A 64047-nucleotide genomic window follows, 5' to 3' on the forward strand; every position below is an offset into this window, starting at 1 on the left:
TCGGATTGGGCTGAAACTTTACAGACAACTATAAAACATTATTTTCTACAACTTTCATATTTTAACCTAAGGCTAATTCGGCTTTTTTCCTATCCAAACAGTACCGGGCAGAATAGGGTTAATTGAAACCCTAATCTGGAATTTTCCGCATAAAGTGGAAATTTTCCGCAATTAACTACAATTTACGCACTATAGCTTCATTCTAAACTATCCCAATCCATCATCCATGGCCACACAATATCAAACATATAAAAATAGAAAAATCAAGAATAAATATAAAAATTCACCAATCTCCACCAAAAGGCACAAAATCTTACACAAAATCACCTCTATGACTCCACAAGCCACTAATTAACCATTATTGAGAACAAAAGAGAGGTTCCTTAGCTACTCACCTTACCAACTCAAGAAAGGAGCCAACTTAGAACCACTTTCTTCCAAACCACTTCACAACCAATCTCACTACTACTAAACGAAGGGTTTTTATGAAGGAATTCCAAGTTTAATCGGTTGATTTGCTAGGTTGAGCAAGATTGAAAGCAAGCAAGGTGAGAGTTTTCTTTTCTTTTCCTCTTGAGATGGCCGGCCACAAGAAGCTTGAAATGAAGATGATTTTGGGTCAATTTTGATTAATTGGTAAAGTTAATGAATAGTAGTTAAAGTCAAGATTAAATCACAAGGTGACACTTGTCACCCTTATTTAATGCAAAGCTATCCTTTTGTCTCTCTCACACTAATCCATTTGATAATCTCTAATCATCTCTTAACACTTAGTAAATCAAATCCTGTATACAAAACTTAACCTAACTGGCCAAATTTTACCGAACTTTTCGCACTAGCAGGTCCCACGTCCGGTATTCACTCCTAAAATCTCATGAACCAACTTATACTAGAAAAATGATTGAAAAATCATATTTACTCATAAAATTATATAGAAAATTTTCCTAATATAGAAAATATGAAAAGCATGCAATTCAATAAAATAAAATCTAGAAAATAAGAAAATTTACGGGTTCTCACACCACCAAACCTGCTTCTTGTCTGCAAAATAAGAGTTTATCCTTAGGCAATGCCTTGGTAAACATGTCCGTACCATTATCATTTGTATGTACCTTCTTAAGTGTCAATAACTTGGAATCTAATACTTCCCGAATCTAATGATATCTCACATCAATGTGTTTGGACCGAAAGTGAAATGTGGAGTTCTTACACAAATGAATAGCACTCTAACTGTCATAATAAAGGTTGTATTTCTCTTGCTTCATACCCAACTCCTGAAGGAATTTCTGCAACCAAAGAGTCTCCTTGCATGCTTCAGTGGTTGCGATATACTCTGTTTCCGTACTAGAAAGGGCGATGCACTTTTGTAATTTACTTTACCAGGACACTGCTCCCCCTACAAAAGTCATCAAATATCCAGATGTGGACTTCCTATTGTCAAGATCACCTATCATATCTGCATCGGTGTACCCATCTAACATAGTTTTTCCATTGCCAAAACATAAGCACAATTTGGAAGTTACCTTGAGATACCTGAGAATCCAATTGACGGCATTCCAATGCTCCTTACCAGGATTAGAGAAATATCGACTGACTACTCCAACAGCATGAGCAATATCTGGTCTGGTGCAAACTATAACATACATCAAACTACCGATAGCCGAGGCATAAGGAACCTTTTTCATATCTTCTTTATCTTTCTCACTTGTAGGACACTGCTTGATGTTCAATTTAAAGTGACCCGCAAGTGGAGTTGAAACTTCCTTAGCCTTGCTCATGTTAAACCTGTTGAGTACTTTCTCAATGTATTTTTCTTGAGACAACCAAAGCTTCCCATTTTGCCTGTCCCGTGAGATTTTCAATCCCAATATTTGTCTAGCCGAATCCAAATCCTTCATTACAAAGGATTTACTTAACTCCCCTTTTAGCCTGTCAATCTTCACAGTATCACGACCAACAATCAACATGTCATCAATATATAGCAGAAAAATAATAAAATCACCATCTGAAAAATTTTTCACATAAACACAGTGATCAGATGTGGTCCTGTGGTACTCATGGTCTATCATGAAGAAGTCAAACTTCTTATACCACTATCTCGGTTCCTGTTTCAACCCATACAAACTCTTCTTGAGACGACATACAAGATTTTCCTAGCCACTTTCTTTGAACCCCTCTGGTTGTTCTATGTAGATCTCCTCTTCCAAGTCGCCATGCAGGAAGGCTGTTTTCACATCAAGTTTTTCGATTTCCAGATTCAAACTGGCTGCAATGCAAAGAACAACTCAAATTGATGACATTTTTATCACAGGAGAAAAGATTTCTTCAAAATCTATACCCTTCTTTTGACTAAACCCCTTCACAACCAATTTTGCTTTGTACTTTGGTTGTGAACTGTGCTCCTGAATTTTCAACCTGTAAACCCATTTATTCTTTAGAGCTCTCTTACTCTTGGGTAGTTTCACTAAGTCATAAGTATGATTCTCATGCAGGGATATCATTTTTTCTTACATGGCGCGCAACCAATCTTCTTTGTTCTCATGCTCTAAAGCTTCACAGTAGGACTCAGGTTCTCCTCCATCTGTTAACCACAGATATTCATGAGAATTATATCTGCTAGAAGGTCTCCTCTCTTTGGTAGATCTCCTAAACTCATCTGGTGGTGACGGTGGTGGAGTAGGTGGTGCCTCATGTTCAGGTTCATCAGCAGTAGGATTATCACCATCATTAACATCCTCTCTCTATTCTGTCTCAGCTCCCCCTTGATTAAAATCAACAGGTACTGGAATTGGATCTGGATCTGAATTTGAGCTAATAAGAATGTCATCTGAAGATTTTGAGTTATCACTTTTATCAATATTTTCAATGGTTTGATCTTCAAAGAAAATAACATCTCTGCTCTTGATCACCTTCTTCTTAATAGGATCATACAACCTATAACCAAAATATTCTTGTCCATAACCCAAGAAAATACATTACTTTGATTTTATATCAAGTTTTGATCTTTTATCTTTGGAAATATGAACAAATGTCCGGCAACCAAAAACTCTCAAGTGCTTAAAAGATATATCTTTTCCCGTCCATACTTTCCCTGGGATGTCACCATCTACAGGAACTGATGGAGAAAGATTAATCAAATCGACCGCAGTTCTCATTGCCTCACCCCAAAAGAACTTTGGCAACTTAGTATTAGAGAGCATACATCTGACCCATTCAGTGATGGATCAATTCATCCTCTCTGCTACTCCATTTTCTTGAGGAGTTTTTGGCACAGTTTTCTCCAATCTAACTCCACGGGACTTGCAATAGATTTCAAATGGTCCTCTGTACTCACCACCATTATCAACACGTACACACTTTAATTGTTTACCAGTTTCTCTTTCAACTTTGCTATGAAAATCTTTAAATACATTCAAGACCTGATCTTTGAATTTCAAAACAAAACACCAAACCTTTCTAGCAAAGTCATCAACAAAAGTTATAAAATAAATAGCACTACCAAGAGACTTATCTTTCATATAACAAATATCAATGTGCATCAATTCTAAAGGATTCAATTTTCTAGATGGAAGAAAATTTTAAAATGCAACTCTGTGTTGTTTCCCGTAAATGCAATCAACACAAGATTTAAGTGCATTATCTCTAACTTCATGTAGGAGTTGTTTGTGAACAAGTGTCTGAATCCCTTTTTCACCCATGTACCCAAGTCGCCTATGCCAAAGGTCAATTGATGAATCATGAACTGCATTAACTTCTCCCTTCCCCAACTTGACTTGCATTAAGTAGAGGGTATTCTGTTTCTTTCCTCTAGCAACAACGAGATTTTCTTTGCTGAGTTTTCATTTGCCTCCACCTTGCAAGTTATGATAACCCTCATCGGCAAGTTTTTCTATAGAAATAAGATTAAAACGAATATCAGGGACATGTCGAGTATTTTTTAATATCAGTTGGCACCCGATATCTGTATCCAAATATATGTCTCCAATGCCAACAATTTTGCATGAGACATCATTTCCCATCTTAATATATCCAGAATGCCCTTCGGTGTAGGTTGAGAAGAAATGTCTGTGAGGAATACCATGGTAGGATGCACCCGAATCAACTACCCAATCACTGTCACAATGAATAATATTCACCTGACCATCATCACAGAATACAAACATATCATCATGAGCTGCCACAACTGCTGTAGTCTCTTCATCACATTTTTCCTTCACCTTACCATTTTTCTCAGCTTGTTCCTATTTTAGGATTCTGCACTCCTTCATATAATGCGCATTCTTCTTACAATAATAGCATGCAATATTTTTCCTTGACTCAAACCTGTCTCTGAATTTGTTTTTGCTGTTGTGGGGTCCTCTACTTTTGCTTCTCCCTCTTCTTTCTTTCTTTTCTGTCACCAGGGCCTGAGACTTATGGATAATTCCTTGTTCCTTCCTCCTGAACTCTTCATTCATCACGGCCTCTTTTGCAATGGCCATGGTCAACATACCGTTCGGAGTTGAATTACTGGTGAAACCCACCTTGGTTTCCCAACTATTCGATAGTGAACTAAATAATAATAAAGCCTGCACTTCATCATCCAAATTCAAATTTAACATAGTTGCCTGATTTTTCAATTCCTGAAAATTACTCAGGTGTTCAGTCATATCTTTCCCATCTTTATATCTCATCCGAGTAATCTGCTTCAGACAACTAGTCTTGTTCAAACCGGTCTTCCGTTCATACATACTTTCAAGTTTTTTTCATAATACATCAGCTTTGCTGTCATTCGCAAAATATTGAAAAATACTCTGACCAATGCATTTTCTAATATTACCAACAGTTTTTCTGTGCATAACAGCTCATTTTTCATCACTCATATCATTTGGTCTACCCTTATCCCCTAGAACAGGTTCAAACAAATCTCTACAATACAAGTAGTCTTCTATTCTAGACATCCAAATAGAATAATTAGTAGCATTCAATTTTATCATGCAACCACTATCCGAATCATTCATTTTTAACCAGTGTAAATGAGCAACCTAACCTGATTGCTCTGATATCACTTGTTGGGAAAGGAGTACCGGTATAGGCACACAATATCAGAGTTAGCCCAGAACAAATTTCTCTTTCCCCAAGTACCAGTTAAAATAGGAATAAATCAAATCACCAAATAATAATACCAACAGTAATAATAAAATGTAAGGAAAAATAAAGGCACAGAACACTAAGATTTTTACGTGAAAAATCCAAATTGGGAAAAATCACGGGATCTAGTCCAGTTAAAAATCTCCACTATCACAACAATGAGAATACACAGGTCTACTCGAAATATTCGAATGACAATAACTACAATTAACTATAATATCATCAATACCAATCAAGCGAAATTGCTACAAAATCACTCCCAAAAACTACAATTGTCAAAGAAATAGATTTGGAAAAGTGTTACCAAACGAAAAGAAAATCTGAAATCTGAACCGGTAGATGAGTAGAGCTTGACAAGAGGATCGCGTGTATAAAATTTTGTCTCAATCGGACTTCAAATCACCTTCCAACTGAGGCTTCAAAGTTGCAAAGAATTTTCTCTCTCTAGCTCTCACTCTTTCTCTCTCTTTCTCTCTCTTCGTCTCTCTCAAAGTGGCGGCTGTAGCCTTTGTTCTCACACCAGGACCGAAGAATGAAATCCCTCATGCGGCTGCTCACTTTTCTTTTTAAGTCAAATCTTAATTTAAACCTAAAAGTGTTTGGTTTTGTGATTTGGCCCACAAATGGGCTGGTCCACAAACCCAGCAACCAAGTAGAATATGAGGAACTTCAATTGGACAAAATATTGGACCATTAATAAATTTCATTTCTTATCCTTAGGAAAGCATATAATATGGTAGCTAGCTAGTCCAATAACAAGTCAATTCAGTGTATTTCGATCTTTACAAATGAGAAAAAGGTAGTTGGATTCTTCAATCGAGATGTTTGGACAATTATTTAGCAACTTGTGTTCATGTACTGCTAAAAAATTAATTTTTTTTTCTTTTCTGGGTGTTTATAAGAAGGGGATGCTCACCTTAATAACAAGGCATGTCATTGGCGCGCCTGACATTATACGTAGGTTTAGTAGTTTTCATCTACCTGTGAGATTCGGATCGAGTGCTTCCAGTACAATGGCTAAGTCTTTTCCAGTTGAACTACAAGAAGTTGACAAAAATGTTAACTTTGCTCACCATCGTTTACTACAAATAGTGCTTAAGGTACACTCTAACGTGTATGCAGTTAACAAAAAAAAATACTTATCAAAATTGTCCATTTAAGGCAGTTTTTTATGGGTTTATGGGTCAAATTCCATTATAATATAAATACATATAGAAAGATGATGGAAGTGTACGTAGCAAAACACTTGGGACTTAGGAGTTGTGTGAGGAAGTCATAGTTAATGGATAACTAAACAAATAACTCTATTCTAATTAGTTAGGTTGGATGGTTCGGGAGAGGGAGGGAGTGTGAGTAAGAGGTCTTGTTTCGAACCTTTCCATTTATACTAAAAAAAAAATACCTACCTTCTGATTCAAATAACTATCTGCTGATTATGGAAAACTTTTTTTTTGGATAAATTGGGACAAAGTTGCCCTTATAATTAGAGGTATATTAGAAATTTTAAAAAGCGATATTGTGTATTTATACCACACAGTAATACTCTCTCTTTATATTGTATTAGAGGTCGTCTTATTAGATGTGGAGAATACAATTATTTGGTGTTGTATTTGATATTTAATAGTTTTTATCATCAAGCTACGAATGCAATTAAAAAATGGTTTGGGTTGAAAATAGCTAAGTCTTTTCTAGTTGAGCTATAATAAGTTGGCAAAAATGTTGACTTTACTCACCATTTGTAACAATGTTAACCTATTGGATATGGAGAGTAGAATTATTTGGCATTGTATTTGATATTAATAGTTTCATTATCAAGCTACGAATGCAATCTAAAAATGGTTTCAGTTGAATTCAGTATTTACTCAACCAAAAAAAAAAAAAAGAATTCAAGTATTTAACATTTTTAAAACACTTTAGACATCAATTCGGAATCGGAAGTGTTCGTTATCGGTTCATTTATTAGTCCCACCGGCTAATGAATTGAGTCATTGATGTAGATCTACCATTAAAAAATGCAGTTCCAAACTGCGAACTATACCACTCAACCTCATCAAATTAGTGTGGATCTTCATCTTGTTCATCGTTCTCAATTTCTCATCATCAACCAATCAACGCTGATAATAGCCAGTTGCGAATTCCGCTTTAGCAGGTACAGGTCCTATGTAAACCATGGTCAGCAATTCTAGCCAAGATCCAGGTTACATTAGACCCCTCAACTTTACTTCCCTAATTCTTGGCCAACTTTCTTAATCCATAGTAGTTGTCTTTTTCAGCATGCCTTAATTATAAACTCACCATAATGGTAGGTGCCTCTGGTTTGCTGACGCCATTTCTGCTGGTCCGCTGCTGTCAAACTAGAGGCGTCAATCATAGTAATTTACTTGTATTGATTCGACCAGGCATGCTCATTAATAAGTGGATTTGGATACGCAATATATTTTGAATGGGTTTAAATAATGATACAATTAGATCCATTTGATTCACGTGCAGCAATTTGACTCATCTCACTCATTTATATTCATTTAAAAATAATTATACATTCAAATTCAATTTTTAGCGGGTATTAAGGGGATAAATCTGAATTTCTCACTAATTTAATCACAATAAAAATGTTGTTATTTCTTTCAAATAACTTGCAAAAAAAAATAGAATTTTAATCAGGTTATAAATGATTAATTGAATATATTCATACCCATTTATTAAATGAATATAAATAAATTGACCCATTTTGACCCCTTTATTAAATTATTATAAATGGATTAATTCAGTTATATCCATTACCCTATTTATATCTATTATTCAATTATGATCCGCCTAAATCTACCAACCACCTATTTCGATGCCTCTACATCAAAATGAAATTTGTCATCGTTATTGTCCATCCTCGTAGCTTGCTTGCCGCTTCATTATGCATGTGTACCTGCATGCTTATAACAATGCTGGATTAAATTGTTATAAATGGATTAATTCAATTATATCCATTACCCTATTTATATCTATTATTCAATTATGATCCGCCTAATCTACAAACCCCATCCCAACCACCTATTTCGATGCTATTTCGATGCCTCTACATCAAACTGAAATTTGTCATCGTCATCGTCCATCCTCGTAGCTTGCTTGCTGCTTCATTGTGCATGTACCTGCATGCTTATAACAATTGCATTCGGGACCAATGCTGCTATATGATGTATGGCCAAGACTTTGTATCTTCGCATATTCTGTCTAAGAAAGAAAACTAACAGAATTTGATAAATTGGTTACGTGTCAAAATCTAAACTTGTCTTTCTTAAAACTCAAGTGTAAAATTTTTTTTACACGGTTCATTTGAACGCATGCTACATGTATAAAAAATGAATTTTAACCTTAAACATAGGTTATATACTTATATATCGTACTTTCAAACATGTATATTCATGTTAAAAAAAAAAAAAGAAGAAAACTTACACTAACCATGTGCGAAAAATTACTCCTTTTTAGTCTTATATATCTACGATCCTCCAATTACTTCTCCAACAACACTGTAGATTTGCATTTTACTTGCTTTAAAAATTTTATACTCAAATTATCCTTGTGATAATATTAGATTTGAATAACAAAATTTTTCACAAACTCAATATTCTGAAAAAATTTATTAAATCACGTAATTTACTTCTTTTTCATCAAGTCGATCGGTTCTTTTAAAAGGTCATTCTAAACCGAAGTCATTGTTGACAAATGCAACCAACTAGAATTCTTGCCTTTTGATTCTTGACATTTATTGCATCATCCATTAATTTGATAGTATATTTTGCAGTTGTGCATGTGGCACGGTCACGTGCATGTTCCGCATTCACTATTAGACTAGTGTTCCTTATTCTCCCACATAAGACTGCAAATTCTGAAAATAGCAGCACGCACAAAGTAGAGAGTGCTATAATAACTCACTCTCAATCAAACAGAAACTCGCCATCACCGCCTAATAAATACAGAAAGTCGATAGCACCGCCTAATAAATACAGAAAGTCGATTGCACCGCCTAATAAATAATGAATTCCTACTAACCAACCTCATTCAACATACGTGCCCCGTGTCGCCAACTTATTTGGTAAAGCCCTGCATTGAGAAACAAAAATGCTACATTACGAAAAGGTCAGCAATTACATGTGCCTTTTTGTTTCAAATGGCCAAAATCTGTACCTACATCTTTTATATCATGTGAAGGTGACAGGTTCGACAAAATCATAGGGAGCCGGCAAATGAATGGGGATTAAACCGTCACCGGAACAAATGGTACAACTGCACCATTCTGTGGGGAAGGAAATTGATTCAATGGGACCATAGGAGAGCCTTTACAGATTAAATTTCCACCAACCCAAACAGGTACAACTGCACCGTTGATAGAAAGTGTTGGAATTTTTTGGATTTAGAGATGCAGGGAGGGAAGGGGTTTTTGTAACCACCACCTATACACTTGAGGAGGGACTGTCCCGTACTGGTGGCCATGGGACTTTGCTTAGAGATAGAGGTCAATGGATATGCAAACATGCTTGAGTGGCTAAAAGATAAAAGGTCGAATAAACTTGAATTCTGTATATTCTTCTAGTTTGCAATATTTATATGTACTTTGATTTATGTCCAAAATCAAAATTCAGACTGCAAATTCAATTTTCTATTTTAGAATACTAACTAGATGTATCTCTTATCACAGAAGTGTTTGTTGCAAAACAATACCATTTTGTAAAATGTTAGGGACCAAAAAATTCATTTTGTGAAATATGAGGGACTATGAATCAAATTATGTAAAAATTTGATTTGACAATTTTGCCTTTAAAAAATGATCACATGCAAGTCACATGGTGGATTTCGGCAAAAAAACTAGTCAGAAACCTAGGTAGGGACCAAATTTGGTCAATTTGAATTTGTAAGGGACATAAAATTATACTTTTAAAAGTGAGGGACGAAAAAAATCATCTTGTAAAATGTGAGGGACGTTTTGAACGATTTTCCCTTACGAAAAAATTAAGCAATTATACGTGCCTTTTTGTTTCAGATGGCAAAAATCTGTACCTACATCTTTTATATCATGTAAAGGTGACAGGTTCGACAAAATCATAGGGAGCCAGCCAATCAATGGGGATTAAACCGTCACCGGACCAAATGGTACAACTGCACCATTCTGTGGGGAAGGAAATTGATTCAATGGGACCATAGGAGAGCCTTTGCAGATTAAATTTCCACCAACCCAAACAAGTACAACTGCACCGTTGATAGAAAGTGTTGGGATTTTTTGGATTTAGAGATGCAGGGAGGGAAGGGGTTTTTGTAACCACCACCTGTACACTTGAGGAGAAACTGTCCCGTCCTGGTGTCCATGGGACTTTGCTTAGAGATGGAGGTCAATGGATATGCAAACATGCTTGAGTGACTAAAAGATAAGAGGTCGAATAAACTTGAATTCTGTATATTCTTCTGGTTTGCAATATTTATATGTACTTTGATTTATGTCCAAAATCAAAATTCAGACTGCAAATTCAATTTTCTATTTTAGAATACTAACTAGATGTATCTCTTATCACAGAAGTGTTTGTTGCAAAACAATACCATTTTGTAAAATGTTAGGGACCAAAAAATTCATTTTGTGAAATATGAGGGACTATAAATCAAATTATGTAAAAATTTGATTTGATAATTTTGCCTTTAAAAAATGATCACATGCAAGTCACATGGTGGATTCCGGCAAAAAACTATTCAGAAACCTAGGTAGGGACCAAATTTGGTCAATTTGAATTTGTAAGGGACATAAAATTACACTTTTAAAAGTGAGGGACGAAAAAAATCATCTTGTAAAATGTGAGGGACGTTTTGAACGATTTTTCCTTACGAAAAAATTAAGCAATTATACGTGCCTTTTTGTTTCAGATGGCAAAAATCTGTACCTACATCTTTTATGTCATGTAAAGGTGACAGGTTCGACAAAATCATAGGGAGCCAGCCAATCAATGGGGATTAAACCGTCACCGGACCAAATGGTACAACTGCACCATTCTGTGGGGAAGGAAATTGATTCAATGGGACCATAGGAGAGCCTTTGCAGATTAAATTTCTACCAACCCAAACAAGTACAACTGCACCGTTGATAGAAAGTGTTGGGATTTTTTGGATTTAGAGATGTAGGGAGGGAAGGGTTTTTGTAACCACCACCTGTACACTTGAGGAGGGACTGTCCCGTCCTAGTGGCCATGGGACTTTGCTTAGAGATGGAGGTCAATGGATATGCAAACATGCTTGAGTGACTAAAAGATAAGAGGTCGAATACACTTGAATTCTATATATTCTTCTGGTTTGCAATATTTATATGTACTTTGATTTATGTCCAAATCAAAATTCAACTGCAAATTCAATTTTCTATTTTAGAATACTAACTAGATGTATCTCTTATCACAGAAGTGTTTGTTGCAAAACAATACCATTTTGTAAAATGTTAGGGACCAAAAAATTCATTTTGTGAAATATGAGGGACTATGAATCAAATTATGTAAAAATTTGATTTGACAATTTTGCCTTTAAAAAATGATCACATGCAAGTCACATGGTGGATTCCGGCAAAAAACTATTCAGAAACCTAGGTAGGGACCAAATTTGGTCAATTTGAATTTGTAAGGGACATAAAATTATACTTTTAAAAGTGAGGGACGAAAAAAATCATCTTGTAAAATGTGAGGGACGTTTTGAACGATTTTCCCTTACGAAAAAATTAAGCAATTATACGTGCCTTTTTGTTTCAGATGGCAAAAATCTGTACCTACATCTTTTATGTCATGTAAAGGTGACAGGTTCGACAAAATCATAGGGAGCTAGCCAATCAATGGGGATTAAACCGTCATCGGACCGAATGGTACAACTGCACCATTATGTGGGGAAGGAAATTGATTCAATGGGACCATAGGAGAGCCTTTGCAGATTAAATTTCCACCAACCCAAACAGGTACAACTGCACCGTTGATAGAAAGTGTTGGGATTTTTTGGATTTAGAGATGCAGGGAGGGAAGAGGTTTTTGTAACCACCACCTATACACTTGAGGAGGGACTGTCCCGTCCTGGTGGCCATGGACTTTGCATAGAGATGGAGGTCAATGGATATGCAAACATGCTTGAGTGACTAAAAGATAAGAGGTCGAATACACTTGAATTCTGTATATTCTTCTAGTTTGCAATATTTATATGTACTTTGATTTATGTCCAAAATCAAAATTCAGACTGCAAATTCAATTTTCTATTTTAGAATACTATCTAGATGTATCTCTTATCACAGAAGTTTTTGTTGCAAAACACTACCATTTTATTAATGGGTCTAATAGGTGTCCATTGGACACTCGTTAAGATATATTTCAGCTATCGTATTTTTTGAAGTATAAGATTAATTAGCGAAAATAAATAAATATAAGGGATGGCAGATAAAATTAAATAGAAAAAATATATAAATGTAAGAGAAAATAATAATTATTAATACCTATATATATACACATAATAGATTAGGTGAATTTTAGATATCTTAACAAGTATCCAATGGGCACCAATGTTTTTAAACTCGGACCGGTCAGTGAACCGGGGAGGTGGCAGTTCGCGGTCTAACCGGTCCGACCGGCCGGTTCACAGGTTCACAGTTTTTTTTTTTTTTTTTACTAAGCAGGTTTCATTCTACACTTGAACTTGACAACTAATGTACAATTTAATATGGTTATCGATGACTTAAGTTTCTAAAATGCATTTACCGAAGTAACTAAATTTAAATTGAGATAATAATAAATTTCCTAAAAGTTATACATAAAACATGGAAGGATAAACATAATTAAAATATCATAATTCAGTACAAGTTTTCATAAATTCATTACAAACATAAATAGATACAATCCAAATGTTCACCAATTATCACAAATAAAAACACAAAATATAAATAAATTAAATATTGAAATTCTTTTACAATCCTTAAAAAAATCCATAAAAGAGTTCAACTCAAGACAAACCATTTGAATAACAAACTTCCATTAGTGGCATGATAAGCAACAAAACCACCTTCACAATTTCATCAACTTAACCTGAAAAAGTTAAAATTTTATTATAAAAATATAAATCTAATTGCTCAAACTAAAAAAAACTAAAAATTTTTGAAAAACAAATATACAATTAAACACATAAAAAATTAATTGCTACTAAGCATCACTAATTAACATGTTATATTAAATTCAATGATCCTATACCATTAATTATTTTAAATTCAATGATCAATAGCTTCGATTATGTGCCAACTTCTATATTTTTGACCAGCCCAATGTTATTATTTGTAATTCCTACCCAATTCCTACACGGAGGTGCGCTACTTTTGCAAAAATTTCATCCTTAATTAATCAAATAAAAATAAAACAAAAATTAGAGAAACAGATGAAAATTGGGGGGAAAAAGAAGAAAATGCAAAAAAAATCAACTAAAGATAATAATATAGTAAAAAATCCTTGAAAAGAGAAAAATTAAACTTACCAAGATGATGGAAACCAAGAAACGTTGAAATTTCCAACTTGTTTACAATCTGCTAAAGATGATAACCTGATAATAATAGTGAAGACTTGAGAAAATCTTGTTGTGGATATTTGGGTTTAAAATGGTTAAGAAGAAAAAATTGAAAAAAAAATCAAGAGAAGAACTAGAGAGCGCCACCTGATGAAGCCGAGAAAGAAAGTGATGGAAAGAAAATTTAGAAAAGTTCGTCTGCACTGATGCACTTTGCTTTTTATGTACTTGATGTTTTAATATATTTATTAGTCAAGTAGAATTCTCAACAAACCCAACTATGGTCTAGTGGTAGGATTGTCATATGCAAACTTGGAGACCTAGGTTCGAGTCGGAGCTATATCATTCTTGGTACTTTGTTGAAGAATTTTAAAAAACCGTCGGTTTACAGTTCGTCCGATTTTCAACGGTTTTCCATGAACTTCCGGCTTTAGCATTGGATCGGACCGGTGACACATTCGCAGTCCAACCAACCGGTCCGGTCCGGTCCAATTCTGAAAACATTGATGGGCACCAATTAGAAAAATCCCTCATTAATTAGTTATACTATTGCCTTCCCCCTTCTATATCACCTTATTCATCCTAAGGAAAAAATTTTCTTGCTAATTAAAACATTTCTATACATTTTACCTGTATAATATTAGATCATGATGCAAGGATAACGAAGTGGGCTAAAATTTCCCTAAGTTTGAATTCGTTCTTTTCTAGATATATTTCTTAAGGTTTGCTTTAGTAGTTCAAGGAACTGCATACCAATTATATATATATATATATATATATTCTCTGTGCATGCCTCAAATTTTGAGAGAGAAATTCCATCAGGATGGTGTTTTGTCCATTTAAAAACTAAAGCGTCATCCTTTCCTTTTGGCAATGTGTTAACCTTCTCCATAAATGGTTGTTCGGCTTTCAGGTGAACAGAATTCTCTTGATTTCCACCTTTAGTTCTCTTTGATGTGGTGATGTTGCCGGAATGATGTAAACAACAAAATGAGCTGGATTTCTTTTTCTTTCTTTTTTCTTTTTTCAGTGTTAATTTTGCTGCAGGCTAAAAGTGTTGTCAACTAGTGCTGCACAAGTGAAGTACTTCTCCACCACACACCCCCCAAGGGAACAACTATTGCGTTACACAAGGGGAAGCATTGTTTAGGCACAGGAATTGATTTTATTGAAACTTTTACGCAAAAATAGCAATCTTGCATGGAATTTATGTAACCTCATTTTCCACAAATAATTCACAGCTGATGTTATTCAGGGAAAAGAAGAGCTTCAGATACAGATTTACGAGTTTGTTGAGAAACGTAGGCCCTGTTTGGAAGCTTGGTTTTTTACCAAGTTTGTATAAAACTAGTTTTTTAATAACTTTTGCTACAGGAACCCCAAAAAACTTATCAAAAATTTTAACCTATACACTTAAAATATCCAAAACACAACAAAAAAAAATTCCCTTCCCCTTTTCTTCTTCTTCCTCTCCCACCACCACTACCACCTCCATTGCCGGCTCTGTCACCAATTTCCGGTGCCGGTGTCGGTGTCGGTGCCGGTCTTTTTTTTTTTCCCCCTTTTTTTCCCTCTCCCCATCTTCCTCCCCTGCTGTTGATCTTGGTTGATCAGTCCTTGGTTTTGATGATTAACAAATCAAAATGTAGATTTGGACTAATATTTTTATGTGAGAAATTTGTTAGAACAGGTCATTGATCCAAAAGAGAATCGAAAAGATTTGAATCAAAGAGAAGTTAAGAAATATGAAGGTTCGGACGTAGAGGATCGGACGCTCGATAGAGGATCGATCGTCCGACTGATGACGATACTCTTCGGAAGCTTGGATCGGACGTTCATTCATTGCTTCGGCCGTCCGACACAAAAAGAATGAACGTTGAACATTCTGACTTCTATCGGACGCAGGGTTTGGACGCAGAACAAATGGTTCGGACGTCCGATAGGTGGTTCGGACGCATGGTTTGGACGCAGAGCAAATGGTTCGGACGTCCGACAGGCCAACGGCTAGTTTCGACAGCATTTAATATTTGACCGTTGGAGAGCCTTTTGGAGCCATTTCTCACCTTCTATAAATACCCCAAAGCACAAGAAGACACGGACTTTTGCCAACACTAAATACAAGCTTACAAGTGAGATCTTTAAGTAGAAATATTCTTTGTTGGTTGTATAAGGGGTTGGAAAAGTTGGATTGTGAGGTTGCTCAAGTGAAGGTTACTCTCTAGGAGGAGTAAAACCTTGGTGAAGGTGAACCTATCATTTGGAGTGGTAAAACCTTGATAAATGTTGTCTCACTTGTATAAAGTAGTTCTTAATTGAGTGGGTAAGTTTTCAATTATAGCTAGTTGAGGGTTTACTTGGAGAGTAGTAAAATTCCTTTGCTCAACCAAAGTATGTTTGGGATGAGGAAGGAGTGAGCCTTCACTTGTACAAGTTGGTTAGCACTACCATCAATTGAAGAAACTATTTGGTGGATTCAACTCCAAGTTTGGAAGAAGCTTGGGAGTTTGATTGGTTTGAATTTCTTTTACTTTATTGTTACTCTATTTTTGTGCTTTAAAATTGCTTATATTCTTTGTCATTGTATTTACTTGACTACTTGTCTGGTTGAGTATTTTGGTTATATTTGGTTGCATCGGGGCTTACAATTGGTATCAGAGCTTGGTCTCTTAGAGATTAAGTTTAACCGCTTAGAGTAAAGATCATGGCAACCATAAATGTTTCTTTTTTAGAAGGGCAATCTATTGATAGACCACCTATGTTTAATGATTCTCATTTTAGCATGTGGAAACAAAGAATGATGATTTTCTTACAATCCGTTTATATTGAATTATGGTATGTGGTAGAAGATGGTCCTTATGAAGCTAGAATAGTTGACTCTACCACTAATTTGAGTAGATTAAAGACTAGACAAGAATTGAATGAAAAAGACAAGAGATACCTTTCTTTGAATACCAAGGCCATGTATATATTGTGCAATGCATTAGATGTAAATGAATCTAGTAGAATTAAATGTTGTAAATCAGCTAAAGATATTTGGGATAAATTGTGTGAATTTCATGAAGGTATCCAAGATATTAAAGAACAAAAGAAATCTTTGCTTGTTTCTCAATATGAATTTTTCAAAATGCATCCTCTTGAAAATGTTGATAAGATGTGTAGTAGATTTTGTAACATTATTCAAGATCTTAAATTGCTTGGAAAAGAATATTCTTTGGGTGAGAAAAATAGAAAGATTTTGAATGCCTTGCCAAAAGAATGGGAAAATAAAATAAATGCTATAGAAGAGGCAAAGGATTTAAATTCTATGTCCATTGAATCTCTTGTGAATTCCCTAACCTCTTATGAATTAAAGCTGAAATTCAAAGTGCAAGAGTAAGAAAATGCAAGAATGTATAAGAGAGTCATAGCTTTTAAAGCATCTCAAGTGGGGGATAACCCATCCTTCACGGGTAATGAAAACATGGAAGTGGACAATGATATAACTCCTCACATCAAAAGTTTCAAGAAGATCTTCAACAAGAGAAGTTCAAGAGGAGATTGCAAAATTACATGGGATGAATGCAATTCAAAAAGAGAAAAAGAAGAGTTGGCCCAAATGGCACTAATGGCCTTTGGAGAAGATGAGGTAAATTCTTATCACTCTTCTAGTGATGAAGATAATGAAGATGATGATGTGCAAATTCTTATGATTAAAATGCATAAAAGTTTGAGAGTATCTTATGCTAAAAATAAAGATTTGAAAACAAAAATAAATGATTTGTTGGAAGAAAACTCCAAACTTTTTCAAGAAAACAAATGTTTGAGAATGGAAAATGATGATTTAAAAAATCAAAAAGGTGTTTTTGATTGCAAAAATAATTTGAAAAGGAAGTTGGAAGAGAAAATAAAGTTTTATGAAAAAATGTTGGAGAAACAAAATTTGTTAAAGAAAAGAATTAATGACTTGAACGAGTTTCTCCAAAATGAAAAACAAAAGTTTTCTCAAACAAAAGAAAGCAAATCTTTTCAAGGCACAAATAAGTTGCTATGATAAGAAGTAAGAAAATTAGTTGCATTAAATCCACTTATGTGCAAAATACTTCTATCATGTGTCACTTTTGTTGCCAATTTGGACATATGCAAAATGATTGCTATGTAAAGAAAAATATGAGAAAAGGTATGAAATCCATGTGGATTGCTAGATCATGTTGTACTAACTCCCAAGGACCCTATAAAGAAAAAATACCAAATGAAATTTCTCATACTTAGGTACATCATGAAGATTTGATCCAAAAAGTGCTAAATGGTTGAAAGTACATTTGAAAGTTTTGACATTCTATATGGTCTTGATTTGAAAAATAAAGGGGGAGTTTGCTTTTTGATTGATGCCAAAAGGGGGAGTAGGATTTATTGAAATTTCTTTGTATGTTGGCATTTTCTAAGGGGGAGTTTTATTTGAACTTATTTGATCAAAGAAATCTTCATTTTGTTTGTCATCATCTAAAAGGGGGAGATTGTTGACCTTGGTTGATCAGCCCTTGGTTTTGATGATTAACAAACCAAAATGCAGATTTGGACTAATGTTTTTATGTGAGAAATTTGTTAGAACAGGTCATTGATCCAAAAGAGAATCGAAAAGATTTGAATCAAAGAGAAGTTAAGAAATATGAAGGTTCGGACGCTCGATAGAGGATCGGTCGTCCAACTGACGACGATACTCTTCGGACGCTTGGATCGGACGCTCATTCATTGCTTCGGCCGTCCGACACAAAAAGAATGAACGTTGAACATTCTGACTTCTATCGGACGCAGGGTTCGGACGCAGAACAAATGGTTCGGACGTCCGATAGGTGGTTCGGACGCAGAGCAAATGGTTCGGACGTCCGACAAGCCAACGGCTAGTTTCGACAGCATTTAATATTTGACCGTTTGAGCCATTTCTCACCTTCTATAAATACTCCAAAGCACAAGAAGACACGGACTTTTGCCAACACTAAATACAAGCTTACAAGTGAGATTTTTGAGTAGAAATATTCTTTGTTGGTTGTATAAGGGGTTGGGAAAGTTGGGTTGTGAGGTTGCTCAAGTGAAGGTTACTCTCTAGGAGGAGTAAAACCTTGGTGAAGGTGAACCTATCACTTGGAGTGGTAAAATCTTGATAAAGGTTGCCTCACTTGTATAAAGTAGTTCTTAATTGAGTGGGTAAATTTTCAATTGTAGCTAGTTGAGGGTTTACTTGGAGAGTAGTAAAATTCCTTTGTTCAACCAAAGTATTTTTGGGGTGAGGAAGGAGTGAGCCTTCACTTGTACAAGTTGGTTAGCACTACCATCAATTGAAGAAACTATTTGGTGGATTCAACTCCAAGTTTGGAAGAAGCTTGAGAGTTTGATTGGTTTGAATTTCTTTTACTTTGTTGTTACTCTATTTTTGTGCTTTAAAATTGCTTATATTCTTTGTCATTGTATTTACTTGACTACTTGTCTGGTTGAGTATTTTGGTTGTATTTGGTTGCATCGGGGCTTACACCTGCCATCATCCTCTCTTGTCTTTTTTTTTCTCTCTCTACGTCCGGCGCAAAGGGGAGTGGCGCAGAGGGGGGCGGCGAGGGGGGCAGAGGGGGGCGACGCAGAGGGGGACGGCGGGGGAGAGAGGGAAGGCGGAGGGAGGGGGAAGGGGCAGAGGGGGCGGGTAGAGAGGGGCAGCGGGAGAGAGGGGGAAGGCGGGGCGGAGGGGGAAGGGGCAGATGGGGACGGCGGGAGAGAGAGGGAAGGCGGGGGGAGGGGGAAGGGGCAGAGGGGGGTGGCGCAGAGGGGGGCAGCGGGGAAGAGGGGGAAGGCGGGGCAGAGAGAGGTGGCGAGGGGGGCAGGGGGGACGGCGAGGGAGAGAGGGAAGGCGGGGGGAGGGGGAAGGGGCAGAGGGGGGTGGCGCAGAGGGGGGCGGTGGGGGAGAGAGGGAAGGCGGGGCAGAGGGGGGCGGCACAGATGGGGGCGGCGGGGGAGATGGGGAAGAAGGGGCAGAGGGGGGTGGCGGGGGGAGGGGGAAGGCGGGGCAGAGGGGGGCGACGGGAGGTGGAGTTGCTGCTGGGTGTGGCGGAGGTAACGGGGAAGAAGAAGAAGAAGGAGAAGAAGTAGAAGAAGAAAAAGAGAGGAAAGAAAAGAAAAAGGAAAGAAAGAAAAAGAAAAAGAAAAAGAAAGGGAAAGAGAAAAAAAAAAATTTTCACCTTACAAAAACTTCTACAAAATTTTTTCAAAAACTTCTACAGTACACTACAGTAAAATTTTAGACAAACTCCCAAAAAACTCAGGTTCCAAACAGGCCCGTACTTTACTACCATCTACGATATGGATTTTCCTAGTGTTGAATACCTATTAGCACATTTAAATCACATCTCATTTACCATACTGATATACACAGTCATAATTAATGTACTCCTTGCGTTTAGATTTTTTTTTGAATTAGTTACACTTTCCAAAAAAATTAAATACTTGTACCTTCTCTTAATAATGAGTAACCATTAGGCGCCTATTAGTCAAATCGAATTTCAACCTCAAAGTTAGCCCAAAATTTCTTTGGATAAATTTTATATACATTAACAGTGTATATACTATCACCGTTAGATTTATGACACATATGCAAAAGTTGGATTTCAAATTCAAATTTTGTATAGTTATCATTCATCTAAAACTTACACTGTCAGCCAACGTAGGAAATATTAATCTAATTTTTTTTCTCATAATCAATTTCGAAGGCTTATCATGGATAAACGAAGCTTTAACAGCTATATATCTAATCATAATTATGCCACCTTTCGTGCTGCGCTGCTAGAATATGTTTTGTGCTGCAAGAATATGCGAATGTCAACGCTGTACTTTCAAGAGTTTTTTTGCCAAAATAACACTCTTCCTAAAAAATATTCCCAATGTGATTTATTTTCAAAATTTATTCCCATAACGATGTTATTGTTGCCATCTAGTTATCCTAATTGCCATGCAGGATAATAAGAAAGGAAAGTTCTAATCTAATTTATTGTTTCCATCATGAACTAAAAATTTAAAATTTTTTATTATAGAGGCACAAGAAGATTGCATAACTTTTATAATTTCCTTATAATTATTTAAATAAATTCTGCCATTATTGACCTTGCTATTATTGGTTTCTGAATTTTTTAAAATGTATCAAACCTATTGCATATATTTTTTTAAAAAGTAAATTTTAAAAATATAAAAATTGTAGCAAAAATTTCAATGAAAATTGTAGGCAATTACAAAAATTCAAGGCTATCATATTTGTTTATGTTATCCTTCCTACTCCTTAAAAAGACAAGAGAATAATTTTTATTTGCCTTGAGATTATCGATTCGAGAAGCATATTTTTAGGTGTTGTTAATATAAATATTGGCTCCTTAGAATTACATTTGACAAAGGAAAGATAATTAAACAAAAAAAATACGGGAAGGTTTAGAAAGAAAATTGGAGAAGATATTATATGGGAAAGAGAAATGAAATGTGCCTTTATCTCCATCCTAGCACATATGCAGCCTGAGTGGCAAAAAAAGGATCATAAAGATAATAAATTCTAAAATTAGGTTACTTTGGGTATATGTTTTGGAAGAAGAGTTATTTTGGCAATAAACTCGTACTTCCAATTGATTAACATGCATTTTCTCAGACAAATGTGCCGTTGGATGTGACTTAATTATCCGAACACTGGTGCTAAACTCCAACAGACCTCCCTTTCTTGCCCAAATGAATAAATAGTTTAGTTGTTAAATTTACTCTCATAGAGTTTCAGAAAGAAAATGTTCTACCATTATTCTAATTCAATATACGTGCCTGTACAATATAGTACTATTAATATATTACTGCCTCTTCTTTTTTTTTTTTAACCTTCCCACCCTCCCCTAAGCCCTCCCTACCCCCAAATCTAGTAGCGAGGTTCGAACCCTAATTTGTCAAGCAGGACATCAAGTCCCTTGCCAATTAGGCCAACGGATGTTGGTTATATTACTACCTTTTATTATCATAATGAGAAATTCCACAAATATAAATAAAATAAGTGCGAAGAAAACTAGCTTGACTCACTAGACTATGCGGTGCCTACAATCATTGAGCTACTTTTATTTCTCCAACAGTGTTTCACATGCTATTGAATGGGATTTATGAGTTATAGAATTGGTATTATGAGTTGGTGTAACATGACTTGAAAGATGGAAGAAGTGTGTTAATGCATAAAAAGTTTGTCATTTAAAGTTTAGTGTCATCAATAAATATCTCTGCATCTAATACCCTAAACCTAAGTGATTAAAATACAAATGTTTGGAACCTCAAGTTTTTAGCAAGTTTGTATAATACTAGTTTTTTAACAACTTTTACTACAGGAACCCAAAAAACTTATCAAAGTTTTTCACCTACACACTTCAAAATAATACACAAAAAACTTTCCCTTCAACTTTTCTTCTTTTCCCTCCCCTACCCTACCCACCACGTCCTTCATCGCTGGCCACTACCTCCACCACCGCTTTCGGCGCCGATCACTATTCCGGCCGCTAGTGCTGGCCTTCATCTTTTTTTTTTTTCTCTCCCTCCCCTCCCCCGTTGACCGATCTGTTGGTTTCCAAAACCTCTTTTTTCTTTTTTTTTTCTTTCTCCCTTCCCCCTCCCGAGATTTGGTCGCGCGACCAGATCGCAAAGGGGGAGGGGGAAGGGGGCTGCGATCTGGTCGCGCGACCAGATTGTAGCTAGGGGAGGGGGAGGGGAGGAGTTGGGGAGAGACAAAGCTAAAAAAAAAATTTGAAAAATCCATGGCTGCTGCAACTCTGGCGTCGGAGGGAGAGGGAGCGGAGAGGAGAGGGAGAGGGAGAAGAGGGGAAGAGAAAGAAACACCCTGCAACTCTGGCGTCGGATGGCTGCTGCAATGCCCTGCAAGTTCTTGGGTGTCGGAGGCCACCAGGGTGGGGGAGGAGAGGGAGAAAGGGAGAGGGAGAAGAGGGGCAGAGAAAAAGAGGGGTAGAGGGCAGAGGGGTGGCGGGGGAAGGAGAGGGAGGGGTGATGGGCAGAGGGGTGGCGGAGGGAGGAAAGGGAAGGGGAGAGGGAGGGTGACAGGCAGAGGGGTGGCGAGGGAGGGAGAGGGAGGGGTGGCTAGCAGAGGGGTGGTGGGGGAAGGAACGCAGAGGGGTGGCGGGGGAGGGAGTTTCGGGAAAGGGAACAGGGGAGGGGGAAGGGGAATGGAGGAAGGAAAAGAAAAAAGAAAGAAAGAAGAAAAAGAAAAAAGAAAAAGAAAGAAAGAAAAGGAAAAGGATAAAAAGTTTTTTCATCTCAAAAAAAAAGTTTTTCTACAACTTCTACAGTGATCTACAGTAAAGTTTTATACTAACACTCAAAAAATTCACCTTCCAAACGGGGCCTTTGTCACCAACAGAATTGGCATCAATTTTTAATGCCTTCACAACCAGCACTTGTTCTCTTGGATGAAATTTAGTGTGACATATCAATGAGATACATTGATTTATTCTAGGCCCAAAATTTGGTACGATCACATGAACAAATAGATATTTAGAAATGTTGAACAATAATTTCTCACAGTGTCCTGTAAACAATCATTATTAAGCAAGAGTAGATGAACATGGCAATTCGGTCCTACAATAAATTGCATTTTTTTTAGGCATAGATGACTTATTTGCCTTTAACTTTGTAGGCTACAATAAATTGTAGGCTTAGATGTAGGTAGATGATATTCATGATCTTTTCTCAGATACTTTAGACTATGAGTAACAGATGCCTAATACCTAATTTTTTTCTTTTTTGTTTTTAAAAAAAAACCTCCCCCACTCCCCTATTCCTTCACTGTTCCAAACTTGCCGGTTAGGATTTGAACTTCAATCTATCAGGTGAATGGTCAACAGTGATGCTTAGCACCTACTTTAATAATGTTCACCATCCTCTAGGAACGGATTTTGGATTCTTACATACTCCCAACTAGACGAGGAAAATACAACATAGAAAGTGTACATTCATCAATACACAAATGGACATACATAGCTCCTTTAAGTTTACATGTGATTTTTTCTAATTAGTTTAAAAAAAAAAATAGATGGGCTAGGAGATGGCATAGAATGGATATCAAATTCCTAACTCACGGAGCGTAATTCAAATTCTGAGTTTTAAATGGTTGAAATCCACTTCAAAATATATTGGATTTGAAATCTTAGCTATAAGAGATTATTAAACAGTGGGATGGATTTGGGATGCCTGTGGAAATCCAAATCCACCCATCCAAACACACCCTAGTATTATTCACCAATCTAATATGCCCTTAATTCTTTGGAAAATTCATGTGATTTTAGGAGTTACAATAGGCTGAACTGAAGGAAGCCCCAAAATTTGATCTCTATTTGACTCAATAATATCTTTCCTGATCTCCCAACAAATGTCTTTTTTTTTTTCCCTTTTTAAGTTGGAGAACCATTCCTTCAAGCTCTTTGACTTTTGGACTCTAATGAGCCCTTTAGCAAATCAGAGCCCCAACCACTTGTATGATGGTATACGGACAGCGGAGGATTAGCTTGTATGATAGTATACGGACAGCGGAGGATTAGCCTGTCCTCTGGGCCCAATTCTCTACCCTGCATCTCTACCGTCCATTGTGATCCAACGGTTGACGTTCTCTCCCTCCATATAGCAACCAAAAAATTGCTAAAGCACCGTCCATCTCCGGCTTTTGGCGGGAAAAGTGAGTGAAACTGAAAACCTGAGGAAGGAGTAGCACACTCTCTCCCGCTTCCGCTACCACTGCACTACTACTACTACTACTCCGCCGGAGAAGAGAGATTGGGAACAATGGCTCCTCGGAAGAAAGCTACAACAGCTTCTAAGAAATCGGCAACTAATCAGAACAATCATCTTCACCAGCAGAAGCAATCTCAGCCCTCTAAATTTGGAATCCAACACTTCTTTGAGCGCCACTCCCAAAACCAATCTCAAAACCCTAAAAAGCCCATCAATCCCTCGATTGCTAATTCCAATAGTTCTACGATCTCTACAGTCCCCAAATTTATGGATGGTGATCCTCCAGTTCCTCCGAACGCTAGTAATGATTCGGCTTCTGTGCCTGAGAAGTCTGGAAATGAGTCCGATTCTAAAAATGAGGGATTGAGCTGTGAAAACTTGAGAATTGGTGTGAATAAGGAAGTTGGCGGAGTTGAGAAATTGGAAAAAGAGACAAATAAGGAAGGGAATGAGCTGAATAATCCGTCTCAGATTACGCCTACAGAGAATAAAATGCCGGTTGTAATAGAAATCGAGGAGAATCCAGATGAGGTTCGGGAGGTTTCACCTGAGGTTTACAAGGGAAAGCCTCCCAAGCGGTTCAAGTTTTCGCCAGGAATGGTAATTGTTTTCTCAAGCTTTGTTTTTTTTTTTTTTGGAGGTGTCTGATTTTGGACTTAAGCTATAGTGCTTAATCAAATATTGTACCATAGTTAATCGCCCCCTTCCCTCTCCCAGCTTCTTAAATCCCACCCCCCTCCCCTCCTAGAATTTTTTTAAAAAAAAAGTAATGAGCAACTTTTTGCGATTTCGATGCTCCGTGCTAGCAAATATCATGTATTATTGTTTGTAAAAGGGAAAATTTAAACAATGTACAAAAAAATTAAGAAGAGAAAATACATACAAAAGAAGCGTTTTTATGGAAGAAAACTTCCCAACCCTAATAATGAGTTCTAGGATGAAGAGCTGAAATTAATTGTCAGCTTTAATATTGCAGTCATAGAGCTGAAGTTCTTTTGCTTTCCTTTCATTTTTGGGTTAAAATATTTAAGCTGCATTTAAGTTCAACTATTACTGCAGATATACCTTATAGTAAAAAAAAAAACTTTTGGTTCTCGAATTAAGATAATTGAAAGAGCTGCCTCTCAAGTTGGAGGGTGGGATTATTTGCTTGAAGTGTTGCTGATGCCATGAGAACCTAAACTGAATCCTTCTTCAGAGGAAGAAAAGTACTTTTGTGAGGTTTTTAAATATATTGTCTAACATGTGAATGTCATTGTGGTAGCTGATAAAGCAAAGTCAGGATGATGGAGGTGATGAGGTCACATGGAAAATTTCTCCAATAAATGAGCGACTTCATTCCATGTCAAAGAATTTTCCTGAAGTGGTCAAGGTTTTGAAGGATTCTACACGGTTTAACTGTTTAAATTTTCAGCAAAGTTCCATGACAAAGGTTTCACAAATATTTTCCTTTTCTCTTAATGTTCTTTTTTCCCAAGGCACTGAAGGCTGAACCTCAATGTTGGTATTGTTATATACAGACTTCTCCCAGTGCAGCAGGAAAGCTTGAAAAGTGGCTTTCGTCTCCACCTGTCAAGGCTGCTGAAAATTCTTTGACGTGCTCAGATAGGGTTAGTTTGAGAAAGCATACAGGAAGACACATTGTGTGTAAGGTTGAAAATCTTGCAATCAGAAATAGTGAGAATAATTCTGAAGAAGTTTGTAGTCAAAGTCCCTTTAAGACTCCGCCATCCCTGTCCTATTGCCATGATAAGGTGATGATTCTTCATTTTCCAAGATTAAGTTGACTAACTCTAGAAAATTTATTTATCTAATGATTTATGCCATAAATTAAATGCAGCCTCATGATGGAGTCATTATTCATGGAGAACCTGATCAGCACAATTCAAGGCCACATAAAAAGGTTGTAAGACTACCTTGCATTTGATTCAACAAAGCTATCATCTTGTTCCTAAATGTTCATCCATAAGTTTCAAATACTGCTATGGAGAATTACATGAGTTGAGTTGCTCATCGTGCCAGTCTCTTTTATTTATGGTTTCAGGCACTGATTGAACTATTGGATGAAGTAGAGGACGTAATTTCTGTTGAAGAATCAGTATGTGATAAAACACAAGCGTGGTTTGATATAGGTAGATCCATCAATGAGCCGGATTTCATTGTAGAGCAACAGTTAATAAACTCAAAAGAACTAGTCGAGAAGGAACCTTCAAACAATTATTTTCTCGTATTGGAGGTACAGAACAATATTCTTCTATTCAGCTAGACACGTGATGGTTTATTGACATTTCCCCCATCGCTGCAGGTTTCTGAGAAGCATGGAAATATTGATTCTTCTGGTTCACGGAATTCTTTTAAGGTTCACAATTTACTTAAATATAGAAAATTAGAAGGTTTGATAAAAATGGTCATTTTAAAAGCTTAAACTCTGGCTTCTAGATTATGCGGGTACTGAATGAGCAAAATGGAGAAGAGAAGGCAGTGCATTTATGGGATGAATGGTAAGCAAATCTAGAACCTTCTCTTTGCATTCACTTAATCTACTGTCTTATACATAGTCTTTTCTGTAAAATGTCTTAATTTTCAGCACATTATGACTTATCCTGCACCATCTCAAAAGATGGAGTTGGAAACTCTTGAGCTTACATATGTCTTGATCAGGCAAAGTGCCTTTGCTATTAGAGTCTTAGCCTTTATGAGATAGTAACAAGTTCTGGTAGACTATTGGCTAGTCTTAATAAGTTTAGGCTTTCATACTTATAATCATTTATCCCATTCATGACTGGTACAGGTGTCCATGAAATTTTTTGACTGGCCAATAGGAAGTAAAATGAACAAACTGCTACATGAGGAGTATTCTCCTGAGTAGCACCATATTTTTCGTATCTCTAGCAACATACATTCTTAATCTTCAATAGTTGCAAGGTGAACTTTACTGTTAATATAAGAAGTTCAACTCCATTTTTTTCAATCTGGATGAAAATCGGATGCGCTTTTTGATTTTCAATTAGAATTGCTGATCACATTAATGTAGTTTCCATATAAAATCAATTCTGTTACTTGTATTTCTCATCCAGTGGTCTTGTTCATCAAATATTCTGAACCAACCCCTATTTGTTCCTTTGGTATTGGATTCCAAATGGTGAATAACTGTGAGTGAAATCTTTGTGTTATTTAGTTGTTATATCTATTCTTTTTTTTTCAGGTTTTATAGTGTTGTTGCACCTGGAGATACCGTTCACATCATTGGTGAATTTGATTACGAGGGAAAGTGTGATGTCAATCATGAGAAGAATTTTTTAATTGTTCATCCTGATATTTTGGTGTCTGGAACTCGGGTATTATGAAGAATCCGTTTAGACTTGTCTAAATTGTGCTTTTCAAATTATATCGCTTCTATCTTAGATGACATACGCTTGTCTCCCATATCTGAAAACTTCCCATATCAAATTCAGCGCATCTTTTTCCCTAACTGTTGTTATTCAATCTATACTACTAGGTAGCTGCCAGTTTTTCTTGTTCAAGGCGCACAGTCCTGGATGAAAGGCTAAAATCTAATGGATATGCAACTGCAGCACTGGTTGGTACGTTGCTGCATCAGATATTTCAGGTGGAAATTTGTTTCATCTTCTGTTTAATCAGGAAAATACGATGTTCCTTTTTATAGGAAAACACTTTCAGTTGTTTCTGTATAGCAAATTTTATATGTTTCCTTTCCTCAGGCTGGGCTGATCAGTGAGTCCCTCTCAAGAGAGTTCTTAGAGCAATATACAACTATTGTACTTCAGAAGAATCTTGACACCCTTTATGCATGTGGAGGTAGAAATTTTTATTGTTATATCGATATGTAATTTTCATCAGCTCATAAGTTCACTATGTCTTTTATTTCTACAGATACATGATGATGTATGGTGTTGCATTAGTTAATTACTTCAGTTACTATAATTTCTTAGCATATATTTCTATACGGTATTCACAAATAGCAACAAAAGGATACTTTCAGTCTTCATTATGACATCTTTGAGAACTATCATTCTTCGCTTGATTGCAGTAAATGAAAAGGACACTCGCATGACCTTGGTTGAAGCGATCCCAAAAATATTGAACTGGATCTCCATGTTCAGAGATTCGCAGGTAAATGAATAACAATTTTGATGACCTCTCTCCCAATATAATGTCTTTGTGGGTAGGGATGGGTCTGGAACATGCTGTAATGTTTTATACTCTTAGTGTGAGCTTGGCCTAGGTCAAAACCATTATGCCTGGGTTGCAGCTTTTGTAGCTTACTGACACATGAAAAGATTTGTATAGTTTAGCAATTTGTGGCTGAATAGTGTTTTATGCGAAGTCTAATTAATTAAAACTGAACAATATCACCAATTCCAATCTTGTCATCAATAAAAGACTGCCATGCCATTCACCCTGTCATATAAGCTGAAGCTCTGGATCTTGGCTATCTGCATGCGTACTGCTTTTCTTGAATTTCTTCATTCAATGGACTGCACTTTGACATATTTGAGGTATTTTAACTTGTACATTCTTCCATTTGTATGCAAGTTGTCATGTTCTATTCATGTCGTACTCTATATTTTTGAGCTAAATTGTTTTACAATTAGTGTAGGGTTCCAGGAACCAAGCAGTTGACTTTGGATGTCATGGTGGACTTCAGAACATTAAAGTATCTGAGGTGAGCATCCCACTTGATCTTCTTTCAGTAAAGTATGAATTTGGTAAGATTATATTACAAAATATCCATCTCCATTGTCGTCTGGAAGATGTGAAGCTCTTACTAGTTGATATGCTTAACTTGGGTGAGCAAAATATTGAATTTTCTGACGTGGAAAATGCTATATGTGCTTGAATTATGTGAAGTTTGTTATACTGTTATATCTATATCTACTTGAGATTCAATACTAAAATTTCTCGGATTGTTATTCAAATGCATTCTTTCAATGCTAATTGTTCACAAAAATTTCATGATCTTCTTCTATATATGAAAAATTGGTTTTTTTTTTTAATGAGATGTCCTCTTCAAAAACCTAGGTTGTTGACATTGAGGAGATGGCATGGGCACCCAGATATGGTTTGAAAGGAATGATTGATGCTTCCATGCGGGTAATTATAGACAGCAATGGACATATTGAGAAGATTATGCCTTTGGAGCTCAAAACTGGGAAAGGAACCAGTGGGCAGGCAAGCTTTTGTAAAGATAGTTTCTGTAGAACAGTGCAGGGGCCTTGTGGTGGTAGGCCTAATTTATTCATAAACATGCTTGATCCAAGTGTTGTGACAATGATTTGTCTTCATGCAGACAGCTATGGAGCATAATGCCCAAGTTATGTTATATACTCTCCTAATGTCCGAGAGGTCTGTTAAAGTCCATGTACTTCTTGGAGTTCTACATTTTATCCAGTTAGAATTCACTCAGGCTGTGTTTGTTTCCTTTATAGATTTGGAACTGGCATGAGAATGTAACTGTAATCTATAAAAATTTCCATAAAATACAATTTCGATAGCAAGCCAATTTGATTTCTTTTAAGGGACCAAAAGCAGCCTCAATAATGCTCTTGTAGATTTTGCAAACTTTCTTTCCAATTTGTTGTTATTGTTAAAATAATTGTGCCTTTTATTGTTTCCCGTTCCAGGTACCAGAAAGATATCAATCAAGGTCTACTGTATTACCTGCATATAGATCAGACACGGGTAATTTTAAGCACATGAAGAACATCTTGCTTTGCTTTTCCTTCATTGTGTGTTAATTTGTGATACGTTTATCTCTAGGGAATTTCTGTCCAAAGATCTGATTTGGTCGGACTAATAATACGCCGAAACGACCTGGCACATGATCTACTAAAGGCATTAACAACTCAAGAACTACCGGCAATGCAACAGGTACATGTACATTTGATTGTCCGTTTTGATTTCTAAGCCTTTTATGCCTTTTGTTACATGCTTTGACTAGTTTTTGACATTTTGATGTAGAGCATAAACATGTGCAGAGGTTGTCGCCACCTTGATGTCTGTACCATCTACCATAAGGTAAAAAGTCATATCCCTGGATTCCGGTTGGATTCCTAGATCACTCTCTGAATAGATGATGCCAATGCAATCAAAAGATGGAGAAGCTTGATGTGATGGTGCAAACGCTAACACAGTTTCACTTTCCCTAACCTCTTTCAATGTCAACGGGAAACAGTTCATCAGTGTTCATAATCTTTTCTTGGAATTTGACCTGTTTTGTAGCAGTGTCTGTTTTGAGGCTCAGTGTCCCCAAAATGGATCTATTCATTGATGTTTTAATACATGGAGAATAGTTATTCTTTTTTTTTTTTTCAAATGCAGCTAGTTCTGCTATAGTATTTTCTGCTACAATCTTACGGTTTTGCTGCCACTGGGTTTACCCCACCTTTGTTAATTTTTCAACTATGTAAAATTCTAAAAATTTTTTTGTTTCCTTTCTGTCCTAATTTCCATATGTAATCATCTTGCTCGTAATATTTTGTTCAAACAATCTGAAATCCTGTTTGTGCTGGTAAATTTCTCTTGCTGGGATCTCAATAATACATACTAATAATAAATGGGTATCATCTTAGGAGTAGAGTTAGGATGATGGTGTCTTGTTTATCAATGATTGGTAAGCTATACATCAAGTTTGCCTTTTAAGCATGATGTACTAACTGATCACTCGCAGATATGTATTCCAGAACTCTGAATTGCTTACCTTTCTGTGCTGCAACTCTGCTACTTGATGTTATTCATTGCAAATTCCTTCCCTGTGAAGTAACTTTGTAGCTTTCCCCATTTCTGCATGGTTGATAACAGCTTATTCGTTGTTATCTTTTTTGCATTTTCTAAGTTAAGGTCAAGTATATAGAACAATATGAGGTGGTAATTCATCAAAACTGCATGATCAACGTGAGTTGATCTATTCTTAAAAGATTGAGTTTAGCATCATAGATGAGTTTTATGTATGTTTCCATTTCTTATGAGCAATAACCATGACAAAACTCAGAGGAGTACAATATAATTTACTAAAGCTATAATGAATATAGGTTTAGCTACCGCATTTTGCATCCTGAAATAAGGAGGGGAAATTTCCTAGGCTCTTTTTCTTAATACCATCAAATTATGGGGAGTGTTCCATGAGGATGCTGTTTATGGTAGGTGATTCTGCCTTTGTTGCTGCGTTATCTGTTGAAAATGCCATTAATATTTTAAGGAATAAAAGCTGATTCTTCATTTTAAAACTACATTCATGTGAGGTATCTTTCTGTAAATATGTGGATAACTGCGAGTTCAAATCACTATTTAATGGTGTAGTCCTAATTTTTCCAGCTTCCTAGGTTGTTACAAGTGGCACCATCTCCAGACAGGCATTTAAGTTGTGCCTTCTCCATCTTTGGTTAGAACTTTTCATGCTTCTGACTTTGGTTTTGACTGTTGAAGGCATATGGAGGGACCACAGAGAGCAGTGGATTGGGTGATATGTTTGATTCACTTGTACAACATTTAACAACTAGAGATTCCCTTTTTCTTCAGAAATGGAATCGATTGATTGACTTAGAGGCTAAGGAATTGGAGGTATTATATCTGAAATGATTCTTTGGCTTAAGATTGTGGCATTCTTTCTGTGAATCTCACTGTGTGCCTGTTATGTCTTTCTGTGTCAGGTTGGGAAGAAAGAAATCTGGATTTCACATATTTTGAAGAATGATCTCCTTTCTGGTCGCCTATCTTCCCTTGTTCTTGATACCTCCCACAAAATGCCTCAGAAAGGCTTTTCCAAAGGCAACCAATTTGTTTATCGATTTGTCCGTCAAAGTTTTCCATTGGTTGGCACTGAACAGCAAAGCTCTCCTTCTGGATTAAGCAGCTTTGATAGTACACTTAGGAGTGGGGATTATGTGGTATCTACTTTGAAGTATTATTATTATTATTATTTTTTTGCATATTTTTACTTCCATGAACATTAATGTTATGAGGCAGTCTTGCTAAGTATGCAAATGTTGCGACTTTCTTACTGTGTAGGTCCCTTTTTTGTACTTTTATTGATCATATTTGTCAGTAGAAAAAGCAATTAAGCAACAATTCAACTCGTTCTATTTCAGTTTATACTTAGCTTTAAATATGCCGTATCCAATAGTAATAGGTGTAACTCAATAATTAGACGGTCAATAACATAAATTTATTTGGTCTAGTTGGACCTTTTCTTGTCACTCTACCAGTGTGTGAAGTTTTGCAAAAAGTTTTTCTGAAGTTGTGCTTTATTTTTTTACTGAATTTGATCCTTTACAGTGAAATAGAAGTATTTTAGAATTAAAAACGTTATTTTTTTTATGCTTTCCTCTCCTCTTTCATTATCTTTCTTTGAAAAGTGTCCTTTTTCTTTCGGTGAAGAAGTTAACAATTTTCAATGTCAACCATCCTAGTTGGCATCATTTTTGCCCTTCAGAGATTTGCTTGCACTTTTAATTTAAAAAGACATGGTTAATTTCATTTAATTAAGTAAGATTTTCCTTGAACTATGCATAGAGTCCACCTGTTAATGCCTGCTTACTAAATGCACAGCCCAATAGTTTCTTGCATATGTTGCCACTAAAAGCACGTGCATGTTGCTTCACACTTATCAGCTAGTTATTTTATACTGCCTTTTGTCTTCCAACTGGTAACTCAAAATCTTCAAATGAGTTTACCTTCTACTTTTCAGATACTGAGCACTGACCCTGGTCATCTGCCAGTCGCTAATGGAGTTGTAATGGAAGTCGGTAGTTCTCATGTTTCTGTAAGTACTTTAATTCAGCTGTTACAAAGAGTATCAATTAGAGACCAGCTTATATGACCATATCTTAAGTGGTTGAATTAAGATCAAGAGTAGGTGTTATTTACATCTAAGACTAAGAGTAGGTTATTGATATATTGCTGTGTAGCATAATGACTTGATCATCCCCAGAGTAGCTGTTTGTATAGATCACAGTTTTCACTCAGGTGACTTGGGCAACCACATAGATATCCATGGTGCAGAAAAAAAATGCATCTCTCAGCAGCAACACTTAAAACAACCTTTGAAACTACCGGTTATCTTAATGTTTAAAGTAGGTTTCAACACATTGTTTCACTAGGTATCTTTCTCAAAGCGCTTAAGGCTTCCAGGAAGCAGTACTTCAGTGGCAACAGATCTTAGTCAGCAGGCCTGGCGAATTGACAAAGATGAAGCTATGGCATCATTTGCAATTATGAGGTAGTAAAGTAAGCAACCTCTCATTTCTTATGGTTGTTGCTGGGTAAAAGTTTTAGTTGTTTTGGAAATAACGAACTGTTACATATTGGCTGTAAAGGTTCAACCTAGTTCAACTGTTTTTGCCAAATGAACAGAGTGATAGAGTGAGGAAGGTGATTGTCAACCTAGAGGTAAATGCTATGTAAACACACTGTCATCGTATTTATTGTTTCCTTATCATTTCCCCACTTGCCTATAAGTAATCATAGGCTGCCATCATCTGTGGATTTTTACTTGCTCATTTGTTGCAGGCACCAGCTTTTGACAGTGGATGTCTACTTAGTCAGGACCCTGCCATCTCATATATCTGGTCGGAGAAAAACTTAAATGATGATCAACGCAGAGCCATTCTCAAGGTATGCATCAGAAATATTACTGTGGCATTTGAATCAGTCTTTAGGTCTAGTATAATGAAATTCAGCATTTGCTTAGGTGCATGCTGTGAAAGCAAGCAAGTGGCTGTGGGGAAGCAAATTGGAATAACAGTTTTGACACTGACAATTTTCTAACTTCAATTTCAGATACTTACAACAAAGGACTACGCACTAATATTAGGAATGCCTGGGACTGGAAAAACGTCTACTATGGTGCATGCTGTAAAAGCTTTACTGTTGAGAGGCGCATCCATATTGCTCACGTCCTACACAAATTCGGCTGTTGATAATTTACTTATCATGTTGAAAGCTCAGGTCATAGCTGTGTCGATACATCTTCTAAATTGATTTCTTTTTTAGTGCTCACAAAAGGGGTCTGAATCTTTGTCAGCTCTATAAGTGTAGGATATGCCATTAGATTTTGTTGTTTTTATTTTTATTTATTTTTTCTGGTGCAACATCAAAAAGGAATGCTATTTTCCAGTTTTGTAATTCATCAGCAAGGGTGCGACCCATTGGTATTTCTTTAAAGGCAGGAAAATTGGTTTTTAGGGTATTTTGGAGAAAATTTTATGTGTTGAAGTTGTATTTTGAATAATAGGATTGATAACTTATTGTGTTTGCTTCATTATCTCATTCTCTTTAGCGCTTTTGTCTGTAACTGGTGTTTAAATTACTGCAGGGTGTTGACTTTATCCGAATTGGAAGATGTGAAGCTGTGCATGAGGAGGTCCGAGGCAACTGCATCTCTGGTAGAATCTCCTCTGTTTGGATCATGCTTTATTTTGTGATATGTCTTTGTTGTACTAATTTGTTGTGGCAATTTTATCTTACAGCAATGGACATTAACAGCATTGAACAGATTAAGCTGAGACTAGATCAGACCAGAGTAGTTGCTGTTACTTGTTTAGGGATAGCTAGCCCTTTGCTTACCAAGAAGAGATTTGACTATTGTATCATGGATGAAGCTGGCCAAACTACACTGCCGGTATGTAGGTTGATTCACCTTTGTTCTTTCTCCACAAAAGAAGTCCAAGAAATACTCAATATTTGTCTGCTCTTTGTTGAAAAAACAGCAATGAGAGACTCCTAGTTGTTAAAATGAAACCTTGTTATGAAAGTGCAAGTCATTTCCATATGGGAATGGTGCAGTGGCTGTTTTCTTTGAATTTTCTTGATATGAGGCTGTTGATGGTCATCTGTTGCCGGGGATGCCTTCAGTTCTTGCTGTTAGACTAAAATTGTCATATTTGAATGATAAGTATTTCACTTCATGGAAAGGGAGCAATAGAAGCAGTGTTTTGGTTTAAAGAGAATCCATAGGCATTGTATGCGATCAGTAGCAACTTATAGCAATGAGTAGAAGTGCATGTATATGACATCTGAGTTAGCAGTTAGCCAAAAGAAAATCAAGGGAGAAGGTGATGCTACTTGAATAATCCGTAAGAAGTGAGCATGATCTTTTATTCATTACTGTCTTCTTAGTTCTTTAGCATGCATCTTTCCCTAGCTTGGTGCGCTCATCTTCCTTCTGATGGAAATCTAACATTTTCACCAATTTTAAGGACACAACTATGGAATCTTAAGTCAGAAGTCAGACTCAGTGGCTTCTGAATTTGTAGAAGTATAGGAATGACTGTCAATCTTCATATCTTTTAATTTTGGATTTGTACAAAGGTAAAGGAGCGGACCTAATAGAAAAGCATAAATTCTAGGAGCTGTTTTAATTAGTTCCTACTGCCTCTGACTCATAATTTCTTTTAATTTTTTACTTATTATATTTTGTTGGTAATATAAAATGTACCCATATGTGTGTGTTTGTATTTATGTACAAATTATGAAATAAAATACCATCAGGAGTTTCTTTGTGTTTTCCTGGTTACGGTGTCTTCCATTTCTTTGGATTGTTAAGCACAATGTTTTGCACAGTTCTCCAAGATAAGCATGATAACACTTAATTGCAATGGCCGTACTCCAGTGACACAGAAACTTAATTCTGCAAACTAAATCTGGAATATGTTGTTTAAATCTATAGGTTGAGAGTTGTTGGTGGGCTTGTTTAGGACAACTAATCATTTAATGACTACATTGTCAATCAGGTGTCCTTGGGACCTTTGATGTTTGCTTCGAAGTTTGTTCTTGTTGGGGATCATTATCAATTGCCACCACTCGTCCAGGTGTTTCTTTTTTCTGAAGTAATCTTGACTTTTCTGGTGTACCCTATGATCTACTCGTTCCTTTACTTGTTTTTCTTATGTTAGAGTGCAGAGGCTAGAGAGAATGGAATGGCCATAAGCCTGTTCTGTAGGCTCTCAGAAGCACATCCTCAGGCAATTTCAGCTTTGCAGAGCCAGGTTATCTCTAAATTCGGGTTGTAATTTTTCCTGCATCGGCTCATTAGCTAAAAACACTTGATGCTTATACATTGCAAATGCAGTACCGTATGTGTGCTGCTATCATGGAACTATCAAATGCTTTGATATATGGGAACAGATTGCAGTGTGGTTCTGCTGAAATTGCGAATGCCCAACTCATTTACCCATGCCCATCATCTACCCCTGAATGGCTGAATGAGGTACATACAAATTTCTCTACGTTAAGTTGTATATAGATCTGTTGCTGACATTTAGATGGATGAAAGTTGAAACCGGATAATTATATAGATTTTTCTTGAAAGGCTGCTTGAAGTGTCAAGCTACTTGAAGTAAATGCCTCTCGTTATCTTTCAAATTACACTCTATTTGTGCTTTCTGTTGGCATGTTACTGTTCCCTATAGACAAACTCTTGTTGTGGCATTTTAACAGTCATGCATCTTTTCAGTGCCTGCAATTGCTGCTTCCTTGATAGCATTTAATTTGAACATATTGCTTTGCTAGCCTCTCACATCCTGTCTTTTTCTCAGTAACCTACAAGAGGATGATTCTGCCTTGTATAGGGTATAATGAATCCTTTTTCCATGATATAAAGCTTTGAACCAGATCTGAGTAAATGTTTTCTCTCTGGAGCCCTAATTGGTCATTTGGTGTCTCCCTTCAGATACAATCTGCATGGAGTTTGTGGTCATATGTCAAGCTTTTCTCATCTTTCTGTTTATGGTCTAGGATGTCTTATGCACACTAAAAATTTGGATTTTGGTTAGGTACAGAAATCAGAATCACTAATACCTATAAGCAGGTTCTGAGGAACCTTTGGATATTTCTAGACCAGGAAAAACACTGGGCGAAAAAAGAGTAACTTATGCCTGCGAAAGATACTGGCTGACATGTTCTAAGATCATTTACTCAAGCATCCATGTGAATCATATTCTGTACATCACAGGTTAACCTATGCTGCTCAAAAGTTTCTGGTCTTTTCAATTCATTTTGCTTGTTATACTAACATTTCTGACTTGGATATTCTTTCAATTTTGCCATATCCATGTATATGTTGAAAGGCAGATGGTTTTTACTTTTTATTATTTTTATTTTGGTTTTTTCATTTTCAGTAGCGTAAACACTCAAGCTTTTCGTTAGGAACGTTATGGTCCTCTTTTATCCCTGTACACTCAAGCTTGTTCTTATGAATTTTTTTATCAAGTTTATGGACAGTTATTATTTGTTTCAAATTTGTAGCTGTTGTGATTGATCACAGTTGGTCAATGTCTCGGTGTTTCTTCTTTTCTTTTTCATTCACTTTTTTCTTTTCCCTCCTGCTGGAGGATGGTTGGGGAGGGGTGTGATGGCTGTAATGGGGGTACTAGCATTTTCCTTTGAGACAATATTACTATTAACCGTGACAAGATTTCATAGGTGAACCCTTAATTCTTGTTGCAAAAGTAATTAAATTTTATTGGTTGATTAAATTCCTTGAATTTCACCAGGCGTTGAACCCAGAAAGACCAGTTATTTTTATTAACACAGGTTTGTTCAAGTGCTGTTTTCCTTTTACCTTTATCCCATGCTTTTCATCAGAAGAACTTGTCTCCCATACAACTTGAGTTGTTTACCGTCTTAACAACTCAGATTTCTTAGAAGCACACGAGTCAAATGAGAGTAAAGCAGTGAACAATCCAGTTGAAGCTTGTATTGTATCTGAGGTGCGATATTTTGGACCTGATTACTTATTGCGTTCTGGGATCAAGTTTTACAGAGTTACTGTTCTCATGGCCATTTCTATTTGTAGGTCATAAATGGATTTCTAGAAAGAGGCATTGAAGGGGAAAGCATTGGCGTTATTACCCCCTACAACTCACAGGCAAATCTTATTCGCCAAGCTGTTTCCACATCTGTGGAGATACACACGATCGACAAATACCAGGTCCGACTTTTGCCAACGTCTATACACAATGTTTTGGCTTTAAAAATTAACTATTGGCACACCTATTATCCTTCTGTGATGCTCTGGTAAGATTAACAACTCTTAAGAAGAGCTAGTCTGGGAGCTGTTGATGGGCATTTGGCCCATCGGTGATTTGATTATTTGTGTCACCTGCCTTGCAATTGTGATCACAACAATCTCAAATTGGTAGGGCTCTTTTCAAGCTTGTGGTGTTATCCTTTCTACTGGTTCCGGATTTTTATAGTATTAGAGTTTTTGTTGAAAGACACGTGTGGAAGCTTCAATTGGTACAAATAAACTGTTGTTTGTTTAGGAAGGAGTCTAAAGTTTCTTCTAGGTTAAGAAAATCGAATAGTATAGTTTTTTTTTTTTTTTAATTTTTAAATTCTCAGATAGATCCTTTGTGAAATGTTGACCTATCATTGGTGGAAATTTGAACTCTTGTGGCTAAAATTTTTTTTTTCTGCGTGTAATTCTCTATTAACATGGAAATTTACAATTTTGTCGGAGACTTGTGTTGTTGAATTGTCGAAACCAAGCGTTATTTTGTTTTCCCATCTTTTTGGCTTGCAGGGTAGGGACAAAGATTGCATACTGGTTTCTTTTGTAAGATCCAGTGAAAACCCAAGGACCTGTTGCTCTTCACTACTTGGTGACTGGCACCGGATTAATGTAGCCATTACACGAGCCAAGGTTCTCATCATGTAGTTCTTATTTATTGTGTTTGTTTGAGCAATAAATTATTTGTGGTTGTAGCTGAAAATGTTTGATATCTTTTACTACTACATTTCTTACCATCTTGACATTGCGCTGCAGACATTCATATGTTTTTGAAGCTTTCGTTATTTTTTGACTGATAAAAAGATGCATAACCACTCTTGAACAAACATGTACACTGAAGAGGCTGCATGTGTTTTTCCCCTCCCTCTTGAACAGAAGAAGTTAATCATGGTGGGATGCTGCAGAACTCTTTCGAGAGTTCCACTGCTAAGGCTTCTCATAGAGAAAGTAGAAGAACAAGGGGGAATAATGAGTATATCCAAGAGGGACATTAAACTGAAACCAGAGTTGAAGAGATGCTCCTCCCAATTGAGGTAGGAGTGATTTTGATGTTTTTGATGTAATTTATCATGTTGTAGATTGAGTACTTTTTGGAAATTGTAAATAAAATAAAAGTCCTTATTTTGAGTTTTTTTTTTTTTTTTTACTAATAAAATGGGGCGAGTCCAAAAGAAAACTTTCTGGAAAAAACTTTTACCAAAACGGCATGAACACTACACAAAAAGTAGGAATAGGATGGCCTTAACACTACACACTGGAACCTTGGAAGTATCCTCCAGAAACTGGAGCAGCTGCCGAGGATCAGTCTGTCCAGATAGAAGCTGCGCGCAGATGATGTTGGCAACTTCTTTAAAGCCTCCAATGGCTGGCTGCTGCATGCAAAACCGAAAGTGCGTGAATCCTCCCTCATTGGTTGCTGATTCGTTCATTCGCATACCTGATCCTGATGTATCTTCAATAATCCAAACAATCTTAGAGACGCCATCTGAGAAGAAACCATCAATAGCACTGCAAGCTTGAACTGGAAAACCTTCTTGGTTTGAAATAGGGTTAATAATACTTTGTCCCCCAGAGCTTCGAGGCAGTCACGGTTTACTACCCTCAACATTAAAAAATTATACTTCACTCTCCTGAAGACTAGTTAACCTTGAAAATCTTAATTCCATTGAAAAAACCGATTGTTATAAGCTTTAACAAGTTAACAACATTTTTGTCTTTTAGTTATTAAATGTATTTGTAGTTTATTATTACTGTCCTTTTTTTACCTCAAAAAAAAAAGTGGTGTACGATTTAATCTATATCTTCTTACTTTGAGTTTGAAAATAAGACATAAATATTTCACTTTTGTGACAAACAAAAAGTGACAATAATATAATTTTTAACAATTTATTATATAAGCAAACATAATAAAAATCTACTTTTTTTAAAATAACAAGCTTAATATTACCCTTTTTTATTTTGGAAAATTTTGCTAGTGACATTTATAATTATCACTGTATTGTTTATCCTTATTTTTTGATTTTAAAATCTAATAAAAAGAATAAAGTGTATTCAAAATTGAATATTAGTCCAACAGAAAAATTTTTCAAGGATAAGAAATTGAATGTAAGCTTTTTTTTTTTAAAAACCTTTATCAATTTGATATTTTTGTATATCAAATACTGTAGAGAAGATAAACATTTTTTTTACAAATAAAAGGGAAATAATAGCAAGTTATGAAAAATTTTCATAATAAAAAGACAATAATGTCATTGCCTTCATTTTTTTTTCTCTTGTATTTCTAACTTCAACTACTTTTTATGAGAGATAAAACGTACATCTTAACGTTAAGAATGATATGGTGTGACCACCTCCAAAGTTCAAAAGGAGCGAAGTGTGGTTGGTTAACCCTTTAATGCATAAACGAAGGTTGCCAAATGTCGAATGCTGCTTACGCTTATGAGATACTTCTTGGTCCTAAATGTCAATATGCCCTCTTGAAAAGGTAGCGTTAAACAAGATATTCCATAAGTATCTCTTCCGGATTAAACAATTTCCCATGCCACTTAAACGATTCCTTGGCAACCAAATCTGTCAAATAAATAAGATAATATGATGGTATCACGACACCCTCCTGTGGAGTCGTAGAAAACCATTGCCGCAACCAACATGACATTGAACCGGAATACCGACATCAAAATCAAAGCCCCAGTGGATAAGCTCTCCACGCCCTTTTAGAAGATTCACACTCCAAAAATTAGAGAGTTGCAGCCTCTTCCTTCATGCGGCACCATAGGCAGAGGGGAGAGGGGCAACGAGTACAGGCCACAGCAACAATTGTATTTTTGCTGCTATAAGTAAAGACCATAGTTTATTCCAAGTGGCTATATCAATAACATCCTCACCAACGTAGACTTCCTAATCTTCTATCAATCCGGGCTATATGGTATCCTGTAATGGAAATTTTTTATACACTATCAATGTACAAATTTTTTCTTTTTACACTATAGTAGCTTTACATCAATGCAACATTATATGAATTCAAATATGAAATTCAAATCATGTACATGCGGTATACATTCATAGCTGCAAGTGCAAAGAAATCGCTATACTACCGGTGTATAAAAAGTTAATCCATGTATATATTTGCTAGTACTTCACTAAACTCTTTTCTAGCAAATCTTTACTGACAGTGCAGCCTACACACATTGGGTCCTAGGTAGGCTTTCCCTCGCATTTATAACCAAACACCCTACCCCTTTCACAATTTATGTGAGATAAACTCAACAATCTCCCCCTCATATATCGGATCTTAGGTTGAACCATCATCAATCTCCCCCTCACACATTGGCCTGTAGGTGGGATCAGTATCAACACATTGGCCCCTAGGTTGGATTAGCATCAACATAACCGATGAGAGATAAATTCAATGATCTCCTCCTCATACATCAGCCCCTAGGTTGGATCCCCTCACACTTATAATAACCAAGTACCGTGCCGCAATCGCTATGGATAAACTCAAAAATCTCACCCTTACATAATCGATGTGATAAACTCAATAATCTCCCCTTCATACATTAGGCCTAGGTTGGATCATGGATATAATGTCCTCTCCAATGAGAAATGCAGGGGGAGGAAAAATACCAGATAGGGGACCACTGTCCCATTCAAGAGGATTGGTAGTGATGAATGAGAGGGCTGGAGGGAGTGGGGAAGAAAGGAAAACGAAAGAAAGAGGAAAATCTCTGGAAACTAATGGGCAGGAGAAAGAAACAGATAGAACGGGGGAAAAGAGGAATATAGAGGAAAAACAGGAGGGAAAGAGGGAGATGGTGCAGGAGGGGGAATTGAAGGAGAAGGAAAATGGGGGGGAAAAGGGAAAAGAAAATGAGGGACAACTGATTTTCAAGCAAAATATGAAACAACAGGAAATTGAGGGTGAAAAGGAAACTGAGAATATACAGGCAATGTGGATAGATGTGAGTGAAAGAGAGGGAGGGGAAGGGATGGAAATCTGGCCGAGAGAGGAGGAGGGGGAGGGGAGTAGGGTAGGAGAAAGAGAAAAGGAGACTGGGCAGGAGGGGGATCAAAAGGAGAATGGGAAGAGTGGTCGAAAGGGTAGATTTTCTAGAGGAGGTATAAGGGGAAGGAGAGTTCCTTTGACAGAGATTAGGATACAAAATGAGCAACCAAGGGTAAAGGAAAAAAGAAAGTCTATGCTGAGGGATGAACCAGATGAAATGCTTGTGGACTCAGATACCATGGAGCAAGGGAGGACAAAATTACAAAAGAAAGAGGTGCAAATGGAAACATTACTGAGGGTGACGGAGGCAATCCCTGAAGGGCCTCCACAGTGTAAATGAGGATAGGGGTGTGGAACTGTCGAGGCGCAGGGAGCTCCTTGACAGTTCCCCAACTTAAGGAGGTAATACACCTCCACTCTCCGGAAGTTTTATTTCTATGTGAAACAAAAAACCAAAAACAGTTTATGGAAAAGGTAAAACAGAAGCTGAATTTTGATGAAAGTGCAATTGTAGATTCAGCAGGACGAGCTGGGGGATTGACACTGTTTTGGAAACATTGGATCAAAGTAATAGAAGTAGAGCTTGCTGACTTCTATATCATAGCGCGTATGATGGACATGGAGGCAAGGTGTGAATGGACTTTTGTGGGATTATATGCTAGTACAGATGATAGGAGGAGAAGAAGTCAGTGGAGAGAATTAGAAAGTAAGATGAATCAGTGGGGAGAGAAATGGATCATAGCAGGAGATTTTAATGACATCTTGGCAAATGGAGAGAAGTGGGGGGGAAGACAAAGAACAGAAGGGAGTTTTGCAGATTTCAGGGGACTAGTGAGTAGGAATAATTTGGTAGACATCGGATATGAAGGGAAACCTTGGACATGGAGCTCGCATTGGAATGGTCAGGAGATTAAACAAAGATTAGATCGAGCGCTTGCAAGTCAGGAATGGGCCAAAAAGTTTGAGACAGCAAAGTGCTTACATATAGAAAAGGAAGCCTCTGACCACAGCTTGATTATGATTGACACAATACCAAAGAAAAGGAAAGGAGGGAGCAGGTTTCATTTTGATAAGAGATGGGCTCAGAACCACCAAGTACAGGCAGAGATTGATAGAGCATGGGCAACTCCCCAAAAAGGATCCAAGATGTTTAGTCTGACCAGGAAAATAAAGTACTGCAAAATAAGTTTGATAGAATATAGTAAGAAAAACAAGACAAACTTTGGGAAGGAGATAAAAAGCTTGAAGCAAATGATCCTGGAGGAAAAAAAAGGGAAGTACGAGAAGAACAAGGGGGCAATTGAGGAGCTGAAGTTGAAGCTAAGTCAAGCTTACAAACAAGAGGAGATATACTGGGCACAAAAGGCAAGATGCAGGTGGTTGAGAGAGGGTGACAAAAATACAGCTTTCTTCCATGCAAGGGTGAGAACTAGGAGACAAAGAAATCGAATTTCATGTCTGCAAAGGGAAGATGGGAACTGGTGTGAGAATGAAAAGGAGATAGAGGAGGAAATTTGTAACTTTTACAGGGCAATTTACACATCTTCCAAACCGGATAACTTTGATGCAGTTACTGAAGGAGTCCCTTGTACAGTCACAATGGCTATGAATGAAATGCTGATTAAACCAGTGGAGGAACAGGAAGTGAAGACTGCTTTGTTCTCTATGCACCCGGATAAAGCCCCAGGACCTGATGGTATGTCCCCTTTTTTCTTTCAAAAATATTGGAATACATGTAAGGCTGACATTGTGATGGCTATCCAAAGCTTTCTTGATGGGGGCTATTTACTAAAGGCTTTGAATGAAACAATAGTGACTTTGATTCCTAAAGTAGAAGCCCCCATAAATCTGTCTCAGTATAGGCCTATATCTTTATGTAATGTCATTTATAGAATCATCGCAAAGGTGTTGGCAAACAGGCTAAAAAGAGTCATCCCAAAGTGTATTAGCTCTGCTCAATCTGCTTTTGTTCCTGGTAGACACATTCTTGATAATGTTATTTTAGCACAGGAGCTACTGCATTTTATGAAAAATAAGAGAACAGGCAGAAATGGTTTTATGACCCTAAAACTGGATTTATCAAAGGCCTATGATCGAGTAGAGTGGCAGTTTTTGGGTAGGATGATGATGAAGATGGGGTTCTGTCCCACATGGATAAAATGGATCCTTAACTGTGTCACCACAGCAGCTTACTCTTTTAATGTCAATGGCCAGAAGGTGGGATATGTTAAACCATCCAGGGGCATTAGACAAGGGGATCCCCTTTCACCATACTTGTTCCTTATCTGTGCCGAGGGCCTGTCAAACCTGATGAAGCAAAAAATCCAAAGCAAAAATCTAACAGGAGTCAAAGTGGGGAGAAATTGTCCTCAACTGTCTCATTTATTGTTTGCTGATGACTCACTCTTCTGTTGTAAAGCTAGCATACAGGAAGCTCAACACATGAAAGAGATGTTTGCTGCGTACGAAAGAGCTTCAGGCCAAGCCATCAACTATGAGAAGTCTGCAATCTTCTTTAGTGCTAACACAAACAAAGATCTGAGGAAGGATATATGTGCTGAGATGGGATATATGAAGGAGGCTACAAGTGGTAAATACTTGGGATTACCTATGCTGATAGGTAGATCAAAGCAACAAGTTTTTGGATATATCAAGCAGAAGGTGCAAGAAAAGTTACAAGGATGGAAAAGAAATCTGTTAAGTCATGCAGGGAAGGAGGTTCTGATCAAGTCGGTGGCCATGGCACTTCCCACCTATACCATGTCATGTTTCAAGCTTCCAAAAATGCTGTGTAAGGATATAAGCAAGATGATAGCTACGTTCTGGTGGAGAGGTGGAGAGCATAACAGGAAAATGCATTGGATTAGCTGGAACAAGATGTCGCAGGTAAAGGGTAGGGGAGGACTGGGTTTTAGAGATCTGGAAAGGTTCAATGAAGCTCTCCTAGCCAAGCAACTGTGGAGAATGCTAAATAACCCAGAATTGCTTGTGAGCAAGGTCATGAAGGCAAAGTATCTAGCACAACCACAGGATTGGGATAGAGAAACTCCTAAAGCAGCTTCTTGGATATGGAAAAGCATCTTTGGAACAAGGTTCTTGGTAACAAGAGGGACAGGGAAGAGGGTGGGAAATGGGCAAACAGTGGACATTTGGAAGGATAATTGGATACACGGGACTGAGGAAGGAAGGATTAAAACGCAAAGAGATTCAAAATGCACATTAGAGAAAGTAGAGGAACTGATAGCAGATGGGGAGTGGAATCAGGAGGTGCTGAATCGTTGGTTTATAGCAGAGGATGTCCAAAGGATAAAGGCTATTCCAATCAGTATAACAGGCTGCCAGGATAGATTGTATTGGCGATACACTAAATCAGGTGTATTTACAGTAAAATCTGCCTATGATGCGACAATGGAAACAAGACAGTACCAACAAATGGAAAGGCTGAGGAGAGATAGTGGAAGCACGAGCTATGATCAACAAAACTCAAGAATCTGGAAAAGTGTGTGGACACTAAATCTGAAACACAAACTGAAGCACTTTATATGGAGGTGCCTACATCACAGTCTGCCAGTGAATGAACAAATACAGAAGAGAACTGGTAAAGGAAGTCCAATGTGTTGCAGCTGTAGGGAAGGGGTGGAAACACTAGAACATATGTTGTTCTTCTGTGACATTGCGGAAACCACATGGAAACTAGCACCTCTGCAGTGGGATGGATTGAGGGAGATGCGAGGAAATTTTGTCAAATGGTGGGAAGGAATGTTAGGAGCAAGAAAAAGAGAACAAGGACAAGAACACATAGCATTAACTGTAAATATTCTTTGGCAAATATGGAAGGCAAGAAATAGGAAAGCCTTTGAGGAACAAGAAGCAGACCCAAGGAAGGCAGTGCAGAAAGCTATAGTAGAATGGGATGAATATATAGAGGCCCAAAAAGATATAGCGGGAGAGTTCATTCAACAAACAACAAACTCTTGCAAAGGAGAAAAATGGAGACCACCACCACATAACTCCATAAGGATAAATTCTGATGCTGCATTCTCACAGAACTTGGAAAGAACAGGAATAGGAGTTGTGGCAAGAAACGCGAGAGGAGAGCTACTGAAGGCATGGGCAAGATCGGAACTCAAAAATAGCGAGCCACAAGTGGAGGAAGCTACAGCAATCAGGATGGGAATGCAAATGGCCTGGGAGGCAAACTGGAGGACAGTGGAATTCCAATCGGACTGCAAAGAAGTGGTGGACATGATCAACAAGGAAGAAAAGCAGCAGTCCAGAGCAGCTATCATCCTTGAGGACATTGCAAATATGAGGTGTTTGTTTGAACAATGTACTTTCTCCTTTGTGCATAGAACGGGGAACGTTTGTGCACATAGTTTAGCGAAGTATGCAATTAAGCTTACAAAACCTGTTAAATGGGAAGTGTATTTTCCCATGTGGCTCTATGAAAGAGCACAAAATGAATACCAAGGAAGTAAGTCTGATGTATCAAACTCTTGTAGTATCAGGTTATGAAATGAAATGCAATTATGCTGTTTGACAAAAAAAAAAAAAAGGATCATGGATAAATTCAATAAGGGAAAAATACACTTTTCATCCTCAACGTTTGGGTTGTTGACCAATTTCACCTCAAAGTTTCACCCAAAACACATTTCATCCTCAAAGTTAGGTAATTTTGGCCAATCAAGGACAATTGACGGGAAATGGCAAATTTGTCGTTAGAACCAATTGTAAACCCAACAAAAAATAGGTAAAATCAAATGGAGCCATATTTAACGGAACAATAATTTGCAACGGACGACAACCAACATTCTTCTCCTTCTTCCCTGCCTTTTTGCAACCACAAAATTTTTTTGCCAATCTCTGGATATTCAGAACGACAAGACTTCAGAATCACTAATAAATGATGGGAATTTGCATATGCCTTTCTGCAACCACAAAATTCTACTCTGGATCTTTAAACATTTCATCCTAGAGCATTTGCCAGTGGTTCTGAAGTCTCATTTTTGCCGAATGAGGAGCAGAAGTTCTGAAGTCTCTAGTGGTTCATCAACTCCATTATGCAATTGTGGGTTGAGAACAAAATGAGCATCTATTGGTGTGGCGAGAATCCGAGAAGAAGATTCCTTTGGTTGCTCTTTGTGGCCCGTAAGAAATATTTGTCTATAAATATTGGTCCTTAGATTTATATTTGCAGGACTGCAAACATTCAAGCCAGTATCACTATCATTGCTTCAGCACTAGATGCTCAACATCTCCAAGCTCCACTTCGCCTCCTTTCCATTGCTCATCAGTCTGAAAAAGCTTTTCAATTTGCTCTAGTGATTTCCCCTTCGTTTTTGGGACACACTTGTAAACAAAAGCAACAGAAAGAGCTGAAATTGCTGCAAAGACAAAAAAGGTTCCACCTACTATATATAGCATGAGAAATGGTTAGCAAAGACATGGCAACCAGGCCACTACTGACTCTATCCCCGCAGCCCCAATGGAGGATGCTTGAGCTCGTAACCTTAGAGGGAAGATTTCAGAGGACAAAACCCAACAAACTGGGCCAATTCCCACTGAGAAGAATGCTGCATTTCCACATACACAGAGAATGGCCAACTTTATCCCAATTGGACGATTCCCCAGGAAGGAGAGAGTTAATCCCATAATGAACAAACAAGCAGTCATTCCAATTGTACTCACATAAAGAAGTGGTTTTCTACCTACTTTGTCAATAAGTAAAATAGCTATCAGGATGAAGACTATTTTGGTAAACCCCACGGCAACTGTTGCAGCATGAAGTTCCGAACTGCTCTTGATCCCGGCATCTTTAAAGATTGTAGGACTATAATACACAGTTGCATCCGTTCCTGTGATCTGTTGGAAAGTCCGAATTCCACAACCTGCAATGAGCATCCGTTTAACCCCGGGTGACGGATTTAGTAATTCACGCCATACAGATCTCTCCTCGTGCTTTCCAACGTTGGCGAGCCCTGCAGCTAGTTGTATTTCAGCTAATCTCTCCTCTGCTTCTTTTGCATTTTCAGTTGTTTTGAGAAGCACCAACCTGGCTTTGGTCGTCATGCTTTGCATTACTAGCCACTGCGGAGATTCAGGGATGATAAACAGAGCAAAACAGGTGAAAGCTGAAGGGAGAATCCCAACGGCAAGCATGATCCTCCAATTTGTGTGTACGGGCAGCCATGAGAAGGCATAATTTGAAACATAACCAAGCAGGATCCCAAAATTAATGGAAATTTTAGGGATGGAGGTTATTTAATGAATATTTGTCTATGCCTTCCTTCTTGCCAGCAGATGCTCGAAATTGTGACGGTGAGATTGGCCAAAAAAACTTTTAGGGCTGAAGAATGGAGAAGAAAAAAGGAGAAGAATGCAGCTTTTTCCCTTTTGTTATTTTCCAAATTTTCATCCGTTAGAAAAAGTGGCTCCATTTGATTAGACCCGGTTTTGTTAGGTATAAAGTTGGATCTGACGGGAAATTGCTTCTCACGTTCAAAGTTCCGTCCCAATTAAATAATTGTCCTTCATTTCCCGTCAATTGTCCTTGATTGACCAAAATTACCTAACTTTGAGGATGAAATGTGTTTTGGGTGAAACTTTGAGGTGAAATTGGTCAACAACCCAAACTTTGAGGATGAAAAGTGCATTTTTCCCAATTCAATAATCTCCCCTTCATACATGATGTCCTAGGTCGGATCAGGATAAAATCAGTAATTTCCCTTTCACACATCGGCCTCTAGGTTGGATCGTCTCACACTTATAACCAAATACCCTGCCACAACTGATGTGGATAAATTCAACAATCTCCCCGTCACTTGTCAGGTCCTAGATTGGATTAGCATCACCTTGCCCCATCCACATCCCTCTCACACATCGGGCGCTAGGTTGAATCAGCATCTCGTCCGATAGGCCCATCACACATCGGGCTCTAAGTTGAATCAGCATTAATCTTTCATTCGACAGGCAACAATTGATCCGAATGTCTACTGGGAGGAGTTGTCATAATTGGGTTCTGATACTAGTGTTGGGTGCTGTCGGGCCTTCTCACTCCAAAAGCTATATAACTAAGTACCCTACCCCTTTCACAAGCGTAACGGATGTGAGATAAATTCAACAATAACTCTCATAGTCTGTGATACCAAGAGCTTGTCATATGATTTCCTTTCAGGGGAGTCAGAAGACCCGTGACAGAATTTTCAACCCCTTTTGGTGCTTATTTTTTCTGTTTATGATATGTAGATGTCTACGGATTCAAGCACCAGTAGTCATGTTTATGCTTTGTTTTGATGCTATCATTGACCAGTCAAAAGAATTACTGTGGCCTACCATGTGATTCAGATTTGATAGTGTACATTTTACATGGATATGCAACTATTACTTTTTAGCGTTTCTTTCTCTTCTGAATTGGCTTAATTCATAAATTTGTGCTCTTCTGATGAAGGCTTTTCCATGCTCCTAATCCTAATCATTATCATTACTATATAAAAAGTATGAATGTTGGTAATAGGGAGTGCAAGTGTAAGCACTTTTTTATCTTAGTTTTTGCTATTCCTAAATTATCTTCATGTCTTTTAATTAGAATTATTACATTTTAATGTGACACTAATTAAAAGAAATAAAACACTCCAATTGATTACGTTTTAATAGTATTAGTAATTATAATTTAAAATGGCTCATTAAAAACTATTTACCTACCCTTGGACTCCATCTCCAATTATTATACTTATCAAAATTTCTTAATTGAAGCATGAAAAATTTCTCATTAGTCATTAGTTGAGATTGTAAAAAAAAATTAATTTCAAAAAATAGATATTCTCTAAAAAATGGAGAAACATACAAGGACAAGAGAACCTTATTCATCAATAGCACCATACAAACCACTATTATCATTAATAGCAAGTTAGCAACCGATCAAAACAAGAAAAACTGAAAAAAAAAATTGAAAACTATTTATAAAATGACATAAAGTAAATAGCAAATGAATTAAAAAGTTAGAATACAATTCAAATAATACCAAAGACAATATCCAAATCACAAATATTCAGGGGAAGACAAATAGTGTTATTGACAATAATATAGTAATGCTTCATTTGTATTTGTTTGAACAAACCAAATCCATCCATCAAGTCAGAAGCAATCTCCAATGATAAAATAAGAATTATAATAAGAGTAAATTTAAAATGAAGAATGATAAATTGAAAAAGATATTCAAATTATTCTTGGTGATGTCCAAAATACCATTATTTTTCTAATGATTACATATATTTACTTTATTGCAATATTAGTGAATAATGGAAGTGGTTATCAAATGAAAAACTTTAAAATTAAGTAAATTTCATTTGTGGTGATAATTGTAAGTAGACAGATTTAGTGCATTCCAATAATTAATAATAATGATAGCAGTTATGGATTAAAAGTTGGTAATTAAAAAATAAGACACTGTAATATACAAAAAATTAATATTAAAATTATTAATTAGCCACAAGTCTCATTCCAATTCTATGATCGTAAAAAAAAACTACTACTAAAACCAAAAATATTGTGCTCATATGAAAAAAGTAGACTTGTTGCTTTTGCTTCGCATTGGATTGTGATAAAAATATGAATAAAAGAAAAGGAAAATAGAAAAACTCCAACTATCTCTATCTATAATATTTCAATTGTTAGAATATACAAACCAAAAAAACTTTACGTGGTAGATCATCTATACTCCATTATTGACAAAAATAGAATTAACATAATACAAAGAATTCAAATTACATTTATGTTTATTTTTCTAACTTAATTATATTCTTTGTTTGTAAAAAATTGTGATGATTGTGGTTTATATGCAATAGAATCATGAATATACAATAATTTTGGTAAAACATGATATTATCAATATTTGATATGTTTGAGTTTAAGCTATAAATCAAAAAGTATTTGGTTCATGATTTCAAATTCAATTCTAAAGGATATGTCAACTATATTGGAATGTTTTTTGTCTCTTTTTATTTAATAAAATTTTTAAAAATAACTAGCTTAAAAAATAAATAACATAAAAATACTATATTATGATGTTGATGATCAAAATTTCATAAAAAATTTTACTATCTAAAGAAAAAAAAATTTTAAAATATTACAATCATATGCAAAGCATGTGAACTATTACTAGTTCTGTAAGAATCTTATTCCTGCTTGTATCACATTGACTTTAGCATTATATGCTTTTCTGCACTAAGAATCTCTTCACTTTACAGTAAAGCTACTGGAAATGAACAATTAATTTGCTTTCTTACTGTAATAATCTATTCTAGGAATTGCAGGCTAGGTGCTTCAGTGGAATGAACATTGTTCTTGTTTGATGTTAGGCTTAGAGAGTATGACTGAGATGATATGTGTTCTTATCTCAAACTTTCTAGGAATCTTAGGAGCTGCAACTTGAGGGGAAAGGTTCTTGATCTAACTAGGATTCACAACCTTCTTTTCCTGTAACTCTCACATGATGATTCTTCATCAATATTTGAAGTCGGAATTAAGATACTTGCAGAATATTTAGCAGGTTTTTCTCTTTAAATAATGTGATCATCTCATCAGAAAAGTCGATTTTTTTTATTAATCTGCTGGGCAAGTTTTTCTTTTGAAAGAATGTGAGCATCTGTAAAGTTGACTGTTTCTTGTGGTTATAGGACGGAGCTGCATGTGTAGTTGTTACCAACATTATGGGCAATGGGTTCAGAAATTGAAGTACTTGAGTAGAGATTGAGTTTGTTTTTGGGTGAGCTGCAGAAAGAATTTGAAATTTTTGATAGAATTGTCTACAAAAATAAGAATCAGCATCAAAGGTGCTCTTATTGTCAGTATCTGCTCAAGGTAGGTAGTTCTTCTGCTAAAGTTTCAATTTTACTTGCCTATTATAAAGCACTAACCTGTACGTTTCTAAGCTTAGATTTCTGTTTACCCAAAATTAATTGTGATTCTGCTGACAGGTGAGAAGGGATTTGAGGCTTCTGCAATCAGCAAATTTGGGGGAAATCTTGAACTCCTGCTTTGTTGCAATCCATAGAAAAAGACCTAAACAAAAACTGCAGCTTTTGGAAAGGTATAAACAAAAAGGAGGATCCTTATCCTAATTTCTTGTTAACCTTATGCATTGATGACTGTGCTTATTGATGCTTGTATCTTGTTATGGAGCAATTAGCAAGACTCTGAAGAGGGTTCATTGCAAAGTTATAAATCTTCAAAATTTCATGAGGCTTCAAAAATGTAAAATTGGAATTTGAAAATTATTTGCCAAGGAAAATTGATTTAGAAATTACTCTATCTAATGTACAAGTAATAGCAATTGAACTGTTATGTTCTATAGTATTTCATATACATAAATTTTTGGATATTTCTATGCATGTCTGTTTTACACTGCATTTTCAGTTTGAAGAGGAGAATGTCTGATGTTGGTAAATATAGCTTTTTGGAACGGCTTCTTGGAGTTGCACGTCTACTATCGCAGGTAGTAATTTGTTCATGATTTGCTGTCATAACTGTGTTTCTCTAACTTGTTATTGTACCTTCAGCCCTCAACGAACCTGAAGTCTCAATGGGAGGCATGCCATTAAGCTACAATATTATATATGTTCTTGTCAAACATTTCCATTGTTAATTTGTTATGATGTCCAATTAGTCATTGTATATCAAGATCTTTAGGTCTTAGAGGAGTCAGACTCTTGGTTAGTTTCAGTCTCTTCCATTTTTCTTAGCAAGTCTTTTCTTTTTTAACTGCAACAGCAAGTCATATGTTGTCTTATTCCTTTCCTTCCCTCTTCATCTACTTCTCTGGTACCATTGTAAGCTATTCCCTCTAATCATGTTGCTGAAGGTAATCGTCTAAAGAACTTATGCTATGCTTTTGATTCTCCTCTTCCCGTAGATAATGACACTGACGCTGCAAATCCTGAATCTGCTCCAGAAGGTCCTGATGGCAATTAAGGTCAAGACATTGGTTCTTTGGCTGATCCTGTTTCACAAGGTGAGTATATAAGAGACGGTTCTTCCATTGCAGGACCTACTGCAAAGAGTAGCATGACTGTGGAAGATGGCCTACTTACAACTTCAAAGCTTATCTCCGCATTTGAGTCCTTTTAACACACAAGGCCGGGGAGAAAAAGGTTGCCCTCTTAGCGGTGAGAATGATTCTGGTGTCAAACTAACAGACAAAATGGGATGCATTTTTCAGTCTGCTTATTGGTGACAATAAGAAGAGCAGTAGTGTCTCCTAGGAGCATATTCAGACCAAAAAGCCAGTCATATTGGGCTTTTTCCCCCTCTCTATGGCTGTTTTTTTTTTTTTTTTTCTTTTCATTTTTTCCCAATTACGCTTAACGTGGTTTAAACCTTTGGAGCAACTCCAATGGCGTGTCATGGGAGGTACTCATTACACGTATCATCATCAGAATGATGCGTGTAAATGTTGCTAAAAAAAAAAAGGATATAGTGGGGCCCTTTTTTGCAACGGATAAATTTGGTATCGCTATCACGTATGATATTTTCACATTTGAGGTATCACATATATTTGGTTAATAATTACATAATTATTTTTTAGAAAATAACAATATATTATTTTTGAGAGATAGAAAAAGATATATTGTCCAAACTTAGAAATTAATAATATTATTTTTTTAGAAAATAAAAAAAAAACCAAAAGGTAAAAAATTAATGAAAATTAATAATTTATTTTTTAAAAATAACAGAATTATTTTTTAAAAAAATTACATTATTTATTTACGGGATATGAGTTGTGCATTATTAAAATAAATGTTTGATTTGATTGTAGAGCCATACTATTATCCCGTGTTTCCTTAGTAACATAAAGCCAATAGTCATATCATACAACGTCCACCTTGCAAAAGAATTTCTAGGCTGATTTTTGTCATATTTTGAATGCTCAACAACTATCCAAAAGCAGGTAAGTTGAACAGTACGCTAAGAGCTTGCCACTCTTCAATGAAGAATTGATTGCTTAAGTTTTACATTATAGGATAGACGGCATTTGGACTGCATTTTATAGCTGTTGATGTAAATTTTATTGAAAGGAAATCCAAAAGCAGTTTAGAATGGTGAAAGTCGATTATTTCGCAAAAGTGGTCTCGAAAGAATCAAATGATTCAAAATGTTGAAGTGATTTTTAGAATTAGTTTTAATGAAAATTAATTTTTTTAAAGTAAAATGAGATGTTTGACAAATAATTACTGGAGAAACCCAAAAAAGGAAAAAAATTAAAATACTGAATTAATAGTGAATCAAATGGTTCATGAAACCAGTCATTTGCTTGGGGAAAACTGATTCCATGATTACTAAGAGCAGCCAAACTGAACCAACCAAAGATCAAGTAACTACATCCTCATCTATAGGCATAACATTGACCAGCGTCAAAACGGAGAAGGGATCCAGATAAAATATAAACCATATTCATGCATCAACAGAACGTTCTTTTCCCAGTAAAGCCTAAAAGATAAGTTTGAAGAATAATACAAAATTTAGTTTAATACAACAAAATAATTAATAACTACCGCAAAACTGACTCAATATCCTGACTATTCCTGCCTGTCTTTGGGTTTAAAGGGGGATCTTATGGGGTCTGCTGGCCACAATTCTGGGAATGAATTAACTCCAGTTGCCTTCTCTCACAGTTCTGGGAGGACCTCTACAAGCAACTTTGAAATCTTCTAGTTCTGGGACCAAATTACGATAAATATTTGCACCAGCTGCTAGTCAAAAGAAATAACCTCCTCTTGAACATCTAGTAATTCCTCCACTTCTACGTCTTTGGCCTCGTATTCCTCCTCTTCATCACTGGCTTCCCCATCACGAAGCTTCTGTCTTTCTAATTTTTCCTCTTCTTGCAGCTGTTTCCACTCGCTGATCCACCTCTCCCACTCTTCCTTCACAATCTTTCGCTTCTCGCGTTCCTGCTCACTCAACTGGAGGGAGACATCCTGATCCTCTGCTTCATACTTCTTGCTGTACTTCTTCAGGTTCTTGGATATCTCTTCTTCCTTCTCAGGGCTCAAAAGGGATGGAGGCCTTGGACGCCAAGAAAACTACGATATAACCAATGTAAGTTTCAAGTTTTCAAACACAAAAAAAGGAAAAAAAAATACTAAATGTGAAATTGTGTAGTTTTACCTGGAAAAAGTGATCCTTGAGAATACGATATAACAGTTTGCCATTGAATGACCATATGTTGAAACCATTTTCCATCTCATGAACTGAAGTTACTGACGTAGCAACATACCTGCATATGAAAATTTGATGCAATCAAAAAGAATTAAAACAAAACAAAATGTCAAGACTAAGCAACTATCAGTCTTTTAGACTCCAAGTACTACACAGATTCTACAATTAACTTGAGCAAAAACATTCAAGTTTTAGAACCAGGAAAGAGACTTCAGACACATTACAACAAGATGGAAGCTTTACTCCTAATCAACTCGATGTAAATAGATCGGTTATTACCTTCCCGTGGGATCCCATTCAATATCTGTTGCCATGAAATGCTCAGCTGTTGCCATGGTTTCAAGCTCATCAACATTGTAGAACTCCAATTGCCCATTGAAATTTTTCAACCCAGCCAGCACAATGAACCGACCAGCTGGTGACCAGTAAAGTGCATTTGCCTGCTTGCCCTTGATAGTTGTGAGTTTTGAAACCCGACCAGTATTATGAGCAGTCCGCATTGAGTAGAAACTTATGTCAGGCCTAGGGTTATCGCCATGAATAACTGCAAATCTATGGCCCTTTGGCTCCCAAGCAAATGCAATAATCTTATCATTCTTATTCTCAAGTTCCAATACTTCAATGGGAATATCTCTCTCTTTAATTCTGAAAAGCTCAAACCCAGTATACGTACTCTTCTTTGTTTTTGTGTACCGATCAACTTTCACAGCCAGGTAGTCACCATTGCTTTGCCAATACATTTTGCAGTCACTAACACTAAAAAGATTCTTCTGCCTCAATTCCTCCTTGCTTGGGATTTGCACAAGACTTACCTATTATTAGATTGTAAACTATTAGCCTTTAGAATAGAGGAAACAAAAAAGTCAGGTGTATACCACATGGAGCTTCTGTACTCACCCTTGCAGGCTGATTCCCTCCACCAAGTTCTGGAACAAATAGTGCAAGGATAGGATCGGTCGGTGACCAACTAAAGTCCATGACATTTTCAACCTTTATGGATTTCTTGTCAATAAGAGTAAATGTCTCAGTTTCATAAACAGAGATGACGTTCTTCCCTATTCGGGCAAAGTATTTGTCATCCTTCCCACCACCCCACCTGAAAAAAGATCCATCCACTTTTCCAAGTCAAAAATTTTCACAATTACATGCAATCATAGAAAAAATGAAACATGCCTCCCTGCACCAGGTCAACAAGGGCAATCAGTATACATAAGCAAAAGGTCACCTGAAAACAGGCCAAGAAACACCAGTAACGCCCCCAGTTCCTCCAATAGCAAATTCATCTACACTTCCCTTGAAATCTCGCATTACTTTTCCAGATCTCACATCAAAAATGTTGAGAACTACCCTCTGCAAAAATGAGTCTATATCAGGAAAAGTCCTACAGGGTTCTGAAAACGTGTTGCTACACCAGAATACACATTTCTGTTGGTGTAATGCTTCTACTGTCACTCTTGTTATTGCAATGCATCGCATAATAAGGTGAATTTGTAGATTAACCTTGATTTTTAAAATTTACGGAGGAATTACTCAACGAATATGTTTCATGACTTCTATTAAGGGAGTGCAACAATTAATATCAAATAGCAAAAAGATAATCAGTAAGGAAGAAGATATAATAAAAGATCATAAGGAAAGTATGTAATGGGTTAAATAACAAATGAACTAGATAAAACACATTACATGAGTATCACGAGGATTGCTAGGTTCATGGCTGCTGTAAGTCACCAAAAACCCCTCACCAGGAGAAAAATCGATCAGTCTAACCTGCAATTGAGACATTAAAGTCAAGTGCTTGAAAGATTAGAACTTTAGCTTGCTAACATCATAGTTATTAAAATATGACCTGAGGGTGAGCATAGCGCGTTAAGCGATTGAAAGCAGAGGCACCACCCCAAACTACAGCACCTTGCCTGTGCAGTGTGGCTAAATAGGTACCCAGCGGGGACCACTGAACAAAACTCTCGGTCCAGAACTGAGAGAAAAAATAATGGGGTAAAAAAGGCATCAGAGAAACATAAAACATGGAAGTTCTAAAAAGGAAGGAGAAAAATGTATTCAGAAGGGTACAAGGACAATTCATCCAAGTAAAATCCAGTATAAGATGCATTAAACAACATAAATTCACGAGCAATGAACCAAATGAAACAGAAAGAACTACAAATTTCAAGTCACTCACAGGACGTTTGTAAACAGGATCAGGCTTCAACTGTCTAGCATCATTCCACAGCACCTCGGTGTCACTGCCAGCACGAATTACAAATTGATCTCTAGCTTTCTCATCAGTAAGCCAGTGTTGCAGATTTTCCTGAAACCAGTACACAACCCACTCAGATAAAAACTTACTGAACAGAACAATTCAGGCAGAAGAGAGAATCCTAAGATTAGCAGCACTTGAAAAGAAAGAAGCCAACCCCTGGTGAGTAAGGTTTAATTTCTGGAGGAGCCCACTCATCTGGAACTTTCATAAACTTTTCAATGTCATCAAACATGTTCACAGCAAATATATGAGATCTATCCAACTTGTATCCATTAGTCTTCTCTTTTGCAAGTTCAGCTTCCTTCAATGCCATCAAACAAGATCAGTTAGCCAGATGAAACTAATTATCAATTGCAACGAGACATTATGGCAACCTATTAGTTTATTTGCATATAGACACAACTCTTCCCCGCCCCAATGCCTCCCCTCCCCCGGCCCAAAAAAAAAAACACCTCCACCCCAAAAAAAAAGGAAAAACAGAAACAATAGGTCGTTATTTCTTTATACTGTATAATGCCATAACCCTCGCCTATGCACCAACCCTTGCTGTGTTTCTAAAAAAGCAATCACCGCATATCAATATCATCTAAAACAAATACACATTTGTCTGATCTTCAGCTAATACGCAGCTTTTGTATTTCAAGAAGCTAGCAGATACTACTTATTGAATCATCAAGATAAGCCATCATTCCAAACGTTAAAGCAATTTCATACATTTTCCCTCTCCAGGCTAATATCATATGCTTCTGGCCCGTTTTAATAAAGCTCATTTACATATTTTCTCCAATTATAAGCAAATTTTCTACACCCCATACGATAGCAAAGTCCACAAATTAATATCCAAAAAGATTTTTCTTTTTAACTCTACCTGAGGTGTATTATACTCTATAAAACAGTATCCCAGAGTTTTGCCAGTATGGTCAACTGGCATCCATAAACCGTCATCCTTAATCACCCCAATCTGGCTATAAATTTTGCGAATAACCCCTTCCAATTTTTCAAATTTCTCTTTAGGAACCACGGGCAAATTGTCCACCACAATTATGTTGCCGAACCCGGCCTCGAATTCCAACTCCTCTTCCTCCTTCAAATCCTCGTCATCACTGCAAAACAACAACCAATTCATTACCCAAAACCTCAACTTCCAGGGCAAAAAAGTCATTGCTGGAATTAATTTGACCTAATCAGAAGGCGTATTTTTGCTCAAATATAAGCTTTTTTCTTTTCCTAAACCAACACAATAAAGTTGCACCATTTATACGAACCTGATGATGCCGAAGTCTTCGCCAGGAGGGAGGCGAATGGAATCCAAATCCACTTCAGAGAAGTCGATGCCGAGACGTAACGCGGAGGCTCTTATGTCCTCCATGGACATCACCTCAGTCGCCATGATTATACCGCTTTAGAATTTGGAGCTTGTCTGAGTGTAGTCAGACAAGCTGGGAGAATGCGCCACCGCCGAAGAAGGAGGAGAAGAAGAATGAGTGCTCCGGCCGATGAGAAGTTTCGGTGATGGAGATTGTTTGTGTTTTTAGGGTTTTTGATCTTCTGGAGAGTGAAATAATGAGAAAGGCGGGTCGGGTCGTTATTTCCAGTGTCCTATGCCTTTTTTCCTTATCAATAGCAACTAATGTTACGTGTTGAAATAAAACTCAGAATTGGGCCGATGGCCCATACAACTGAGGGCCAATAGGCTTACCCACTTGAATATCCATACCAACCCAACCCTACTTTTAACGCTCATCGTATGCTATGGCCTTCATCAACAATTTTGCAGACTGAACCATTCCTTTGATGGTGAAGCCCCAATTCATGCAGACCCAACAAAATGCCTTGCAATTGAACCGAGGCAAGTATGTTAAATTTAGTTTACGCCCCCATCAATTTCTTCTGTGATCTGTTTGCCAGTCTCGTTTGAATTACAATTTTTTAAAGTTTTTATAGAAAAAATTACTGTAGTTTGCAATTTTTTGAAGCTTTTATAAAAAAGCATATCATGGCGATTTGATGTATCTGTGATAAAAAAATGATTGAAAAATATGCTCACAAAAAACGTAAAAATTTTTTGATAGAAAATTTCGATCCAAAAAACACCAGTTGAGGACTCTTAAAATTTTCAGAAATATGATAAATTGCCTAAAACAGATTCTGAGAATGCAATTTTTTACTGAAAACTTAAAAAGTGTTTTCATAATTGCAATGCTAACGATATAAGAATTCTACAAGTCCTTCATTCTATCATAATATGATGGGATAATTTCAGAAACCTCCCCTGAGGTTTCTGACAATTTCAGACAGCTCTCCTCACGTTTTGAAAATTACACATACCTCCTCTAAAACATAGGTTTGGGTTTTACCTTGATGATGGAAGATCAAAAACGCATATGAATGCCCAAAATTGCCCCCATCTAATTTTCAAAATATGAATAGTCATTAAAATTTTTTAAAAATCAAGAATACACTTGTATACTACAAAATTATGAGTTTTATTACTTAGCCAATATCCTGATATTTTCCATCCCATGGTTTTCTACATCCATCCAAATTTTCAAACTCTTATCACTTCTTCTTTTTCTGAAAAAAAAAAAACTCTTTATTTTAGATGCCAAAATCCACCATCATAATTCTTACCTTTATAATCTTTACCTCTCTATAGGTTTCTTCCATATATTGCCTACCAAACCGTCAGTCATAAAACTCACAATCCTTGCATTTTTCCCACTCAAACAGCCAAGCCCCTAAATTACCAAAATTCTTCCTTTTTTGAGTGATAAAATGTTACAATTTAATGGCCATTGGTGGATCAATTTGGTCACAATATGTGGCCTGGTCAAAAAGAATTGTTTTCCTTTTTTTGTTATCTTTTTTATCAATGGCTTGTCCTTGAAAAAATTATGAAGGTTATTATAATCATTGTTTATCATCAACAGAGGTAAGTGTAATATTAAAAACCTCAAGGGAGTTCAATGAAATTGTTACAAACCTCAGGGGAGGTCTCTTAAATTATCCCTAATATGATCTTAGTCCTACTGGCAAGTCCAAGCCACATGCATCAAAAGATAATTTTTTTTACCATATTATCAAAATCCTGCTAAACATTTTCTGTGTAACCTTCTTGAATACTCCTAAGATTAATCCAATATGGTTTGACCAGGCATAAACTCCAATGAAACTAAAGCAGAAAGTGAAATTTATCATTTGCAGAAGAAAAACGTCTCTTTTATTTTCTTATTTTTATTTGTCTCCCAAGGGGAGTACACGTCCATAGAAAACTAGCTCATGAGCTAATGAATTGTCTTCAAATAGAATACTGCATCATGCCATCGATCGATTAAACAGGGCCAAATTTAGAGAAAAAGGGTTGACATCACTTTTCTGGTTTGTAGATACTGCAAGGAAGTATAATGAATAATTGAGATGAGACCCCAGGAAAAGAAAAACCAAAAAAAGCTCAAAGAAAACAGGAAGAAGAATTATTGCTATATTATCTTTTACCTTGAAAAGATGTTGCAAACAGGAACTGTACAGGACGATTTATCGATGTTACTGCAACATACTATGAACCTATGAATCAGCCTCCATGGCATCAAAAACTACAGCAGAAAACAGCAACTACCAGATGCTTGATAATCCAGTCTATTTTCATCAACCAACCTTACAGAGTTATGTAAAGAAGACTTATATTTGATCATCAAAATAGTACGATTATGCCATGACATTATACATCCCACCTCCAAGCATACACATTAAATTCTTCAGAGACCATCTGCTTCAGCAGGTTTTGCCAAAAAATCATCACCCTGCTTCGCCTTCTCAGATTGACTAAATTTCCTAGTCACCATGCATTCATATTTCACTTAAAGAACTCATTTCGCCATTTGGGTTTTGAAGTGCCTTCATCTTGCCCAGATCTCGACAAGGCATTGAACTCTTTCAACATTTGCAGTTACATCTCTAACTTGATGACCAGATTCCCTTGCTATCTGCACAAAATCATTTGTTAGTCTCATTGAATACATCCAACTCTGCCTCACAGGATTAGAATGAACATGGACTAATAAATCTCCATATGGTTCAACAAATAAGTTAAAACAGTGAAGATCAGACTAATTCCAAGAGCAAAATAACAACTTGCCTGTGGCAGTCATTCAAATGCATGCATGATTTGTCACATAATGTATAATCTTTGCCTGGATTTACTTTTCATGGACTTTTCATCAGAACTCTGCACTACATCCCAGAAGCATTGAGCAAAACCTACAAACAATCAAGCCAGTGAAGATAGCTACTGAGAATAGAGAAAATGTCAATTTTGATATTCGTGTTACATTAGCATAATGTGCCTTTTCTCCATTTTGCTTAGATCTGGTTTTAGGGCCAGTAGAATGAGAATCCCATTGCAACATGTATATCAGTGCAAATAATTTAGCAACGATACAAAAGATTACCTAGTAAATTTCTCTGCCTTTGATTATAAACAGGCAAACACGCAGGTCATCAATATTATGCAATTTTTTATCAAATACCAATAAGACACATCTCAAAAGTAACAAAAATTTAGAAAAGGATCCGTCTCCTGAAGTTTGTGCAATTTAATTACCTATCCATGTTAGCAGTCCTAGACAGCATCTCTAAATTAAACACTAAACTACCAAATGATTATTAGAGATTTGATTCTCAAGGTAATGTTACTATTTCTTGCAGAATGAAATTCTCACTGCTTCAATGGAGCTTACAAAAATAAAATGGTGTAATTACAGATCTATGAGCTAAAAAAATAGTAACAAATATATGCAGCAGCCCAAGTTCAGGTATGCTTCAGGTTTGCACAATGCCAAAGACAACTGAAAAACCAAATACAAAATTTGCACGTGGCCGTGCGCATAAACAAATATATACACAAAACATATCATTGTGTATCATCATATGTATTAATAACAGAAAGAGAGAGAGAAGAGATTTGTAGGTACCAGTTGCTATCTGAAAGATTCAGTAATAGCCTGCCAATCATCAATTTCTTCTTCAACAAATTCAACAGTTCAGCAAGCAAAACATGAGAGCTGTATATTGACCTTGAGAGATGACGTACAGCTGCGAGTGAGACTTGGAGTATATTTGAGTCCACTTCTCAAGCACCAGAACAACCCTTAAGAAGAATCAATGACAAACTATTATCGAGCTTTCCACTGAAAAGTGTCTCATTCTTATCCTTCATAGTATGATATCTGAAGAAGAATTCCCAGCAACTGCAATCACAAGCTAATGGACAGGAACATCTAGAAATGCCATCCTTTAGCACGCCAACATATCCGTGCTTTTTCATTTCCACGAGCTACTTTTATCTTCAAAAACAGCTTGTAGGCCACCTCTGTTTTATTTAAACCTAAGAGTTTGTTGTTCAATTTACTGCAAATAAGTCTGCTGGGGCAAAATCCTCTATGCAAAGACTCCTCCATGACTGCAACAGCATTTTCAAGCTGCCCTATGTTGCAAAATGCATTAATGATACACTCGTAAGCTTGCATATCAGAAGAATGACCACTTTCTTGCATATCATTCCAAATACTCATCAGGGTATTACACTTGCCAAATTTAGAAAGTCGCACAAGCAAAAGCTTATAGCAACTTAATGATATTCTACATCCAACTTTCCTTGCCTTTTTATAAATCATAAGAGCAGCATGAGGAGGGCCATAGCCACACAAGGGCTCGATAAAAGAAGTAACAGTACCCATTGAAGGAATGATCCCACGGCCCAACATTTCATCAAACAATTCAATTGCATCTGCTACTCTCCGAGCTTTTAAACAAGCAGATATTAATCTGACATAAGTATCCAAGTTAGGCTCATAATCACCTCTCAACATCATCTCGTAATATTTAAATCCCTCATCCAAATTATCAGTAACTACAAAGTTAGATATCATTGCATTATAAACCTCAACATTAAGAACGCAACCCCCCTCCTCCAACTCCCTAAAAATCTTTACAGCACCATCAATTTGACCAGCTCTCCCTAAGCCTTCAAGAATGTAACTGTAAGTCAAGCTATCCGGATTCAATCCATCTTCCACCATTGCCTCCAAGCTCCTCTCAACT

At 36.7% G+C, this 64047-nt stretch overlaps 3 protein-coding genes, 1 long non-coding RNA gene and 1 pseudogene across 6 annotated transcripts in view; 2 read left to right on the plus strand and 3 right to left on the minus strand.

The window, feature by feature from the left end:
* The first annotated feature begins 24383 nt into the window (after positions 1-24383).
* On the plus strand, positions 24384-39603 carry LOC113732069 (DNA replication ATP-dependent helicase/nuclease JHS1-like). 2 transcript variants are annotated; one of them, XM_027257673.2, is made up of 34 exons: positions 24384-25041; positions 25706-25873; positions 25962-26195; positions 26282-26344; positions 26486-26677; positions 26747-26800; positions 26881-26942; positions 27647-27779; positions 27941-28051; positions 28164-28260; positions 28493-28575; positions 29063-29128; positions 29485-29634; positions 29753-29808; positions 30087-30144; positions 30223-30333; positions 30424-30480; positions 31888-32022; positions 32112-32348; positions 33149-33223; positions 33561-33679; positions 33777-33849; positions 33970-34074; positions 34240-34407; positions 34775-34844; positions 34929-35080; positions 36192-36269; positions 36354-36446; positions 36530-36667; positions 37953-37992; positions 38095-38168; positions 38255-38389; positions 38984-39103; positions 39347-39603. In XM_027257673.2, exons 1-34 carry the CDS (start codon positions 24493-24495, stop codon positions 39506-39508), a joined length of 4218 nt encoding a protein of 1405 aa, XP_027113474.2. In that variant the 5' UTR covers positions 24384-24492; the 3' UTR covers positions 39509-39603. The 2 variants fall into 2 exon arrangements, 1 of the variants encoding a protein (XP_027113474.2); XR_003458642.2 differs by lacking the exons at positions 37953-37992; positions 38095-38168; positions 38255-38389; positions 38984-39103; positions 39347-39603 and having other exon boundaries at positions 36361-36446; positions 36530-36665.
* Positions 39604-47699: 8096 nt separating this feature from the next.
* Positions 47700-48731, minus strand: LOC140036163 (probable polyol transporter 4; annotated as a pseudogene).
* Positions 48732-51719: 2988 nt separating this feature from the next.
* Positions 51720-53972, plus strand: LOC113732070 (uncharacterized). The gene is made up of 5 exons (XR_003458644.2): positions 51720-52020; positions 52148-52331; positions 52448-52560; positions 52887-52965; positions 53383-53972. It is a non-coding gene; the product is annotated as an uncharacterized lncRNA (long non-coding RNA).
* Positions 53973-54903: 931 nt separating this feature from the next.
* LOC113732072 (eukaryotic translation initiation factor 3 subunit B) lies at positions 54904-59564 on the minus strand. Its single transcript, XM_027257675.2, has 11 exons — positions 59214-59564; positions 58817-59051; positions 58103-58249; positions 57868-57996; positions 57535-57663; positions 57372-57455; positions 56914-57038; positions 56586-56784; positions 55968-56500; positions 55638-55746; positions 54904-55552 (listed from the first exon to the last, which is right to left on the minus strand). Exons 1-11 carry the CDS (start codon positions 59336-59338, stop codon positions 55220-55222), a joined length of 2148 nt encoding a protein of 715 aa, XP_027113476.1. The 5' UTR covers positions 59339-59564; the 3' UTR covers positions 54904-55219.
* A 1842-nt stretch (positions 59565-61406) lies between these two features.
* LOC113732073 (uncharacterized) overlaps positions 61407-64047 on the minus strand; it is a 3641-nt gene continuing 1000 nt past the window's right edge. The window contains exons 1-3 of one of the 2 annotated variants that reach the window (XM_027257676.2): positions 62919-64047; positions 62084-62205; positions 61407-61931 (exon numbers count right to left, since the gene is read on the minus strand). The exon at positions 62919-64047 is cut by the window's right edge and continues 1000 nt beyond it. In XM_027257676.2, the coding sequence (XP_027113477.1) occupies positions 63225-64047 (823 nt within the window). In that variant the 3' untranslated portion in view covers positions 61407-61931; positions 62084-62205; positions 62919-63224. The remainder of the gene's footprint in view (positions 61932-62083; positions 62206-62918) is intronic. The other variant, XM_072080061.1, reaches the window with a different exon arrangement.

The sequence above is a fragment of the Coffea arabica genome, chromosome 2e (assembly GCF_036785885.1).
Source record: "Coffea arabica cultivar ET-39 chromosome 2e, Coffea Arabica ET-39 HiFi, whole genome shotgun sequence".
In the NCBI taxonomy this organism is placed as follows: Eukaryota; Viridiplantae; Streptophyta; class Magnoliopsida; order Gentianales; family Rubiaceae; genus Coffea; species Coffea arabica.

Excerpts from the sequence above, each read along its gene's own strand:
- LOC113732069 (XM_027257673.2), top strand. The coding sequence starts at position 24,493 with ATGGCTCCTCGGAAGAAAGCTACAACAGCTTCTAAGAAATCGGCAACT. Across the intron at positions 26,801-26,880 it reads GTTCACGGAATTCTTTTAAG|ATTATGCGGGTACTGAATGA; the intron begins GTTCACAATTTA and ends TCTGGCTTCTAG. Across the intron at positions 28,261-28,492 it reads CACCCTTTATGCATGTGGAG|TAAATGAAAAGGACACTCGC; the intron begins GTAGAAATTTTT and ends GCTTGATTGCAG.
- LOC113732072 (XM_027257675.2), bottom strand. The coding sequence starts at position 59,338 with ATGGCGACTGAGGTGATGTCCATGGAGGACATAAGAGCCTCCGCGTTA. Across the intron at positions 56,501-56,585 it reads GAGGGAATCAGCCTGCAAGG|GTAAGTCTTGTGCAAATCCC; the intron begins GTGAGTACAGAA and ends ATCTAATAATAG. Across the intron at positions 55,553-55,637 it reads TCAAGGATCACTTTTTCCAG|TTTTCTTGGCGTCCAAGGCC; the intron begins GTAAAACTACAC and ends GTTATATCGTAG.